Source organism: Callospermophilus lateralis, unplaced genomic scaffold, assembly GCF_048772815.1.
Source record: "Callospermophilus lateralis isolate mCalLat2 unplaced genomic scaffold, mCalLat2.hap1 Scaffold_246, whole genome shotgun sequence".
Classification (NCBI taxonomy): domain Eukaryota; kingdom Metazoa; phylum Chordata; class Mammalia; order Rodentia; family Sciuridae; genus Callospermophilus; species Callospermophilus lateralis.
In genome coordinates this window covers 1,461,895-1,533,983 of record NW_027513304.1, presented here as the reverse complement: position 1 = coordinate 1,533,983, position 72,089 = coordinate 1,461,895, and the positions used below count along the sequence as shown (strand labels likewise).

Below are 72,089 nucleotides of genomic sequence, written 5' to 3'. Positions count from 1 at the left end.
TGGCTGAGATTTGAGATTAAGAAACAACACATTTTAAAGGTTCTAAAAAACATTGATTAGGGCATACCACATTAACAAGCAGATACAAATTAAAAAACAATATGCCCATGGTGATTCATGGTGACTCAGCTAAGGCAATTTGGTACCTTAGACAGGATGTTCTTTGTTGTCCTCCTCAGTCTTTTTTGAAGGGGAAGTGGAGAAGGAGGGAAAGGGGAAATCAATTTAATGTTTTCCATTAAAGTGAATTAAAATTATGCAGAATTACTTTTCTTGGTTTTTGCAGTTTAACAATGAATAAGCACATGTTTATTTGATGGAAACTCTATCACTCCTTCCTGGGAGCACAAACATGTTGGAGCCTTCCTGTTAAGAAGAATATGTTATTTGACTCCAAAAAAAGGGGATACCATTTTTTTTCACTTTTTATTTTGTAATAATTTTAGAACATTGAAGAATTTCAAAAATAATACAAACATTTCATGTATATGCTTTGCCCTGCTTGCCTGTGTCAGTTAGCTTTCTGTTGCTGTGACAAAATACTGGATAAAATCACCGTAAAGAAGAAAAAGTTTATTTTGGCGTACAGCTCCAGAGGTTTCAGTCTCTGGTCAGCTGGCTCCATGGCTGTTAGGCCTATGGTGAGGCAGAAACACCATGGCAGAAGGGCATAGTGGAGGAAAATGTTCATCTCATGGCAGTCAGGAAGCAGAAAGAGCTTGTGGGACAAGATGTGGGCTCCAAGGGCATTCCCAAAGGACCCACTTCCTTCAACTAAGTCCACCTTCTGCAGTTTCTCCCGTTTCCCAACAGTCCATTCATCTATGACTCTATCAAGGGATTAATTCACTAGTGAGGTCAGAGCCCTCATGATCCAATCACCTTCCCCACCTCTAAACACTGCTGCATTGGGGACCTTTATCACATCAGCCTTTGGGGGATATTTTGGATCTAAACCATTACATCCCCCTAATATTAACTATTTAGATAACCATTACACAGTTAGAAAAACTGGGAAATGAACATCGATGCATTACTATTGTCAAAACTATGAAGATTACTGAAATTTCACCAGTTTCTCCCCATGTCAGGTTTTTTTTTTTTTTCAGTTTCAGAATCCAATCAATATCCTACACTGCATTTAGTTGTGGTATATCACTAGTTCCCTCCAACTGAGACTTATCTTTTGCTGGTCTTCATAACCTTGTCACTTCTGAAGAATACTGAATAGTTTGTAGAATGCCTCTTAATTTGAGTTTGCCTAGTGTTTTCTCATGAAGAGGTCATGAATTTTTGACAAGAATATCGTGGAAGTCATGCTGTGTTCTTACTACATCATACCCAAGATACTTAATGTCAATATGTGTTATTCCTTGTGAGGTGAGTTTTTCTTGATTACTTAGAAAGTTGGTTGTGCTGGGGTTTTCATTGTTAAGTTCTATTTTCCCTTTGTAATTGATGACTATCTTGGGATACTTAGAGAATATGTTAATATTCTATTTTTTCTCAAACTTTGCCCACTAATATTTGCAGCCATAGGATCTAGTCTGTAACAACTAACAAATACTGTAGTATTTGCCTAAAACTGACTTTGTTATTCTTATTCTCTCTACATTTTATAAGTTAGAGTTCTTCTATAAGGAAATGCTTCTCTTTCATCCCCATTTATGTATTTATTCAATTATTTGTTTATAATAATATGGACTCATGGATATTTCTTATACTTTATGTATTATAATTCAATATTATCATTATGTAACTTAGTTGCTGAATTTTTCCAAGTCTCTCCATTGTGGAACTCCTTCAGATCAGATCCTCTATCCTTTTTTTTGCTACTGGGAATTGAACCCCCAGGGGTGCTTTACCACTGAGCACATCTCCAGTTCTTTTTGTTTTTTATTTTGAGACAGGGTTACTTAGGGCCTCTCTAAGTTGCTGAGGCTGGCCTCAAACTTGCAATCCTTCTGCCCCAGCCTCTAGAGCCACTGGGATTACTGGTATGCATCACTGTGCATAGTTGCTCCTCTGTTCTTTTAACTTTCTCCCTTGTATTGTTTTTAAATGTTAAAAAGAAATGTATTTAAATTTTATCCACTTTTTTTTCTTGGTCCTCGTTTATTCTGCAGCCTGACTTAGGAGGAATCTAGATGCGCACAAGACTCTATCCACATTTTTATTGGTACATTTTACCCATATTTATTTATAGGTACATTTTATTGGGACATTATTGGTACATATTGATGGAATTTGTTGTTACATACTCATACATGCATACAATACACAATATAACAATATAATTGGGCCAGCATTACTCCTCAGCACTTCCCCACTCTCCTCCATTTTTTGAGAACTTGTTTTTTTAGTGCCACAATTGTATCTAGGCTCATCCTGCTCCAGCCCTGGCAATCACCACTTCTCTAAGGGACCCTGATTCTCTTTATTGTCCTTGCCCTGAGTCCTGCACTTCTCTCTGCTCTGGTGGGCCACCTTTTGGATATGATATCTTCTTTATGCAGTTTATTTCTCTGATTCTGTCCTTGGAAGGACAAACAAACTATCCTGAACAATAGCTAGTGAACCTCTTCTTGTGCCTTCTGTGTGCCTCCAATTCCCTTCAGAACTATCCCCCGCCCCACCCTGGATTTTTGTATCTAGTGACCTTTGCTACTGCCTTATCTGGACTAGGACACTGGCATCCCAATACTAGTGCCTACTTTTTTTTTTTTTTTTTTACTATATTGACTGATGCGAATACCTCTAGGCTCAGTCTCTGTCCAGCCACATTAGTGGCAAAATTTAATCTATGGAGGAAGACAGTTTCTAGTTAACTATGCTGACCTAGACTCAGCAGTAGGGAATGATAAAAGCAGTTCCTTTCTCTGAGCCTTGGGGAGAGTTTGATTTGAACTCTTGTGGGTAGAGGTGTCAAAGCACTCCCAGTGATTGGATGGTCCCAGGAGGTAGAGTCAGGCCAGGAGCCTTCCAAAGAACCCTAAGGGATGGCCTGTTTGTGAACTCTGATAATAGTCACTTCTATTAACAATTGTATTACCTGTTTAATATTTCCTACCTGTTATCTTTTAACCTTAATTTTTCACAAGTTATAGCTTCACATTAGCTATACGTCAAGGATTTTAATGGAGGATCTGTTCCATAGGGATGGAGATGCAAAGGGGAGAACTTTGAGATAGGAGAGAAGTTACAGGGACAGGGATCATAAGTGGGACCGCTGTGCCTGGTGGTGTGGCAGTTTTGTGCAGTAGTAGGAGTGTGGTATTGTGACAAGGAAACATAGCATAAAAATGTAAACAAAATTCAAAAACAATCTGGAGAAATCTCAGGTAGTTTACTTCAGTCAAGGCACAGGTTCATTGTATTTTTCATATGTAGAAGAAGTATGGTCTGAGACCTTATTTTGTGGTTATAGGCTGTGAAAGCCTGGACATTTGAACCAGACCTATTAAAATTTATCTTGTGTGTTTGGGCCAAACATTCTAGAATAATAACATCATGTTGAATTTTATTTCTGTAAACTATCATAGAAGTTATTTTTTTTTAGTTATATTTTTTAACCTTCATACAAATCTAAAATTAAAATGTTGGCTTAGGATGGTGACCTGTGATACTCACTGTGGTCCACCATGCAGATACAGAACTATCTATGGCTTTTTAAAATGTATCCTTATCCCTTTTTTTTCAGCTGAGGTAATCATTCTCCCATCCCAGGACTCTGGCATTTCTTTCATTGCTCATTGAGTATCAAAAATTTCTAGTAGTGACTTAGAGAGACAACCTCAGCCAGTTCCCACTGGATCTTGGAGTGTAACTCATCATTGTTTGAATATTTGGATTTACTTACGAGGGCTAAGTGCTTCTTTCTGATCTCTACCTATTGGACATTCATTTACTGATAATTACTTAAATTGTGAAAAGGTGAAGAAACTTTCAATGTGAGTAGAAACCTGAAAATGCCTGTACATAGTAGGTAAACAATAGATGTTGGATGACTATTTTAGATGGTTGAATGAGTGAATGAATTTCTGACCAGTTTGAATGTCTATAATAGTGTTAATGATACCATTGGGGTATTGATAGTAATTGTTTCTTCACTAGAAGAATGAGACTTATGATTTATATAAACTAAGATTTTATAAGTTTACTACTTAAGATGTTGCAATGCAAATACCAAGCTGATCCTTTTACCTAAATGAAATGATATTTTAGTTAATTACAAATTAGACTCTAAATAGATTGTGTCGAAAGACCTGATTTTCAATCTTAATCTAGAAGAATGATATTGTATGCCAAAATACATTCCACTGTCATGTATATCTAAAAAAGAACAGATGAAAAAAAAAAAGAATGAGATTGCTTTTTCTTCTCCCTTTGGTCTATTAAGCTGCTTACTTTTATTGATTATTAGCATTATCCATCATGGTGAGTTTTAAAATTTCATTTAGATGACAAAATATCTCAAGATATGAGGCCCATGATTGCAAAAAAGAAAAAAAAGCCCTTGGATGAAAAGACTGGAGATGACTGGATCAAATATCTAAAATACTTTTCAATTTAACATTAACCTTATTTTCTCATTTTCAAAATCACCCATCCAAAAATGTAAATTTCAATAAGTTCTGACAAAAGGACATTTTTTCTTCATTGGAAAGAAAAACTGTGAATTAGTAGGTGAAGAATATGAAGAATTCTGAATTCTCTGTTACACTTAATTTTTATGTGAAATAATTTTATTTGAACCCTTTGAATTTAGCTTCAGTGTCAGTGTCAATATCATCTCCAGGGCTATTTGTTACATTTAATACAAACTCTGATAGAATTTACTAGAATAGGTAATAATTCACATGTTAAACTAATTTAAATATTCATTTTCATCTTTAAGTTACTTTTTTGCTTTACAATATATATTTTATTATGATTATTAGCACTTATTAATTGTATAAAATGATTGGTTTCATTGTAACATTTTCATACATGCTTAGGCATTGCATGCTTTGATCATATATACCTTCCCTATTACCCTCTCTTACCCCCGCTCCTGCTGGTCCCCTTTCTCTCTCTTTCTACATTCACATCATCTTCTCCCCACTACATTCCATATATGAGAAATAACATGTGATACGTATCTTTCAGAGTCTGACTTATTTCACTAAACAAAATGATTTCCAGTTCCAACCATTTTCCTGAAAATGACATGATTTCATTTTTCTTTAGAGCCATAGCATTTTTCAAAACAAGAACACATGCCATCACTTATGCATATTTCATTAGAAGGTAAGTTTCTCCTTTCATCTTGGAGGTGAAGAATGATCTTTACCAAAAACTTCACTTTAGTTATTAGTTTATTCATTTAATTTTATTTTCACTTTTGAATAGGTAATGATTCACATGGTTAAACAAATTTAAAATATACAAAGTTATACATTGAAAAGTGTCCCTCTCATCTTGGGCCTCTATTTGTTTAGCTGCTCTACCAAACTTGAAACCACTGTATAGGTTCTTGTGCGTCTTTCCAGAGTTTATTTATTCAGAAATGAGTAAATATAAACATAAGCTTTTATTTCCTCACGTTTTAAAAAAATCTGATTGCTATCTTTCCCTAGCAATCAATGGGCTATTCTTTCTTTTATTTTGGCTTTGGGGAAAAATACTTTATTTTATTATTATTATTTTCTTTGAACTTCAGCTCATTCAAAATAAAATTTCCTAATATAAAATATTATGATTCTGGCTATCCTTTATGCTATGTTCAGTTATTTAATTCATGTATTCAGCAAAGATCTATTGAGTTTTTCACTGTGAGAAAGATCCTGGAGAATCCTCAGTTCTTGGAGGATAAAAATATTATGAATCTTGTTCTTGAAGAACAGATGGTATAGTGGGAAATGTAAGATTTGAAGCTAAATAGCTATGAGAGATACATGAAATGCCTCAGCAGTTCAAACAAGGGAGCCATTAGTTAAATCCTATGGGTCAGGGAAGCTTCTGGGAGGAAACTGGCCTTTGAGCTGACCCAGGAAAGTTAACTCTATGTACCTATGAAGGAAGAGGAAGAATATTTCTGAGGTGACAGAAACTCAAAAGTAGTTTAAACAACAAAAGAAAAAGGAGGAGGATATCATGTTAGCTACTATAAACAAACCAGAGAGACAAGGCCAGAGCTGGCTTCAGCATGGAGCTGGCTTCAGCATCAATAGCACAAATAGGATCCTTCCTGTAAGAGGTGACATGGCTGAGGTATGGTGTTCTTACTGATCTCAATCCAAGAGTACAGAGAGAACTGCTTCTCTGCTTCCAATTCAGAATTTTTTCTGAAAGGGATGGCCCTGCTTGGGGGTTAGAACCCACTTTGGGTTGGGGGAAGGAAAATTCTATGTGACAGAAACATTGAAGTGGGGAGGGCCAGTTCCCTAAGGGTGCTGCTACCAGAAGAAGGTAGAAAGGGATGCAAGGCAGATGCAAAACATGGAGATCTATTTACAACTGCATCATGAACAAAGGCATGAAGACAGCAAATTGCAGGCCTTGCTCTGAATTTAGTGAGATCCATTATGTTCCAGAAGGCTAGGGTGAGGCATCTATGGAACAGAAGTTAAGAAGGTACTCATTCTTGGATACCAACCCTAAACTTGTAGGACATTGAGTAAACACTTCCTTAACTTTTATACCTCAGGCAATTTGCTTACCTTAATCTATTCCTAGTACTGTTAGAAGGAAGGGGGACTCCATAGATGATGATGAACAGGTTGCGTAGTTTGAAGACCAGGTAGAGCGACTTTTGAGGTAAACATTTTGATGGAGTGATGTAAGTAAAAGTCATAGTGTGTGAGTTAAGGAGGAGCATATAGAGAAGAAATGGGGGCAAATAATGTAGGCTACTCATAAATTCTGATGGTAAAGGGAAGAATAGAAAAGGAATTGTGTCTTGAGAGCAAAGCTTGAGAGGCCTGACTAGATGTTCTTATTTATTTATTTTAAATATATTTTTTTAGTTGTCAACGGACCTTTATGTATTTATATGCAGTGCTGAGAATCCATCCAAATGCCTCACACATGTTAGGCAAGCCCTCTACCACTGAACTACCACCCCAGCCCCTTCAATTCATTTCCAATATTGCTGTTATATGACTTAAAAAACAGTCTTCTACTTCATTGGAGTGATTTGAAGGGTTCTTGGCTTCCTTCCAACCCAAAATAATTTTCTACTAGCCTGATGTGATGTCTGAATTGCACCATTAGTGACTTGGGTTATTGAATTAAAGGATTATCTCCTAGCAGTTAGAAAGTACCATCTCAGGTCCCAATCTGTAGGTAATTCATTAAGCTTTTAGCAGCTATTTTTATGTGGATGTGAATTGGTTTATCTGACTTTTTTGGTGACTCCTGAGAATAGATTTTGATAAAGGGAGAGTGAAGAACACTGAAGGGCTTTTGACAGTTTGGGTTGGGACACTTGTAAGGAGGCAAAGTGGAGGGGGACTCCCAAAAGGATAGGTAAGGAGGTTCAAAGGGATAACCCCACCTGGTAGTTCTACCCAGGGCTAGCTCTCCATGAGCAATCCTAAACTGTCCTCCTCCATCCGTGAATCATTTTTAAAAATAGCTTTTTTTGTAGAACCCTGTTGTACTATTCTGGGAAAATACACTGTCTCAGGTGATAAACAAGAATAATGGACTTGGAATCAGAAAATTGTTCTCATCACTCATTGTTTATGCAGAGGCAGAATTAACTTGAAGCAAATGATGCTTTGGCTTTGAGATACCTCACTTGCATGGGCCTCTTCTAATGTCCTAGTGATTTGCTCACATGATCTTGCATTTTTGGAAAATTTTATAAAATAAGATAATTTAATTACAGTAGGCCACTGCCTCTTTCTATTCTTATCTTTCTTCTGTCTAGTTCCTCTCCTGCTGGGTGGCTCTTGAATAACCATAGTCATTTTGGGGATCCAGTAGCTTAAGGAGTTGGAACTTGAGTTGGAGGTGCAATTAATTTGGGTTTGGTGACATATATTTTAATGATTTGTTTTCACTTCTTTATAAAGTTGTCAGCTGCTGAAGTTCAGGAATGTCTTGCAGGAATATTCCTATTGCCCAATGTGCTAACTTTTTCCCTGCATCAATGTGTAAAGTTCTTGACCACAAACTGATTAGTGAGGGTGGCATTGAAAAGATTAGTTAGGAAAGGTCAAAGCATCTTGAAGTGACATGAAATCTTATTGATCACATGTGAAAGAAACTTCATTGAGGCTTTTCCAAATTTTATACCAATCCAAAAGTAATACATGGCATTGCCAATAATGGGCTTTGAATCAATTTATCTAAACTATTAATAATAAAAATATTTAAATTAACCCAGCTAGGGGAAAGATCGAATTATCTTTCTATTTGGGGCTGTTTTATGAAATTGTTGTCATAAAGAATCAATCAAAGAACATATAGAGAAAAAAACATAGGGTAAAAAATTATTCTAGAGGTGTGTAAGACAGTTAATAAAATAATTTTGTTATTTGTCTGGATTTTGTGGTTATATTTGCTAGGTTTTTAAAATTTGTAATTGTGTGGTTTCTTTTCTCATATGCAATTTTGTACAAATAATTTTGTATCTTCATCTTAAAGAGTGTCTTCCCCCCTCCAAGTTGTGAAAACTTAAGGTCCTACAGGATCCAGATTCTTCCCTAGTCCTGTGACTTTGTAATGTGAGCCCCAGTTTCCTTAACTAAAAGGTAGGAGTCACTCTATTTGCTGACTTATCTAACAAAGTTCTTGAGAGTGAGATGGTGCAGGTGAAAGGATTTTATTATTAATTCTACAGCTCCAGGGGCTGGGATTGCGGCTCAGCCGTAGAGCGCTTGCCTAGCATGCGTGGGGGGCCCTGTGTTCGATCCTCAGCACCATATAAAAATAAATGAATGGAATAAAAGTATTGTGTCCAACTACAACTAAAGAAAATCAATCAGTCAATAAGTAAAAAATTCTTCAGATCCATACAAATACATGTAAAGTGAGATCATTGCTTCTTCCTCAAAGAAACAGGCCTTATATTTTCCCCAAGAGGTTATGTTACTTCTCAGTGACCATACTTTATTTTTTTAAATATCTTTATTTTTTATTTATTTATTTTTACATGGTGCTAAGGATCGAACCCAGATACTCATGTGTGCAAGGCAAGCTCTGTACCACTGAGCCACAACCCCAGCCAGTGACCATGGGGTTATCTTGACTTGCAATATAGGCAGGGATCCTCTTGGAGAGCTTCACATCAATGCCAAGCAGCCCTAGGCAAGGTAGAGAGCCTAGGAAAGAATAATGGTGCACTAGCACAAGCCCATCTATTTCCACTGATGGAAAAACGTGGGTCACTCCTGGGGATAGTGAACGGAAGATGCTTTAGATACTGAAGACAGCATTTAGAATTTAAATTCAGCTTGGCTTGGGGGAGGGGTTATAGTGTAGCTCACCGGTAAACCAGGTGCTTTGCATGCATGAGGCCCAGTTAAATTCCCAGCACCATTCACAAAGTCAACAATATTATGAATATGCCAATTACACTTATTACAAGAGAGTAATATAGCATTTCTTTGCCTTAATATTTAACCAGGAGAGTGGGAAAGGGAAGTTCCATTCTCTCAACATCTATTATATGTGAGGGTCTATGAGAGGTGTTTTATATTCATTATTCCAGTAATATTCATAATATCCCTGAATATTATCAATTTCATCCTATGGAGGTAAAAACTAAATCTCAAAGTGTTGAGTGACTTGTCCAAATTCATAGCAATTAGGTACTTCAAACCAGGTTCATTTGATCCACTTGTCAGGTGTCAATCCATCGCTTCAGTATCTTTACAAAATAGACTTATTTTTCCTATTTATTTGTCTATTTTAAGCTGATGAATCCTCTCACACAGTCAAGATTACCTGAAAAAAATTTTGATGTCTAGTATGCATGCATAGGTCTTTGGTTCAAATACATAATTTATCATGAATTTATAAAAAGTCAAGAGTACACCTGATACAATAAAACATGCTTTAAATGGTGCTTAATTTAAATAGGCAGATCATTAAAAAGAATCTAATGTTTGCAATATCAAATTAATGTATGCCACCTGAACTTAGGTGTTTGATTCCATGTTAGAAAATTCAAAATTAATCTCTTCAGAAAAAAATTATACATATATGTATGTGTGTGTGTATATATATATATATATATATATATATATATATATAGGTGTGTGTGTGTGTGTGTGTGTGTGTGTGTGTAAATATATATATAAAATCAGAATACTCAGGTTGCAGATTGACAGTGCCAGGCTAAAATGACTTTCCAGGAGGCAGCCTTATATATATTTTATCGGAATTCAAAATTATACGCAGTTCACTGCTTTGTCCATTAAAATTTAAAATTGGGATGAGTTTGTTATCAAGTAGATTTTCATAGAGTCTTTGCAATTTAAGATTTTAATGAAAACTGTGATTTATCCCGTTCCAGGTTAGCTTAAGCATGAGGGTGGGATTCCAATTCTCTGTCTTAAAAGTGGACCCCTTGTCTGAATTTGAGATTTGTGTGTGTGTGTGTGTGTGTGTGTATGTTTACTTTTTAAAGGCAAAGGTGGAAGAAGGATAAAGGAGAGGGCAGTGGGGAGGCAGAAAGAAAAGGGTATTATTGTCTTAGTTTATTTATCCTGGAAAGAAACAAATACCTTAGACTGAGCAATTCACAAATGAAGAAATTTATAGTTAGGGAGGTGGGAAGTGCAGGATCAAGGGCTCAGCAGATTTGCCCCTGGTAAGTGCTGGAGTTCTCTGCTTGTAAGATGGTCTCTTCATCTGCCTGGGGCTGGGGCTCAGTGGTAGAGCACTCACATAGCATGTATAAGGCACCACATAAAAATGAAATAAAGATATTGTGTCCACCTACAACTAAAAAATAAATATTATTTTAAAAAAGATAGTCTCTTCTTGCTGCATGGTAGAAGGGTAGAAAAGAGACTAGCAGTCAAGCTTTTTGCTTTTTTTTTTAAATAAAGGCAGTACCATTCATGAGGGCAGAGCTTTCATGATTTAATCACTTCCTCTTAATAGGCCCCATCTTTTAATACTGTTGCACTGGGAATTAAGTTTCAACATGAATTTTGGAAGGATACAAACATTCAATACACAGCACTTATCATGAAGGTGGAAACCTTTATTACTCTATAACAAAAATATTAGAAATTCTATTTTATAGTCTTTTGTGAGTGTAATGGCTAGACTTTTTGAAACCTAAGGGAATGACTCTCGCCTTAATGTTTGGGAAATGTGTTGTGTGAGAAGAATATTTTCATGTTATGAACTCAAAACCACTGGATGTTGAAAAACCATAGGCTCAGAGGGATAGAACTCAACAAGCCAGTCAGCGACCTGGGAGGATTTAAATAAACTTTGGGTTCAGCCAGTATGTCATCTTTGCTGTACAAATAAGCTCAGAGCTAGCAGAGGTTCTCCACTAATGTGGAATAGGCCGGTTTCAAGGAAGATCCATGAATTCACTCAGGTTTAAAGTATTCATCGAGCACGTACTACTCAGTCTAGGCGCTGGGTGTACAAACATAAATAAATTCGGTCCTTGCCCTTAAAAAGGAGATTCTATGGAGGAAGGGAGACCAACGGGCAAATAAATACACAAAAAATATGTTACAAGCATTAAAACCACCATTTAGATAAAGTGTAATCTGAGCATTAAGGAGGAAGTGAACAATTTTCTGTGGGTGGCTCACTGGTTCAAGAGAAAGTTGGTGGAGGTAGGGTAAATTTGGTGGCTTGACCGTTTAGTGGCCCAGGTAGATAGAGGGCAGTATGTTGACAGAGCAAAGTACCCCGCAAGCGGAAACAGCGTGAACAGAGGCACAGAGGCGTGAAAATGCCTGGGCTGCCCTGGGATCGCCCTCACCACCCTTTGTCTGCGGACAAGGCGGTGAAAGGGGAAAGGAAACCAGTTTGTTCTCTCTCGGTTGGGTATGTCTAAACATGCTTGGGAATATAAATCCTAGCAGAGACAGGATCAAGGCAAGATCTAGAGAACTGTGAGCCAGGATGCACCCTGAAATGTCTAAGAGTTTAGAAAGGGAAACAGGAGTCGCAAGGTTTCCGAAAGAAGGGGCGTCCCGGTGGCTTGCCAGGCTTAAATATGCGGTTTGTTCCTCCTAGTGCACTGCTCCCGGTCTCCTCCCGGACAGCTGAGCCTCTGCCGGCCGCGCAAAACCCCATGGAGGTCCCAGTGCCTGCATATCCCGCTCCGTGGGTCTGAAACCTCTCAGCTTTTTCACCCTGGCGGGGCATCTAGCTCTGCGCCGCCTACAGCCAGAGGCTATTACTGCGCTGGGGCTAGCGGTCCCGGCAAGACTCGAGCAGGCCTAGTCCCGACGCCCATGCAGACACTTGCGGAGGCCCAGACCCGCACTGCGGCCCTGCGTGGCTTAACTGAGGCTCTAGCAGAGCCCAGACGTCGGCGAGGCCCGAGGCGGAGCGCGCGTCTCCGTAGCTCCTGGAGCGCTCACTTTGGTGTGTATTTTGCTCACCTTGGTTTTTATTTAACCTCGTCCCCAGGTTTTGAGAGGTTTCTCTTCCCGAGCTAGTTGAGTGTGGCTGTCACAACAGGAGTAGCTCGAGGTCTACAGTGTGCGAGCTCCCCGGGTGCTGGACGGAAAAGGTGGGTGTGCGGAGTTGCCTCCCCTCAGAGTCGCGATCCGAGCCCGGAGTAAGGGGCACCTTCCCGGCAACTGTGGGTCCGGGCACCATTTCGCACAGGACCGCCTCCCCGAGGGGACCCACGCGACCACCGCTCCCGCGGCCGCTTTCCATCGGGCCTCCAGGAGGCCTCCTGGCCGCTGCCGCCCCTCCCTCGCGCCGGGCTAAAGGGGCTGCCGTGCAACAGAGGGCCGCACCTGGGCGCCCGGGCCAGTGCGCGGACACGACCCCTTCTCCCCTCTCTGCCTCCTTCTCCTGACACCGCCCCTTCTTTGCCAGCAGGCAAATCTATTAGCCTTTCAGGCCGACAAAACCCCGAGGCCCCATGCATTGTCCCGCCCAGCGCCTGGCTGCTGTCATTAGCCCTGATCACGCTGAGCCGCCTGACAGCCCCGCGGGCAGCCCGGCAGACCCCCCATTCACCGCTGCCCCGCCCCCCCGCCCCGCCTCACAATGGGAGCGGAAATCATCCGGGCTCCTGCGTCCCGGCTGAATAGAGCGAAAAGCTGCTTCTCTCCTCCTCCCGCCCCATTCACATTCTCTTTGGATACAATATTTTTTTCCTTTTTGTTAAAATTAGGGAGAGAGAACGAGGTCAAGGAAGACTTAGCCTGAGCTCTTTGCCTGTCATTTGTTTAATGTAAACAAAGAGCAAGTCCTCCCCCACCCAAGCCTCTCCTCCCCACCCTCTCAGATTTTTATAAACAAACTGGTGAAGGGGAAGAGGGGGTGGGCAGCGGCGGGTGGAAGCCGAGTGGGTCATTAAGTGGAGGCGACAGGAACTGCGGCATTTGGGGAGCAGGGCCATCGGTTTTCTTTCTCTTTCTTTCTTTTCTTTTTTCTTTTTTTGTGGAACTGAAGGATGATTGGAACAGTTACAAGCGGTAAAAGAACCTGAGCGGAGACTCGGGTTAAAATCCTGACATTGGTCAGGTCTCTTGAAATGTAAAAATGCTTCCTTCTACTCTGCCAGCCGGAGTAACTGCTTTTGGGGCAACTGTGATAAAAGAATTTCAGAAGAAAGGAAACTCATCATATGGAGATATCTCTAAATTCAGAACATTAAGCCTTTCTACATTTTATTGATTAAAAGAACCCTGTCTGGAACAAGATGAAACTGATATTGGGAATAGGGGGCTTAAAAAGAAATCTTTTATAATAATGTTCTTGGGAAATTTTGGACCTTTAAATAAAAGAAATCGCAAATAAAAGAAATATCTGTGAACATCTGGACTAATTTCCAGTATGTGGTCGCCAAATAACTGATTATTCACAAAGGCAGTTAGGTGTCACCAGATTTCACATAAACTGTGTGTGTGTGTGTGTGTGTGTGTGTGTGTGTGTGCGCGCGCGCTGGGGATTGAACCTAGGGCCTTGTGCATGTGAGGTGAGTACTCTACCAACTGAGCTATATCCCCAGCCCCAGATAAATACTTTTTAAAGGAATCTTTAAAAATGCATTAACTACTTAAGATTCAAAAGTGAAATTAGAGGAACAAATCTCCAGATTATTGAAACATTATAGCCACATTATAATGTAATCCTTAGGGAGCATGTTAATTTAAGTAAATGATAGATGTAGTTTAAAGGCTTTCCCTAAAGCAGAACATTGAAAACAATAACAAACAAACAAAAAACCAACTTCCACCACTGTTTGGCCTTCTTGCTTTCTCCAAACAAGTAAGTGTCATTTAAAAATTCTTTTCAAGAGAAAGCTTAGTTCCTAGAAGTGTTACTTGTTTCCTTTACAATGCAGAATGGACATTTCTTTCTGCTTCTAGACATCATTTGAACTGATAAGTGGGGGGTTGGAATCTTTAGAATATCATTTTTTTACATTATTCCACTCATTAATTATTTCCTTTTCCTTTTGGACCTGGAATCATCAAGTTAAGAGAAAAAGTTTGCCAAACAAATTCCTCCAAATGCTGTTTCTGGGCATCTCCATAGATAGAATGGGATGGAGCTGAGGCACAGGACTGGAAATCACTGGATTTTTCATAGAAGTGCAATACTACTTGGTAGATTCAGGACTATGGTGAGGCAATACAGGCATTCAGAGTGCAAAATTTACAGAGACCTTCAGATTCCTGGCACTTACATGACCTTGAAAATGAGTGGCTCCTTAAAATTTGCATTCTAGGTGCCTCCCTGGCCTCACTATAGCCCTTTCCTGCTCCTGGGCATTTGAGGAACTAGTGGAACTACTATGTGCTCTAGGAAACAAACTTCAGTCTGGAAAGAGCTCTATCATCTTAGCCTTTCAGGACCTACAGGAAGGCATTTGCTTGCTTTTGGGAAGAACACCAATTTGATCACAAAGTGTTTCTCAATGCTTCAGTCTAGGGCTCTTGTGCAAGAAAGAGTTTTGATTTTTAAAAATTCTCCAAAAAGGGCACTGTGTGCAATGACAGTCATTTATAAAGTTCAGATGAGCCAGATCTGTTTAAGTAATTTAAAAATCAAAAATCAATCCTTCCTGGGCTTTCAAAGTATATCTCGCCATTTGACTGCTTTTTGTTTTCCATTACTTCAGTTATTTTGGTTGGTTTGCAGTTCAACATATCTGCCTAAATCATCCACTAGTTAGCAGGCTTCTGACCCAAAGAACATCTAAGGACAGAGAGGTAAATTTAAAGGACTCTAAGGGGGTGGGGAGAGAAGTCCAGCTCAAGTGATTTAAAGATGAGTGTCAAATTTTATAATATGCAATCTGTTTCATTAGGTAAAAAGCTTAGGAGACTCTTTGGAAAGCATTTCTTTCTTAGTGTCAGAATAGTAGTACATGTGTGTGTGTGTGTGTGTGTGTGTGTGTGTATGCAGAAGGAAAAATTAATGCTAGGCATCATGTACATATTAGTTATATATATTATATATATGTATATATGAATGTATACACATACACACATGTTTATTTATATTATTTTGGTAAGTCATGAATCCTTTCCAAATACTGCAATGTCAAATAGAGACAGTAACTTTTAATAAATACCTTAAATTCTCTGAATTGACCTAGCTGGTTAGCAGAAAATACTTTTAAAAATTGCATTATAAAAAATACATATTCTTACCCTTTAAAGCGGCAATTCTCAGCTGAGGGCAATTTTGCTCCCCTTTCCACTTCTCAGATATTGGACAATATCTGAAGACATTTTTGTTTGTAGCAACTGGCATCTAGTGGGTATGGGCATGTTGTTAAACATATTGCAATCAAACAGAACATCTCCCTATGACAAATATCAATAACATTGCTGTTAAGGAACTTTGCCTCACAGGATCTCAAAATAATTAAGGCATATACAAAACCTGTTAAAATTCTGTTTATTCTGGAGTCAAAGTGTTTTCAAAGGAATCAGTGCATTTTTAATTTCACCTTGGATGTAGGCCATACTAATAAAATCTATTCCTAAGAATATACTATTAATTTTTCTTCTTAGAATTTACCATAAGTGGTATTAGTAACCCATAAATATCTGTGGCCAAAGTGGGGATTTTATTTCTATCATGATGGAATCTATGTGTTTTTTTTCATAATTGGTGAAACAGGCAACAATGGGTTATCAGTCTCTCTCTGTTTTACAAATGAATAAAATAAGAAGATCAAAGAGTTTAAATGATTACCTATATTACACAGCTAATGACAGAGGTAGGTGTAAAATACATTCAAACTTCTGTTAGATACCTTGTTTCCCTCAGTCAGGAAAGGTGGTTTAATTTCAGTTGAGTTGAGGGCAGAAGATATGAATTACACAAATGATTATTGATGCCTGTCATATGTGAGACTCTGCACTATTTCATGCTGCTGTGACCTTCATAATTTGCAGCAGGAATTTCAGAGATATTTAAACTATCCTCAGTCTTATCAGGTGGTGTGATCCTCCTTTCAAAATGTGACTCAGGGACATTCTTTGTTTTCTCTGGGGAGTCTGAGGCTGATGAAGACTCTTCCCTGAGTCAGCACACTGTCCACTAACAGGAAAAATGGAACTGAATGCAGCCTGTGGGGGAGAAGAGATTGGACTTGAGGTGTTTGTTGTAAAGCTGGGTTTAAGTGGAAAAACTCTGAACTCTTTTGTCAGGTCTTTCAAAAGAATAACAGTGATGCTTACAAGCATTTCTATAATTAACAAGCTGTCAACATTTCTATTATGACTACAGAAGTCTATTACAGACCTCAGAATTGTGATAAATGTTTCTTTAGGTCTGAAATGTTAGCCTTCATCTTCTTTTCAGCCTAGGGGCAATTTTTGAAACCAATTTTGTTTCAATTATTTTGGATCAGTTGTGTGGTAATTTTGGAAGTGCAGATGCTCTAGGCCCACCTATTGAAATAAAGATTTTTAAATGGAAACACAGAGAGGAGGCTGCTTAAGCCCCAGTGGGGACCAGCTGCAAAGCTCTGGCAGGGAATTGTATGGGCAGACAGTGGGAATAGATTTAGAAAAACATTAAGGGACAGAGAAATGTGTGCATGTTTCCTTTAACAACATTTTTTTTCCTTCAGGTTCTTTCAAATTATAAAAATTTAAACCTTCCTATTTTTTTTCTGGAATTTTTTTTTTGTTATTACCTTCTCTGTTGTGCTAGGTTTTGGAGTAATTAATGTAAGAAAATTCATCATTTCAGATATTAAAATTTGGGGCTGAACTGATTTTTTTGAATTTTATATTTATTTTTTACCCTTCCTTTAGATAAATTTTCTTCTGTTCCACGCATCTCCTTTTTGCTTGTTCATCTTTTCATCCTTATTTGTACTTTTGGGAGTTTCTGATGGTTATCTTATTTCCTAATGATTATATTTCAATATCCTAATAATTTATATTTATGTTCTTTCTGTTTGTTCTGATTCCACAACTCCTTCCTTGTGCTTTCTAGTCCCCATTGCCCAGTACCTCCTCAGTAGACTTTTATTAGTACATTATAGTTATACAAGTAGTTGGGTTCATTTTGACAAAATCATATATGCATGGGATTTGATTTCTCCATTTCAGTCCCTGGTCCCTTAATCTCTCTTCACTTCTCCCTTCCCCTAGTCTTCTTCCTCTACTGTTTTTTCTCACGCTTTTTTATTTGTTTATTTATTTATTTATGATTGGTTTTTTATAGATATATAAGGTAGGATTTGCTGTGGTATATTTATACATGCACATGGTATGATTTTATCAAATTCACTCCGTATTTTTTTCTATTTTCCATCCTTCCTTTCTTCTTCCCAGCCTCTTTCCACTTCACTGATCTTTCTTATATCTTTTTGACAGCTGACCCCACCACCCCCTTATTTTACTCTAGCTTCCACATATTAGAGAAATCTTTTACCCTGGATTTTATGATCTGGGACTTAAGACTTCTCTTAAAATTGTGAGGTAGACAAAGACAAAAAGCTTATTACTGAAAGAATATGAAGGGGAAGGAGTGCAGTTCTCAGAGAAAGAGGGGTATAGTCACTATAATGATATTTTGGGCACTAATGCTTCTCAAACTAAACTTTATGGAAGTAGATAGATAAACTAGTAGAAACAGCGAGGACTTTAGATATTTTAAAGTTTAAATAATAATTTTGGGTCGCATTTTTCTTATCTGATATACAGTGTTATACTTACGCTATAAGGTAGGTGTGGAGATTAAATGAGATTATGAACAACTATTCTTTGCATGGGACCTAATATAGAGTAAATTCTTGATTATTAGTTCCCCTCTTGTGAGCCATCTTCCATTTAATCTATCAGTTAAGCCTCCTATATTATCCTAGTGATATCTCACTTTCTATCTTGTCCTTGGGATCATCATCCTTTGGTGTTCTGCTTGGGTCTCTTAAAACTTTGCAAGCAATAGGTTCTTTTGAAATAGGACTTCCTATTCCACGGAGCACTGTTGCAATAAGTTAATCTTAAAAAGTCATCGATAGCTTATGTGAAATTCTTCAAATGCCCACTGTGTTTGTTTCCTGTGGCTGTTGTAACAAATTACCACAAACTGGGTGGTGTAAAGCAACAGAAATTTATTTTTGCCTAGTCCTAGAGGCCACAAATCTGGATCAAAGTGTTGGCAGGGTCATGCTTTTTCCAGAGACTCTAGGGAGCAGTGTGTCTTCTCTCTATCAGCTTCTGAACCTTGCCGGCACTTCTTGGTTTGTGACTGCCTCTCTCCAGTCTCTTCCTCCCTCCTCACATCACATCTATGTGTGTATGTGAAATCTTTGTGTTTTATAAGGATCCAGGAGAATGCATGAGGAACCACCTGGGTTATCTAGGATATGCTTCTCTTCTCAAGATCCCTTACTTAATCACATAATTTGCTACATAAAGTTAAAGTCACAGATCCTGGGGATCAAAAGGGAACACACCTTTGGAGACCTTCTTTCCTCCTGCATACCATATCCAGTTGTATGACAAATATAGTAGTCTCAAATGTTTCTTGGAAGGGAATTGAAATAATAGAACATTGTGAGTGGATGATCTAGAACTTGGAAAATAAATCCTTTTGACTTTTTAAAAATAAATTATAGACTTTTCACCTCAATACTATTCAATGTTAAGATTAGTAAAAGTCTTATCAAAGAAGAATTTTCAATAATTTCTTCATTTTATGTAAAATATTGTGTTTTTAGAGCTTTTAAAGCTTCCCTTGGGATAAAAATAGAAGTGAAAACTAAAGAAGTATATTTATGTCACAGAATAATTTAAGTGAAAGATTTCATTTCTTTCTGCATATTTTATTCTAGTATACAGTGAAGAATTGTTATGGTATTATGTTGAAGTACAGTTCACAGATGTATGAAGAAATTTGCAGCTTATTTTCATTTTTCTTATTTCAGGGAGTTGAAATAGAACCCTTTCCTCTTATAAGCACTGCTCTCTTATAGATATTGTCTTGTAAAACAAGAGTTAAACGAGTCTTGTGGCAATAAATCACTAAGTGCAAATCACTTTACACAAGTGATTTAATTCTTCAGTATTATTTACTTAATTTAACATATGTCAGTGAGCTTTTTATTTGGATTTAGTAAAAATCCATATCAAATAATATTCCATTTTATTTTATCTAATCTTCCTTTTCCATTCTTAGCAGTTGGGAAGTAGTTATTATTATAGCAACAATTCTTCTATTTAGATTTTGGCACATAGAAAACAACTATTTGTCAAAAATGCATGTTTTTAAAACAATTTGCTTGACTCAAAATAGTTCCTTCCAGGCATAATTCAGACAGTTAACTCTTTTCAAAACATTATACATATAATGTTTTTTTTTCGTTTTCTTATTTTTACCGGCTCTCTTAATTATTCCATATGACAAGATTATTATTTATATGATTTATAACTCAAACACTTAATATTTCCCACCTCAAAATGTGCTGTTTTTCTTTCCATGACACTCCTGCCTTGCCCATTTTTGTCACCCAAATATAATCAAGACTTTTTAGTTTCTCACTTTCCTCCTCTTTATTCCAATTCTAACATTTTTTCTAAAATAGTGTATTAACTGGGGTTTTCCTTCTAATGTGTCCCTTCTGTTCCGAATACTTTTTTTTAAGGTGATATCATATTGACTGAGATTTTTATTTATTTATTTTGGTGGTGGGTACTAGGGATTGAACTCAGTGGTACTCGATCACTGAGCCACATCCCCAGCCCTATTTTGTATTTTATTTAGAGACAGAGTGATCTCACTAACTTGCTTAGCTCCTTACTTTTTGCTGAGGCCAGCTTTGAACTTGCAATCCTCTTGCCTCAGCTTCCCAGGTCGTGGGATTACAGGCCTGCACCACCACACCTAGCTCCCAAGAATACTTTTTAATAATTATGTCACACATATCTAGACCGTCCACTCTTCATTTTGTTTTGGTTTTGGTGGTGGGAAATGAACCCAGGGCTTTGCACATGCTAAGCAAGTACTCTCACCACTGAGCTACACACCATACTAGACAGTCTATTCTTGTATGGGACAAAAATAGACTGTCTAGTATACACATACACATGTTCCTCTCTTCATTCTTCACTTTGCTTTGCTTTATTTGTTAAAATTTAGGTTTTTTATACATTTTCTTTATCTAGAATATTCATTTTTCCCCTTACTGGAAATATCTTCTTTGTTTTTCTTCTTATAAAATCTCTAATGCTCATTGAAATAAAAATCCAAACACTAAGATTATATGTAGTCAAAAGTGAAAGTTTCTTGTAGTGCTATTATTCCAGAGATAACCAGAATTTATCAGTATGAGGTGCATATCTTTACAGATATATTTCTCTTTGTATAGAGATCTATACTTTTCAGGGGGAGTACTAGGAATTTAACCCAGTGGTGTTTTACCACTAAGTCACATCCCCAGTTCTTTTTATTTTTTAATTTGAGACATGGTTTTACTAACTTGCTTAGGGCCTCACTAAATTGCTGAGGCTGACCTTGAACTCTCAATCCTCCTGCCTCAACCTCCCTAGTCGCTGGGGTTACCGGTATGGGTCACCACACTGGGATTAGATATACACACTTTTTCCCCTTTGACAGAAACAGCCATATTATTTGCACTGTTTTAGAATCCTTTTTCATGATAAAGTTTCTCAAATATTGTTTTCTGATAATAAATACATGTTACCACTTTGAATGGTTATATTCCTTCATAAATGCTGTAATGTAGTTAACTAGTTTCTACTGATGTTTAAATTGTTTCCAGATTTTCACATTATAAACAATAAAGCAATGAACATCTTTATGTATCATTCAGGCTTTTCCTTCAAATTCTTGGAAGTGAAATGGATGGGCCAAAGGGTATACATATTTTTAAAAATTGGTACATATTTCCAAATTACCATTCAAAAATATTTTTATCAGTTTTTATGTCTACCACACTGCATATGAATTTATTTTCCCCATATCCTGACCATTATTCTTCTCAGAAATATTTGCCAACTTAATAGGTGAAAAATGTTTTTTTTTCATTTTTTAAAATAGGTATTTCTCTTATTATTAATTAGGTTATGCATTTTCATCTAAGTACAGGCCATATATTTTCTTTCTTTTCAGAATTTTCCACTTACATTCCTTGATTGGAATTTTTGTTCTTTTAAAATTATTTGTAAGATCTCTTCTGATATTAAGAATACTGTTCCCATCTTTCCATTGCTGTGATAAATTTCTGAGAAAAACAAAATTAAAAGAGGAAAAATTTATTTTGGTTCATAGTTTCAGAGGTTTCAGTCCATGTTCAGCTATCTCCATTGTTTGTGGGCCTGTGGCCAGATGGAACATCATGGCAGAAGGGTATGGTAGAGAAAAACTGCTTACCTCATGGCAGCCAAAGGCCAAGTATAAGTTATAGACCATAAGGGCACTCCCTCATGGACCCATTCTCTAAAACTAGGCCTCACCTCAAACAGTTTCTACCACCTCCTAGTAGTCTATTCAATTATGGTCCATCAATGGATTAATTCCCTGATGAGGTTAGAGCTCTCATGATACAATCACTCCCTGAAAGTCTTACCTGTGAATACTTACTATGGGGATCAAGCATTCAACATATGAGCTGTTGGGGAACATTCCACATTCAAACCACAACAGATACATTTTCTTCCTGTCATATATTGCAAATACTTCTTTCAAGTTTTTCATTTGCCTTTTAGCTTCATGGTGTTGTTTGCCCTATAGGTTTATAGTTTTTACGTAATCAAGTCTGGTTCTGTCTTGTGTATCATATTTAAGTATAGGCCCTCTAGTCAACTATAGAAACAATCTGTATATTCTTACCCTATTCTTCTTAGATTAAAAAAAATTTTAGACTTTTTATTCCATCTGGATTTATTTTGATATCTGATATAAATTTGGAATAAAACAGGGTTTTATTTCCCCTCCAAATATCATTTTCTAATGTTACTGCTATTATTTATTGATTGATCTGTTCTTTCCCCAGGAAAATCGTACCTTTATCACATGATAAATTTCTATGTACACATGGAAATTCTTCAGGACCTCCTATTGTCTTTCATCATTATGTCTACTTATTCTTGTAATTTTAGTATGCTAGTTGAGCTACATTTTAATATCAGGTAGTTCAAAATTTCTAGAATTTTTTTAAAGAAAATTCTTTGTTTTGTGAATATTTTCTTCCATATGAACTTCAAAATCTGTTTGCATTTACGGTGAACTTTTTGCTACTGTGACCAGAGACCTGACAAGAACAATCTTAGAAGAGGAAGTTTATTTGGTGCTCATGGTTTTACAGGTCTCAGTCCAGAAGTGGCCAACTCCATCGCTCTATGCCTGAGGGAAAGCAGAACATCAAGGCAGAAGAGCAAGACACAGGCAGGCAGCCAGCAGAGGATGTGAGGATCTGGAAGCAGAGAGAATTCTCCCTTACCAGGAACAAAGTATATACCTCAAAGACACATCCCAATGACCACATTCTCTATCCACACCCTACCTGCCTGTACTTACCACATAACTCATCCTTATCAGGGGATTGATTCGCTGATTAAGTTAAAACTCTCATAACCTAATTGTTTCATCCCTAAACTTTTTACATTGTCTCACACATGAGCTTTTGAGGAATACCGCATATCTAAACCATAACAATTTGTCAAATTTCTTTTTTACTACCCTGATGAGTCTACTGAGAATTTTCATGGAATTACATTACATAAATGCCACAGTCTGGCTGCAGCAAAATAAACTAGATACAGCAGTCAACCAATAAGAAATAAACTAGATACAGCAGTCAACCAATAAGATACAAACATAAACTAGATACAGCAGTCAACCAATAAGAAATCTCCACACTTAATGGCTCACTGGCGCCACCTCACAAACCACTCCCCATGGCAAAATGCCAGGTGCCATCCTGACTTGTTTACAGACTCTAACACATAAATAGATTGATTTGGGATAAATCTTCACCATTTTGAATGTTCCAATTCAGGTACATGGAATGTTTCTCATTTACTCAAATGTTCTTTTATTCCCTTCAGTTAAATTTTATAGTTTTCTCATGTAGGAAAAACAGACATAAGAATTGAAAAAGTTTCTCAATTTGAGGTTATTAGTGTAAAGGTCTTAAATCCTATAAAACTGCAGAGTTTAATGCCATCATTGTATTACAGCATAGTACAATAACTAACACTTAGTATTGCTTTAAATGAATGAGAAGGTTTTTCCCTTGAGTTCCCTTTAGTTGATAGATACAGATAATTGGAGGGAAGGATGAACAGAAAATGAGGTTAGAGCTTAAAGAGCTGTTTGGAACAAGGGCTTTGATAACTGGCCTTTCCTATCCCTTCTTAATCTGTGAATGCATCCAAGATATTCCTGAGAAATTGTAACTAATGGAATTGAGTGATTAATCTGGGAAGGTATAGGTCTCCCTAAATGGAGTGTTCATACTTATTCTGGGCCTAGAAATAATGTTAGCTCATTTGACAATGAATTGTATGCCAACTCATTCAATAACTAATAAGAAGCCAAAGGTTTTGATGCTACAATGAGTACGTGGGATTCTGTACATAGAAAAAAAAGAAATGCTATCAGAAACTCTAGGGAAAACAAAATTTATATAAGAAGCCATGGATTAATATGAAAAAACCCCTAAAACATGGCAGTATTATAAATAATTGGTGGAGACTAAACGAAGAAAAATGTAATTGATTTTGATGCTTGGAAATCTGATGCAAGTAAATTTTCAAGTGGCATATGCAGTGATACAGATTTTCACTAACTCTATGTTTTTTGCATTCCACAGGACCCTGTAGGTGCAGGTAGTAGAAATCCAAGTTAGACTACCTTGAACAAAAAGGGAATCTACTGTGTTATAGAACTGGATGTAGCTGATTCTTCTATGCCTTACATTTTCTTTCATCTGTGTTGCCTTCATTGTAGAACAGGCTTTTTCCATTTAATGTGATACATAATTATTAGCAGCCACAGGCTTACAAGGTTTTGGAGTTTACTAGTTGAGAGACATCTTTCTTCTATATCATTTAAGAAAATATTGACTCTGGGAATCGAGTGCTATAATGGACCACACCAATTTACATGTCTTTCCAAAAGGGCATACCCCTGTGGGAGCAAGATGTGGTTTGGTTCCTGTGGGGGAAAAAGTAGTTTTGTTGTCTGAGGATAAATTTTGAATGTCATGAGTCTTTATTTCTCTATAACTGATTCAATCTTTTAAATCTTCCACCCTTCTACATTTCAGGAACATAGGGATAGATGGGGAAAAACTATAAATTACTCAATCAGAGATATCTTAGTTACTGCCAGCATGTAAGTTTCTTTTAGGTAATTTATTATTTTTTTAGTTAAATACTAAATCTTTACAATTTCCTCTGCCTCTCTAAAATAGCATCTTTTTTGTGCGGGATATGGGGCAAATGTGACTTCATGATTCGGTAGATAGTTCCTTGGGTATATTTGATGTTTTTTGCTCCTTTCTGGTCTCTGCTGTAGAACAAATGACTTTATGGTGTGTGTTTTGTTGGAGTGTTTTGCAGGCATTCAGTGCTAGCGTCTGGACTTCTAGACATTTACCTTCAGGAGGAAAACACTATTTAATTGTCTTTGCTCATATCTTTATAAGTAGTCTCTTTACTATTATCTTATCATTTTAAATTTTTGGTGTGAATTTTGTTTTCTGTCCTGAGCTACTGGCTGACTTTGAACTAAAGGTGATTGAGATCATTGATTTTTATCTCAATATCATCCCAATTACATGTATATATTTCATAAGGTTTTCATCACCGTTATCATCTGTCTTTGCTGTTAAATGGTGATGTTTTTGAGAGTGAGGACTTTGTTCATCTTTGTAATCCCAGTGTTTAGTATACTACATAATTACATGCAGTTTTCTATAAAGTGCCATAGACTTCAGTTAAGGGATATGTGTATTAGTTTGGGGGGGGGGCAATCCTGAGCTATCTGAATGGCCTCTACTCGGCCTTGGAGCCAAGGAGATTTTGGTCTGGCATTGCAAGTCATTTTGTGGCTTATTATGCAAAGCACATGGTGACCTCAGTCTTCAATGGGCTAGAGAGGCTGCTCTGTAGCTCCAGATTTGGGTGTTACCCATTGGCCTTGGACAGCACCCCCTCCCCACCTAATTTGACAAAAGAACATTCCGTTGAAATCCTATGAAGCCCCCTTATATAAATAAAGAAAACGCAGGCTCCTCTCTCTCTCTCCTTCCAGTGTAGAGGCAGGACCCTTAAGGTCACGGAGCCATCCCACCCTCGTTTTTCAAAATTATTTCTGTGTTGTGTGATTTTTCGCCATATTTCTCAGCCAGTACATTTTACGCAAGAGAAACGCTCATTTCATATCCCATGTGAGACGCAGGAGAGAAAAGTAAGAATCAAGATATTAGTATAGGATTTCTGGGGAGGTTGGGACTTCACCATGAAGAATAAGTAGATCTTAATTGGGTCAAGAAGAAGAAACTTTTCAGTTAAGTGGAACAACCTGAACACAAAGCCACAGAGACTTCAATAAGCACAATATCTTCATTGATTATTGAGGGATCTGTCTTGATTAAAGTAGAAAGATTTTGTTGAGAAATAAAGTTGGGGTCATAATATAGTCTTAAAATACTGAAGAGGCATTCCAATTTGAAACAGAGGAAAATGTTTTGATTTTTTTTTAATCAGGTAAGTAATATGATGGAATAGATATAAGAAAAATCAGTATTATTATTGCATGGAATAGAAAACTGCAGAGTAGATCAAATAGAAGGTATCCCCAGTCTGTTACAGTAATCCATACTTAAACAGTGTATCCATTTTGGGGCACCCACTTCTCATTCATTCATTTATTCATAAATTAATTTATGTTGAGTTTCTACTATGAGTTAGGCCCTGTGTTAGGTGCTGAAGATACGATGGAGTAAAAAACAGGAGTAAAGTTAAAGAATTGTGTAAGATAAAGGATAGGATAAGAGGGAATGAGTTGAATTGGATTTTAGAAGTAAGAAAACATATTTGAGGAGAAATATCCTCAAAAATACAAAGAACAGAATCAAAGGTACATAAACAGTAAAATAGTGGATGGGTTAGATTAACATTTGGTGGTGTCTACAAGATATATTGTAATGAAAAAGTCTTCTTTTCACATTTGTTTCAAAAAGTTTGCATATCCTCTAGCATTAAGATTATTGTCGGAATGGCAGAATTATCAAACAATTACCCATATTTTATCAACATGATAATTTAAGACAGTGATGAAGATGTAAGCCTGATTTAGCCTAGAAAGTCAGCTGCACTGACTCAGACTTAGAAGATCCAATGAGGGGTCAAAGAAAAAGCTTTGGGTATAAATCCAATCATGCTATTTGAAAATCATTGCACATTTTAAACCTGTTTTCTCTATTGATTTGACTGCCATGTCTATAAAAAAATTAATCTTAGCAAATTCACATTTTTCACTTCCTCTTCTGTAACTCTTTTTCCTATAAAGACTATTTGTAAAGTGAAGTGGCATCCATTTTCTTGGAAGTGCTCATGAGTTGAATTGGGATTGTAGCTATTGAAAAACTACTGCTGTAAGCTATTTGTTGTGGCTACCAAGGGGTAGGGGAGGCAAGACGGGGTTGAGTCTTTTCTTATGGCACTACAATAAGTGGATGATGTAGATATTCATACAATAATTATACAAATAGTGGAGAATTACAACTGTCTTAATGGCTATGAAGGATAAGTGCTTAAACATTACAGAGGCTGTGATACTTGAGTTGAGAGTTGAAGAATAAGTAGGAGGGTATTAAACGAAGAAAGATAGAGCAGTCTAGGCTGAGGAACTGGCAAATAATATGTCCCTGTGATGGAAAGGATTATGTTGAGAACTGAAAGGTTTTTAATAAGGCTGGATTTCAGAGAAGAAGATGGAGTTAGTATAATATGAAGGTACAGAGATAGGTAGGGACAGTACTATAAAGGACCCTATTGGTCATGATAACAATTTTGTTCTTTATCCCTAAAGCAGTAGAAATCACTGATGTATTTTAAGGTGTGTGTATATGTATGGGGGGAGATAGAGTATTAAATTTTTATTTAAGAATTGCTCTATTAGGCCAATTGTAGTGGCACATGCCTGTAATCCCAGTGGCTCCGGAGGCAGAAGCCTCAGCAATTTAGTGAGGTGCTAAATAATTCAGTGAGACCCTGTCTCTAAATAAAATACAAAATAGTGCTGGGAATGTGGCTCAGTGGATGAGTATTCCTGAGTTCAATCCCTCCCTCTCCCCCCACCAAAAAAAGAATTGCTCTATCAGGATGATCAGGATGGATAGAGAAAGGACAAGAGGGTCAAAGTAGATATGCAGCAAAATTAGTTTGAAAGCTATTACAAAAATCCAGATACAAGAAAGAATGATGATAACTTAGAAACTAAGATGCTAGCAGTTGAAAATGAGAGCAATGGATGGATTTGAATTATGTTTAAGAGGTGAAATTGGTAAGATTTATGGTTGATTAGGTATGGGGGATGATAGGAGAGGAAGATTATTTCTGGTATGTATAAATGGATACTGATCTCGTACATGAAAAAAGAATTAACATTGAAAGAAGCCTAGCATTATTGGGGGGGGGATAAAATTGAATTTGTGTGTGTATGTCCCTCCAACATTTATGTTGAAATTTAATCCCCAATGCAACAGTATCAAGAGGTAAGGCCTTTAGGAGTTGGCCTAATCACCTCCCAAAGGCCTTATAGGTGGCATTGCCCTTATAGATGGGATTAGTGTCCAGGGAACAAGTTTATCCCCTCCATCCCTTCTGTCCCTTTTACCATGTGAGGACACAACGTTCATCTCCTCTGGAAAACACAGCAACAAAGTGCTGTCTTGGAAGAAGAGACCAAACCCTTACAAGACACCAAATGTGCTAATATCTTGATCTTGGTCTTCATGGCTTCTAGATATATGAAAAATAATCTTTTATTATTTAAAAATTGCCTAGTCTATGGTATTTTGTTATAACAGCAGCAATGAACTAAGACAGCTTCTGATGTTGGTGATTAGATACATGGGTCTGGAACTCAGAGGGTAGATAACATAAGAAGTTGCTGTTCTTTTTGACTATTTGTCTATATGTAACTCTTTTATTTGGAGAATGATATTTGAGTAGTATGGAAGGAAGGAGAGACTGAGCATATAGTCTAGACGTTTTAAAATATATATATATATATATATATATATATATATATATATATATATATACTTAAGGAACTTATGAATAGTATGTGGAAAAGTGTTAGAGTCAAACATTCAACTCAACAAAAATAAGAAACATTTTTGATTCCTCTGTTAGGCATAGACTGCTTCTCCTTTTGCTAATGAATGTTTTGTAGCTGTAATATTACTGAGCTGAACAAATAAATCACCTTGAGTACATAAGGAAAAATAAACACATGCTAAATGGATAAACATTACTACTACATCTTTATTAGACCATCTCTACCTCTAACACTTCAGCAGCTTAGAGATTTAGAGTATTTTTACATTAACTGCAAGAAAAATTAAAGGAGAAATTCCTTTTCTGAGGTCACAACTATAAAGTCATGCGGTTATAAAATTCTGTATTTGTGTGCAAAACATGAGAGTTCCTTAAAGATTCTTCATAATTGTATTGTAGAAGAATTTAGTAAGTCATAAGCACTTAATTTGACATTCAACTGTAGTAGCCATATGTTCTTTGATTTCCTTATGAGCACCATTATGGAAACACTCAAATGAATTTGAGAAAAATTGGAAGAAATTAGATTATTGGGTTCTGTTAAATTGTTAATGTATCTTGCTTAATTTTTTGTTCATTAATTTATATCCATCCAATTATATAAAGCAAATTTGGAGGAAACAGCTGAAGTTGTACAATGTTTTCAGTGATAATTACTTTTTGTTCTTGTGTTTTCTACTTAAAACATGATGTCTATGTTATCCAGTATTATAGTCAGACCTTGTTTTCTAGATTTTCAGAATTGCTAAATGAACTTTAAAAAAAAAACAAATTTCCATGTTGATTTTAGTCTTTCTTTGTTATAAGGCTTCTTTCACAGAAGTTTGGTAATATTGAAGGCACCGGTATTGAACAGAATGATTTTTTGGGCACTTTGTATTCTTTGACTTTGTTCTCCACATATCATGTTAAAATCCATCAATTTTTGCTTTTCCTGAGTTGTTAAATAAAGATATATATATTTTTAGTTGTTGATGAAACTGTATTTAATTTATTTATTTATATGTGGTGCTGAGCATTGAACAACATCATTCTACATGGAGAAAAAATAAAGGCATTCCCTCTAAAAACTGCAACAAGACAGCGATGCCCTCTTTCACCACTTCTATATAACATAGTTCTTGTAACACTGGCCAGAGCAATTAGACGAAAGAAAGCAAAGGGATACACAGGAAAAGAAGAACTCAAATTGGCAATATTTGCTGATGATACGATTCTATACCTGGAAGACCCTAAAAGTTCCACAAGAAAACTTCTAGAACTAGTAAATGAATTCAGCAAAGTAGCAGAGTACAAAATCAACACCCATAAATCAAAGGCATTGATCCTCAGAAAGGGAAATGAGGAAAACTACCTAAAAAAAAAAAAAAAAAAAAACTTGGGAATCAACTTCATGAAAGAGGTGAAAGACCTATATAATGAAAATTACAGAACCCTAAAGAAAGAAATCAAAGAAGACCTTAGAAGATGGAAAGATCTACCTTGCTCTTGAATAGACAGAATTAATATTATCAAAGTGACCATACTTCCAAAAGCACTATACGGATTTAATGCAATTCTGATCAAAATCCTAATGACATTCCTCATAGAAATAGAAAAAGCAATCATGAAATTTATCTGGAAAAATAAGAGACCCAGAATAGCTAAAGCAATCCTTAGTAGGAAGAGTGAAGCAGGTGACATCACTATACCAGAACTTAATCTATACTACAGAGCAATAGTAACAAAAACGTCATGGTATTGGCACCAAAACAGACTAGTAGACCAATGGTACATTATAGAGGACACAGAAACTAACCCACAAAATTACAATTAGTTTTTTTTAAAAGAGAGAGAGAATTATTTTTTAATATATATTTTTTAGTTTTCGGCGGACAAAACATCTTTGTTTGTATGTGGTGCTTAGGATTGAATCCGGGCTGCACGCATGCCAGGCGAGCGCACTACCTCTTGAGTCCATCTGCAGCCCCTACAATTATCTTATATTAGACAAAGGTGCCCCCCGCAAAAAGCATTGGAGAAAAGAAAGCCTCTTCAACAAATGGTGCTGGGAAAACTGGAAATCCATATGCAACAAAATGAAATTAAACCCCTATCTCTCACCATGAACAAAACTCAACTCAAAATGGATCAAAAATTTAGGAATACAACCAGAGACCCTGTGTCTAATAGAAGAAAAAGTAGACTCTAATCTCTATCATGTGGGATTAGGCCCCAACTTCCTTAATAAGAATTAAAATTAAGAATAAATAAATGGGATGGACTCAATCTAAAAAGTTTCTTCTCAGCAAAAGAAACAATCTGTTGGGCTGGGGATGTGCTCAAGCTTGCCTGGCATACGTGCAGCCCGGGTTTGATCCTCAGCACCACATACAAACAAAGATTTTGTGTCCACCAAAAACTAAAATAAATAAATAAATATTAAAATATTCTCTCTCTCTTAAAAAAAAAAAAAAGAAACAACCTGTGAACTGAATAGAGAGCTTACACCTTAGGCGCAAATCTTACCCCTCACACATCAAATAGAGCACTAATCACGAGAGTATATAAAGAACACAGAAAGCTAGATACCAAAACAACAAATAACCCAATCAATAAATGGGCCAAGGGCATGAAGAGACACTTCTCAGAAGATGATGAACAAGCAATCAACAAACACATGAAAAAATGTTCATCATCACTAGCAATTAGAGAAATGCAAATCAAAACCACTCTAAGATTTCATCTCACTCCAGTCAGAATAGCAGCTATTATACATACAAACAAAAATAAGTGTTGGTGAGGATGTGGGGAAAAAGGTACAGTCATACACTGCTGGTGAGACTGACTTCAAATTGGTGCAGCCAATATGGAAAGCAGTATGGAGATTTCTTGGAAAATTGGGAAAGGAACCACCATTTGATCCAGCTATCCTTCTCCTGGTCTATACCCAAAGGACTTAAAAACAGCATACTTCAGGGACACAGACATCAATATTTATAGCAGCACAATTCACAATAGCTAAGTTGTAGAACCAACCTAGATGCCCTTCAATAGATGAATGGATTAAAATGTGGCATATATACACAATGGAATATTACTCAGCAATAAAAGAGAATAAAACCATGGCATTTGCAAGTAAACGGATGGAGTTAGAGGAGATAATGCTAAGTGAAGTTAGCCAATCCCAAAAAAACAAATGCTGAATGTTTTCTTTGATATAAGGAGGCTGATTCAGAGTGGGATAGGGAGAGGGAGCATGAGAGGAATAGGCGAACTCTGGTAGGGCAGAGGGGTTGGAGGGGAAGGGAGGGGGCATTCGATAATTAATGATGGTTGAATGTAATGATCATTATTATTCAAAGTAGATGTATGGGGCTGGGGTTATGGCTCAGTATAAAGCACTCATCTACCATGCATAAGGTACTGGGTTTGATCCTCAACACCACATAGATGTAAAATATTGTGTCCACCTAAAACTAAAAAAAAATAAATATTAAAAAAACAAACAAAAACAAAGTACATGTATGAAGACAAAAATTGATGTGAATATACTATGTAAACAACAAGAGATATGAAAAATTGTGCTCTATAAATGTAATAATAATTGTAATGTATTCCACTGTTATGTATAAATAAAAAGTATATTTAGTTGTTGATGAACTTTTATTTAATTTATTTACTTATATGTGGTGCTGAGCATTGAACCCAGTGCCTCACACATGGCAGGTAAGTGCTTGTTTTTTAAACAAGTGTACCCACTCAAGGTTTTGAATTGGAAATGCATAACACAAAGAAGTGTGCCTTAGGAAGTATCCTCTTTGCCACTGGTAACAGCTGAAGAAAGATAGTTTGTACGGTAATTGTGGTATTTAGTGTTCATGGCAGTGTTGTGAGCTACAGACGTTAGGGGCTGGTTGTGATGAAGGTATCTTGACCACCAAATCTGTGATGCAACTTTAGGTAGTACTCCTTCTTGTATAGCCTCTGAGTTTGGCTCTGTAGCCATTCTAGGCAGTTTCGCAACACACCATATCTTTTAACAAATTCTACCTTTGCTATAGTTGGCCAGAATAAACTAACTTTGAAGTGAAAGTTGTTTGTAGCTGGGCATGGTGGCGCACGCTAGTAATCCCAGCAGCTCAGGAGGCTGAGGCAGGAGGATTGTGAATTCAATGCCAGCCTCAGCAATGGCGAGGCACCAAGAAACTCAGTGAGACCTGTTTCTAAATAAAATACAACAAAGGGATAGGGATGTGGCTTCGTGGTTAAGTGGCCCTGAGTTCAATTCCCAGTACCAAAAAAAAAAAAAAAAAAAGAAAGAAAGAAAAGAAAAAAAGTTGTTTGCAATAACCAACTTGGATTGGTACTAGAGGCCTGAGTTATAGATACACATTTGTGAGTCATCTATGTAATGGTTGTATTGGAAACTTGTACATGAAATACAAAATGAGAAGAGGCCTAGGACTGAACCTGAGAAATTTATAACATTTAATGGCTGAGTAGGAGGAGATGAACCTGAAGGAAGTGATAGAGAAATTTCTGTAGACAGGATAAAAATCAGGTAAACTTGTGTTTTAAGGAATGATACTGTTGAATGCTGTGGAGAGGTAAGGTTAGATAAGGATTAAAACATGTTCATTGGGTTTAATAACATGAGATCATTGTCATCCTTAACAAGAGCAAATATTATTGTGTAATGAGGTTGGAAGGCAGATTGAAGTAAATTGAGAAATGTGGTAGGAGTTTGGGCACCTGTTTAGAAATCAGGTTGGCTAGAAGCAGAGTAAGTCGGTGATGGACTGAGACCTTCCAGGAATCCTCTTCCCACAGAAATATTAATTTGAACACCAACTTATGCTCAGAAATAACCTTCACAAGAGCTAAGGAAACCAGTCCAGATGGTAGCATAATAATGAAAGAATTATCAAAGAAGGACAGAAGCAGAGTTGTTCCTGTTACCTTTCCCCCAACTCCAAGCAGGGCAGCATAGAGAAAGATGCGTTCTTCTTGGGGAGGAACAATCCAGCCTAAGAATTGTAATCCTGGCTTACCACAGTGAAACCCAGTACCAACCAGAGGTCCATACTCTTACACCCAGGCCAGTGCCTATGAATGGAGCCTCTGAACCCACTCTAGACTGACCACCATGGGTCTGCCTCCACCTTTCCTTGCCACAACCTTGGACAGCACAGAGTAGAGAAAGACTTCATCTGCTGGGAAAGAGGAGAGGTAAGTACAGGATTCTGCCTTGGAATTAAGCATCAAGTCAGTACGATCCTACATCTGGTAGATTCCAGTGTCCCCTGTTTCCAGGGAAGTGCCCCTATTTAGAGCCTCTGGACTTGTTCCAGTGCCAGGTGGATACCCATGGCTCCAGTGGAACTAACTTGTATTCTGGTTAGCATTACCAGATCGGAGGGATGAGAGAAATATGTTGACGATTAGAGATTTTTAGTGTCTAGGAAAGATTGATTCCTTCCTCCCTTCCGCCCTCCCTCCCTTCCTCTCCCCTTTTTTCCTCCCTCCCTTTCTTTCTCTCTCTTTCTGCCCTCTTTTCTTTCTAGTGGTAGAGATTTCACCAAGTTAAAAACTTATGGTCAAGAGCTACCTGAATGGAAAAAGATGAATACACCTAAGAGGAAAGGAATACTTGATATTTTAACATTCCTGAGGAGGTGAAAGGAGATGATACTCAGGACGCGGAGGAAATGGCTTTATGGAAGAGACGAGATAGCTTCTGTTATGCTTTAAATGTGAGGTGTCACCCAAAAGCTCATGTGTGACAAAGCAAGAAGATTTAGAAGAGAAATGATTGGGATATGACAGCCTTAACCCAATCAATGAATGGATTCCCCTGATAGAATTAACTGTGGCTGCAGGAGGTGGGTCATTGGGGGCTGCCTTTGGGGTATATATCTGATATCTGGCAAATGGAATCTGTATCTGCTTTCTGATCATCCTGTGAGCTGCCTCCCTCCCCCACATTGTTCCACCATGATGTTCAGCCTCAAATTGAATTTTGAGGAATGGAGCTTGCAGTCTGTGGATTGAGACCTCTGACACTGTGAGCCCCCAAATAAATTATTCCTCCTCTACAATGAAAATGTAAGTGGGATCATATGAAATATGACCACATGGAACTTGAAGAATTTTGTTCTGAATGGCTTTTTAATTTTCTATATACCATGTGTTGGCCATTACAGTTGGGCATTACATTAGGGGCTTTATAGAAATAATTTAATTTTCAAACTATCCTATCGTAACAATTCTCATTTTGCTTTTGAGAAAACTGAAGCTTAGGTTAGAAACTTGCTCACAGTTTTGACCTAACAAATGATAGAACCAATAGTTACAATCATATCTGTTTGACTACAAAGACTATGTATAGAGTGGATTGGATGCATACAAAGAATATATCAAAGGAAAAAAATCAATGTCTTGTGAATAATTATTTATAAGAGATGATGATAATCACATAAGATAACAATTTTCATGTGTTGATTCTTAGGAAGTGTCAGAAAGATGGGAAATATTAGACAGGAAGATATAATTTTGGATTTGGGTCAAGTTCAACCTGAATTCATAAAAGTAGAGTGGAATGATGGTTGCCAGTGGGAGGGGAAGTAGAAAGTGGGAATGGGGAGATTTTAGTCAAAGGGTATGAAGTTTGAGTTAAGCAGATGAAAAGTTATGGTGTAGCATGCTGACTATAGTTAATTACACTGAATTGCATACTTGATATTTGCTGAGAGAGTAGATCTTAAATGTTCACACCACACACACAAATGATAACTATATGAAGTGGTTAATGTGTTATACAAATTAATTTGATTGTGATAATTATTTCATAATTGCTATGGCTTGGATATGGTTTGAGGGTGTTCCCCAAGGCTTCATGGGTTGAAATTTACTCCCCATTGTGAGATACTAACAGGGTGGAACAATTCAAGTACAGAGTCCATAGGTGGGGACTTTGGAAAGTGATTAATTATACCTCAATAATGCTGGAAAAATAAAGGTTTTCTTTCTCACACACAAATAAATATGGTAAATTCTTAAATCATCAGAACCTAACTTAGCTTTGATGGTTCACTATCATTAATACTAGTGATCAATATTACAACACATTATAATAAAATATACATATGGTATGTACTTAAGAAAAGCTTGTTTTCCATTTTAATCTATGAAATGATTTAGTATTGTCGGCTTAAGGCAATTATTGATAATATTTCACATGTTCACCAGGAATAAAAGATTCAAGAGGGATCTAGCGCAGTGGTAGAGAGCGTGCTTAGCATACTTGAGGCCATGGGTTCAGTCCTGAGAACAACAACAACGGATTGAGACAAATTGTTTACATTATTGTTTCTTCACTCTTCACTTCGACATGAAAAAATCTAAAACATAAATTACCTAGTGGTGACAGTTTTAGGCAGAAAATATGCTTTATTTTCAACAACAAATGAGGTAGTCATAAAATGTTTACTAAAACGTGTTTGAATTATGCTTTTCAAAGAAGCAAAATGCTGAATTCAAAACTGAATTCTGATTGACTTGTTTCTTATTGTCATGTTAAAGTTAATTTTATTGCTATTCTGCAATTTTTGTCTAAATCTATTATGTTAGAAGAGGGCTGGATAGTCTTTGAAGTTAACACTAGGTTTCAAGGCAGCGGGAGAGTTCACGACAGACCCCCTGTGTTTTTCTGAGTGCTACCTCACCCTGCACTCACTCCTGTGGTTCTCTTTTACGCTCCCCGGACGGCGCGATCGCCACCCTGTTCTCGCTGGGAGCGGGATCTCGCTCTTCCACGCCATCTGCTTCTTGCTGCGTGCTCCTCGGGGTCTACCCACGCTGACTCCAGGGGGCGAGAGCAGGACGGGGCTCCAGACTTTCAGAGTTAGGTTTGGGGTCACGTTCCTGACGACTCGGGCCCTAAGTGGAGTTTGGGACCCTAAGGAAAGAGGGTTTGGACGTCGGGGTTTGAGGGGCTGTTTAGGTGGGTGGGAAAAGGAACCGTGTGTGGTGGTTTCTGAGGAAAGCGGGCTGAGTGGCTAGCCTGGCCCTCCTCCGGAGAACTACCTGTGACGTGGCGCCTCATCCCGTGGCGGGCGCTTGACGCGCGCTGCGTGGTGGTTGGCTTGTGGTGGGCAGAGACCACCAGCGCTGCCTGAGGGGAGGGCGGGCCAGCAAATTCCCGCCGCAAGTCTGGACTGATAGCCGCGAGCCGCCCCTCGGGTCTACGGGGAGCCAGAGCTGCGAACCCCACCTCTGGCGTGTTCTGTACAGTGAGTTGGCTCTAGTGTGAATTTTTTTTTTTAAATATTGGGAGGCAAATTGGTAAATGTAAACCTGCACCACTTTTCTGGGTTTCACCTTGCTGTTGGTGAAGGACTTTCAGTGCGCGGGTACACACGCCAAGCAGGGACATATTCAGATATTTATTTTACAGGGCACACCCTTTTGAGAAGTCTAGGTGTCTGGATCCCCAGAGATTCAAAGACTTACTGCAGTACCAGGAATAAACAATCACGAAGGCGCCCACCCTTGCCCCTAGTCTCAGGCATGCAACGACGTTCAGCAGCTGCCTAAGTGTCTCTTAGGGCTCTACCAGGAAGGTGGCTGTGGACTGAAAACGTCTCTTACCCTCTGTCTTGCTCCATCCACATTTTTTGTGAGAATGTTATATTTAAAAAGTTGTTACTGAATATACATGTGTATTTTCATTTTATATTCATGTGTATATTCACTTATTTTTTATTTTCTTTACATAGTATCCAAGATGAATGACAGCCTCTTTGTCAGTCTGGACAGACTTTTGTTAGAATTTGGTAGGTATAAAATGAAAATAAATAGGTAACTGTATTATTATTCGACATTTTAACAATGAAGTAAAGTCACAATACAATTGTTTTAGTTTTCCAGTATGAGCAAGATACAAGTACTAAAGAAGAAATGATTCAAAGAATTAATAGTAAGTAGTTTTGCATGTTAAAGATGTTTTTGTCTTAATTTTATGACATATAGCATAATATATAATTGCCCTGTTTAGGGCAACTTGTAGTTGGCATTGTAACTCTTCTGGAAATTATCTACTAATTTATTAGTATAAATTCTCTACTAATTCTGGAAATTCTCTACTAATTCTCTCCAGTAATAATGAGCTTTTTAGCCTAGGCAAAATAGTTGTGATTCACCTACTGTTTTTCAGTAATTTTGTGTATTCTGCATTTAATTATTTTGTGAAGAATTTTGCTTTAAGCAGCAATGACCCCTAAGGTGCAGTTAAAAAATGTTATATTTCTCAAATAACAAGGTTACTTCAAATATTTGAGTGAAATGTTTCTCTTTAAAGGAATCATCAAAAATTAGGAACCAGAATTGATGCCACATTTTCAGGAATAATAATTCTGAAAATAAGTGAATTGGCTAGTAAATATAAGTGAAGTGGCTGTGCAAATTAAATAAATATAATGCTTTAAATATTTTAGTTCTAAAAATATAACTATTAACTTCTTAATTGTCACAGAAAGATTGAATTTGGTTATTTTTTTCTACAATCAAAAAATAAAATATTATGAAATTATTTAATATTTTCAAGAACTAAGTTTATCTTACATCATTGGTAAATAAGTTAGTTGATGGTGTATTTAATAATTAATTGATAGAAATTATGTATTTGTCAATAACAAAATCCTTATGTTAATACAATTAATGAGTAAACATTTGCATGAATTTATAGCATCATAAGATGAATTGACCTTAAGTGTTACCTAATCTAGCCCAGTGTACATTCTTCAATTGCAAATACAAATCCTCCTTAGTTTCTGGGGGGCTGTGGTCTTCTAGTTTTTAGTACAGGAGGCTTCCCTTCTCAAGCCTCACTTCCTCTCCTTTCTGGCTGTCCTCCTTTTAGGTAAGTTGACATAAACTGTTTTTCTTACTGTATTTGTTTATTTTGAATTTATAATTTCTACTTTAAGAAAATAAACATTTCCTCTTTTAGAATGCTTTGAAGACATAAAAGAAAACAAATCAACTATTTGTAAGATACATGAAACTATAAATACAACAGATGAGGAAATTGCTCATTACTGTAAACATAGTAATGAAATGAAAGACAACTGTAGTAAGTGAGTATTTGAAAGAAATGAACCTTCAGTAATTGCCATTTGATTTTTTTATTCAAGATTTCTAGGTTTGTAGTTGAAGACACCATTGCTTGTTTTGTTTTGTTTTGGTATTGGGGGTTGAACTCAGGGTCTTCCTTGTACATGCTAATAAGCATGTTCTCTACCATTGCCCTAAGTGCTGAATTATGAGATTTCACTAACTTAGATATAGTTAGTATAAATAAAGAATTTTAGTGTAGTCTATGTAAGTCTTATTAGTCTGAAATAATTTCCATTTTTTGACTTTTCAAGATCTTAGTGTTTTTGTTTATGTGGTGCTGGGAATCAAATCCAGGGCCTTATGCATGATAAGCAAGTGCTACCTTGATACATGATAGACAAGAACCACTGAACTACACTCTGGCTTAAGATCTTAGTTTGTATAAGGGAATCCAACCTAAAACTTTTCAAGATAAAACACTTCTTTTGAGAAATATCTCTCTAGGTCTTTTGTCCAATTTCTAATCAAGCTATTTCTTTTCTTGCCATTGAATTGTGTGACTTCTACTTCAACCATTTTTATGATAGGAAAATATTGGAAGTAACTCTAAATGTTCAACATTAAGGGACTAGTTAAATGAATTTTGGTATATGCAGATGACTGAACACTAGGCAGCCAATAAAATCATGACATAGGTGTATGTTTGACATGGGAAAATACTAGTATACTGCAAATTGAACAAAGCAGTTTATGCATCATTATTCATAATAAGAACCCAATGCATGATAATATATCTATATCTAAGAAAAACCTCAAAGGATGCACATTGAAAAGCTTATAGTAAATATCTTCTCATTGAGCTTATGTTTCTTATGGAATTTTAAATACTCAGAATATATGCATGTATAATCTTAGACCTTCAAATTTCCTTTTGGGGAATATATTTTAAGTATCAGAAATTAAGGGGTTGGGGATATATCTCAGTTGGTAGAATGCTCACCTGGAATGCACAAGGCCCTGGGTTTAATCCCCAGCACTACAAAAAAGAAAGAAAGAAAGAAAGAAAAGAAATTAAGACAAATATTTAAGTATAATTTCAGTAAGTGATAAAGGAGGATAAATTTTATGTGAATATGATCTCAATAATTTTAAAATATATAATTGTAGCAAAATCTTGAAACAATTTTAAAATCATAGTAGTTATTTAATATTGAGAATATGTAACATAGTTTCTTATGTATACTCTTCTGTGCTTCCAAATGGGCATATGGACTTTTTTTTTCTTTTTCATTTTGCACATGTACTTTTTGAATTTGGAAAAAAAAATGAAAATAGAGGAAATATTCAAACAATACTTAGAATGGAAGCTGCCATGGTATATATAGTAATTTTAGATTTTTTGCATTGGTAATAGTTTTCAAGTTATATAATAAAACAAAAATATATGAGGTGAATATTCATTTTTTTCTATCTGATTTGATAATCTATTTTGGCCTAGTTTCAGCCATGCTATATTTCCTTCTTTCCCTATCATATCTCAAAAACAAATTTTATGTAAAAATTAATGAATATTAATATTTGAGCATATGAGTGTGTGGATATTGATAGTGATGGGGATAGGATATGCAATTTTTTTTCTTTTTTATACTGTTGTATTTATTATTTTAAAAATTGGTTTATATTAATTATACAGAGTAGTAGATTTCATTGTGGCATAGGGAATGTTTTCTTGATGTAAACTTGTTTTCTCTAGGAAGACACATTTATTTCTCTTTAAATGATTTTGTTCATTTTTTATTATCTCTGCCAATTTTTTTATTTGTTTATCGTTCTGAAGTGCTAATTACAACTATAACTTTTTTCTATAGCTGGAAGCCAACATGTGATGTTTTTCATAAACATGAAGATTATATGCAGGACCAATTTACTATTTATCAAGAAACCATTGAAAAAGACAAGTATAGTATATATATTAACTTAAGTGTATCAGTTTTATAAATTAGTATTACTGGAACATGCTTTGTAAGAATTTAGAAAGTGTGTATTGTGAGGGAATTATTTTTAAGTAAATGTGATATCTTGGACTGAATGTTTGAAGGTCTCCATATTTGTTGTAAAAGCTTGAATATGTTGAGATATTGCCTTAGATATAAACCATTTATCTATCAGCAGCATTTATAGCAAAGTTCTTCAATTAATGGTATTTTTGACTGAACAGTGTAAGCAAACATTTAGGAGGATAATTATTTGTAGAATAAACATTTTGAAAAATTTGAGGTATTGGTTTTTTAAAGGCATTTTGTGTCAAATTTCAGTTTTTCAGATTGCTAATTTAGTAAAGTGGTTATATTCTAATGGAGAAATACCAGTAGTTATCTGAATTTATTTTACTTCATGTAAAATCACATCATCTTAGGGATTAAATGTAATTAATGAATATAATAAAACAATGTTAGAGACTTTGAACATGATATATATGGCATTAAAATTTTACCTAATTTTAAAAACTGAAGTGATTTGAGAACACTTATCAGTTTTTACATTTTATTTAAGAAACACATATGTTGAAGGCCTTGTGGTGCATACCTATAATCCTAACAAGTTGCAGGTTGAGATAGGAGGATCTCAAGTTCAAGGGCAGCTGTAGCAACTTAGTGAGACCCTAAGCAACTTAGCAAGATACTGTCTCAAAAATAAGAAATAATAAATAAATAAAATAAATAAATAAATAAATAAATAAATAAATAAATAATGCTGGGGATAAAGCTCAGTGGTAAAGCACCCTTGATTTCAGTCCCCAATATCAAACAAAAAAACCTCCTAAAATAACTACCCATGTAAAATCTATAATCCATTATTTTCAAAAATGAGTCTTAGGTTAGAACTAAAGTTTAAAATTGGGACTTAATGGCATTAGAAATCTTGTATGTAGATGAGGTTTCTCAGGAAAATATATGGAGCAAAGTGGAGAAAGGCAAAAGTATGCTATCATCCAAAGAGTAGACAGAAGGTGGAAAAGATGAAGGAGACTATTAGGTTGTCATTTATAGATCCTGCTTCAATCCCAAAAGAATTTGAGATATTTGTATAAAAATACCACAGTGTTTAAAAAAAATCAAGGCTACATGTGGTCCTGCATATTGTTTGTTAAAAGTACAGAAATTAGGCTTTGAAATTCTTAGTAGTCAAGGCATTGATCAAGAAATATGATCAGAGTGTTCATTTAAAAAATTTAATTAGAGGCTGGGGGTGTGACTCAATGGTTGAACATTTTCCTAGGATGCTCAAGGCCCTGGTTTTAATCCTTAGCAGTTTACTTGCTTAAGATAAGTTATGAAGTTTTTCCCGAGGCTTGAGAGAAATTTCTCTCCTGGGTCTTCAAAAAGGGGAAATTGGGGAGTGTGGTAATATTTTCAGTAAGTTCTTTCAAAAAAGTCCCCGTTTTTAATGTTTTTATTAATGCATTAAGTTATACATAATAGTGGTATTCATTTTGACATATTCATAAATGCATATAATTTCCTTCATTTCAACAATCAGTACTGAGGAAGTAGGGGCACTAGCTACTTATTTCTGATCTCCCATTCTTGTTCTGAGCATTCATGAAGACTAGTATTGCTAGAATAAATTAGATAATAATGAATTTCTGAATCATGACTTAGCTATGCTGTGTTCTGCCAAAGTTTCTATATGGAAGATGTTAGAAGTGAATATGACTATATAGTATGAACAAGATAGAATATGGTATGCTAATCTCATATGAAACAGGTGACCCAGGCCTAATTTTTCAATGGTATTTCTCTTCTCCCTGGACCATTTTCCTAAGTTATTATATAAGTGGGGTCTTCATTAATAAACATACATTTAGAAGAACAGGAACTTATTTGGGGCTCAACTGCTTTATCTTGCTAAAGGGGACAGAGTTAAGCAATATTAAAAAATTAGATCATTCTTAAAATTCAGACTTGTTGACCCAGTACTTATCAATCATTACTTATTAAACCAGAAGTTTTAAGAATACTTGCTCCTATTCTCTGCTAAGGAGAACAATCATTATAGCATCTTTTAAGAAATTTCTTGATCCAAGAAATAAAATCTTGAGGAATATAAGGACTATATATTTTCAAAAAGTTTACTATGAATATTATTTTTGAAACCAGAATTTGGTAAAAAGAGAATTCAGGAATATATTTTCTGTAGGACTGGGGATGTATAGCTCAATGAGTGAGGCTCTCGGTGCAGTCCCTAACACTGAGGCTGAGGGTATATTTTCAGTGAAGAACTGTATTGAGTACTTTCAGTGTTATAGATCAGGATTGGCAAACATTTTTTGTAAAATACCAGATAGTAAGTATTGTAACTCAACTCTACTGTGTGGTACAAGATGGCTTTAGGCCATACATAAATAAATGAGATATGATCCAATAAAACCTTATTGGACAGCGAAATTTGAACTTCATATAATTTTATTATGTCATGGAGTATATTTCGAGTTTTTTTCAATAATTTAAAAACCATTCTTAGTTCACAGACAACAGAGGATGGATTAGATTTGGCACATAGGCAGCCTGGGGATGTAGCTCAGTGGTAGAGCACTTGCTTAACATGCAAGGCTCTAGATTCAATCCTCAGTATATTCTCCCCTACCCCATCACAAAGTTTTGGCACATAGGCAGTAGTAATCAACTCCTTTGGCGTATGGGTCAAATAAAAAAGAAGTCTTAATATTCTTTTGTAAGAATAATGCCTCACTTACAACTTGTGCCTAAATAGATGGTCACCCATTATTAGTTGAATTGATATAGAAGAGTTCCTCCAAACGGCTCAAATTTTTTTTTTTTTTATAAGAATACTTGTGGGGTATACATGAATGATTATGAACCCAGAGTTTTAACACATAGAACGTGACTTCATGTAATAGTTTCAGCTAAAGAAAATTAAAGGAGATTTAAAAGGCATAGTTACAGAGGTCAGAACCCAGGGAGCATAGATATTTAAGAAGGTATAACTGATATTGGCCAAATTATATTATATCCTGTGCATGAATGAATATGTAACAACAAATCCCATCATTATGTACAACTGTAATGCACCAATAAAAAATGTGGGGAAAAAAAGGTGTGACTAAAAGAACCCAGTTCTTCAATGTCAGTTAGGATGAACATAAAAAATAGATCATTTGATTGGACAATTTAGATCATTAATGACCATGGAAAGAATAATGTCATTATACTGGTAGGAGTGGAAGTTAAATTGAAGAAGATTAACCAGGTGAGGAATAAAAAAAGTTTAGCTGAGAAGTGTCTTGGGGTTAAAGAAAGTTGAAGGACAGACAATAATGAGAGTAATACAGACAAATAGATGTTTGAATTGCTTTTTATACTTAATTTAGGAGACTTTAACAGGTGATATTTACTAGGTTTTTAGATCTATTCTACATCATTTATTTTTAACAGAAAAATGTATCATGATTATGTATGTCAGTATAAAGAAGTTTTGAAGCAATACCAACTAAAATATTCAGAAACACCCTTTTCACGTGAATATTATGAGAAGAAAAGAGAACATGAAGAAATTCAAAAGACAGTGTTGGCATGTTCTGAACAACTAAAAATGAGTGAAACTATTCTTATGGAATTTCTAGGTATTAACCTTTCTGTAATATGATGCTTTAATTATTATATCTTTGTACTGAGAAGAATACAATAAATCAGTCTCAACTATGACTTTTTTTCAGTGCCTGCACCCTTTCCATCACTTACCGAGTGGACATTACACATGTATCCACAATAGTATTTCTATTTATAATTTTATTAGATAAGTATTGTTTCTGTATTTTAATTATTATTTTGTTTTCCTGGTGAGAGCTTCATAGATTTGTTTTTGTGTTTAATTCAGGTTTTAAAGGTCACTTTAAGGTCTTTTGGGATTAGTTCTCATGTACATGTGATCAAAAGCAAGTAATTTTAAGGGGAATAAAATTGTATATGTATTTGGCTTTAAAGTGGCATATCAACAATCAAACTAATGAAAATGTCATCTTGCTTTGTCTTTTCAAAGAAGTTCTGATTAAATTGATTAATTATTGTTATGATAGATGGTGGTAAGGAAGTGAGTCAAAAATTATTCACTAATATTTAAAAATTCAGTGGGTACTTACCTTGTGTCAGGCAGTACTGAAGAAATTACAAAGCTCTCTTGCAAGGAGCTCAGAGTTTAATAGAGGAGAAAGACAAATAAAGAATTCTAATACAGTATCACTGTGATAGATGCTTAAGTAATTCTTAATTGGTCTAAGTCTCACCTGTTTGTCAGAGAGATCTTTCCTGATGCTGAACTTGAAACTTCAATCCTCTTTCAACCTCCACAATCCTTTATATGATTTTCCATCAGATTATAACTCCTATGTTTGTACTAAGTCTTCTTTATCCCTGTATTCTACCTTGCTTCTTTTCTGTTTCATCCTAAACCATTCTTTTATCTCTTCTGCTGCTTTTTATCCTTCATGTTTTGGTTTGAGCCTATTATATTTTTATGAACATTTGTTGTTTATCTATGCATTAACTTCTTTTTTTTTAATTAATTTTTATTGTAGGTTGTTCAAAACATTACATAGTTCTTGATATATCATATTTCACACTTTGATTCAAGTGGGTATGCATTAACTTCTTAGTGGGAAAGGGCAGAGGTTAGTTGGTAGATGAAGTACAGAAAGTATAAGGGAGTGGGATATGAGTTGGGATGAGATGTAAAATTGCATGTTAAACAAGAAGAGGTAGATGGAGGTAGGAAGAATTAAAGATTAGGATTTAAATATCTATTTCTAAAAATTTAAACTGATACTTTTGGTAATAACTTAGCTTTATAAATAATATTCACCTGAAATGTTTGTTCTAGCATATAAATCACATATTTTTAAGGCAGGATAGGAAGTTCTGATAAAATTTCTCTAGAGTTCTTGTTCACTGTTACTCTTCTATTCATTTCTAAATTCTAGATAGATAATGGAGGAACTTAGGTAATTGTGTTAATTAATAACCATGTAGGATGTCTATTAATAGCAGATAAATTTTCTACTTGAAATTGAGTCTAAATCCTCCCTAAACAGAATGTCCAGATGAAAGTTCTCAGTTTTACAGGGTGCATTGATGAACCTTATAAGGCAAGAAAAGGGAAATTGGGTGGATTTTTAATGTTGATTTTGGAATAATACATGATGGAAGCATAAAAAGTTAAATTGGGACCTGAATTTATTATATTTTATTAGTCATCCCAATGACACAGTGAACTTAGTTTAAAAAAAACAAATAACACCTTGTGAAAATATTTAACTGAATAAAAACATTCTAACAAATATTTTTGATGGATGTTACTTTTAAGTTAATAGAGATCAATACTAACTTATCTTCATTAGTCTGGAAATATTTATATTAATCTTACCTGTTTCAGAAACAGTGCTTATTGCTTATATATATCACACATATAAATGACATTATATAATATTAACTATTTCTGACATAGTACATTTATTTTAAATGTAAGGTTTACTTGCACAGCATAGTTCCTTAACATAAAAAGAGTTAATCTGAGATGTAAAACACAAGATATCCTCAAACATGCCAACAGTTTTACCAAAAGTTCATCTGAATTGAAGAAAAAGCAGATGAAGCAGAAATGGAAATTAATTCATTAAACAAGGTATATATTTTGTTATTGTTTCTAAAATATGTATTAATGTATAATAGTGTGTTAGTTGACACCTTAGGAGAGCTGTTAAGATAGCCTCAATGTAGACAAAGGCCAATTGATAAGCTTTAGATCACTTTGAAGCCAAAATGTTTTTCAGGTGTGGAATTTATTTAACTCTGAATTTGGGGGAATAGGTTGGCTTTTGGGAGGGCCTGAAGAAGGATCAAGATGTAGGTTAAGAGGAATTTACTTATTGACTTGTGGTGCAGTAAGTTAAACCCAAGGCCTCATGCACACTAGGCTCTGGGTTTGATCCACTGGTACCTAATACCTCTGGCCCTGTAACAGGAATTTAAAAGCATTGAAAAAGTAACAGTGTTTTCAAAAAGGTGAACAGTAAATAGTTTAAATAATTTAATCTTGCAAAATTTACAACTGTAGTTTATAATTTTTAGGAAACCAGTCTAGAAACAGTTAAGCTTTTAAGGTTTTATTGAATATTTTTAGTATCATCCATTGAATTGTGGCTTTGATTCACATACATACAAGAACTCATCAAAATCATTTTATAAATTTTGAGAAAAAATTGAAAATTAAATTTTCTAAATTTTTTAAAAATTAGATTTTATAGTGATCATTCATAGTTACAAGGTACAAAATAATAACAATATCATTTTATTTTTTTTCTAAATATTTATTTGTTAGTTTTAGGTGGACACATATCTTTATTTTATTTTTTTATGTGGTCCTGAGGATCGAACCCAGTGCCTCATGCATGCTATTCGAGCACTCTACCACTGAGCCACAACCCCAGCGCCCCCAGCAATATAATTTTAATAATGAGAGAAAAATGGATGTTATTTCCTTTAAAATATGTGATAACTATGTCCCTATGTAAATATTCAATGTCTATTTTGCTTATGATTATTCTTTTAAAAAATGGAAATTATTGATATTTATGATTGAAAATTTAGTAGTAAGGAAAAGTTAAAGGGGTATGATTTAATATTGATGTAACTCTTAATGACTTTCAATAGAAGATAGTAAATTCTGCCAAAAATACAAATCTTGTGATTCTACAGAAAAAAAATCATATTCATTAATTAAGATAAAATATTCTTCTTTGCAGGTAATTATTTCATTTTCCTTTCCCATTTTTCTTTTTAGCTGATTGCCTAGCATGTGTGGGGCCCTGGGTTCGATCCTCAGCACCACATAAAAAATAAATAAATTTAAAAAACCTATTGTATCCAACTATAACTAAAAAATAAAATATTTTTTAAATATTAATTTAAATGATTTGAACTATTATTATTTAGTATGCTTTAGTGAGGCTGAGGATATTATAATTGTAGAGAGAGAGAGGGTAGCAACAGCACATCTGATGCACAATGTACCTTTTTATCATCTTGTCACCAACTTGTTTAGTTCTTTCTTTATCATGGAGAGTGTAGAGGAGCCTATAATTGTGACTTAATCAATGACGTCATATGTTTCCTTGTTTTTTTGTCCTGTTTTTTTGATAAAATAGACCTTCGTGATGGAAGCATGAAGAAAAAGTCATTAATTTTTCTCTTAAAGAAAAATAGATGTGTTACTCTTGCTGTTTCTGATCTACTTTCTATTTTTTTTCTTTTTGCCTGTGCCCTTTTTTCATTCTAAATTTCCATTCCTCAGTCTTCATTGCCTTTGTGTTAATTTTTCAACACACTCTTCTCGAGTTTATTTCCCTGAACCCACTTCCTTGGATCTGTTATTTGCTTGACCTCCTCCCCAACATGTTGCACTCCCACATATCGTATCTATGGCAGTATGTATTTAGTTTTATGATGAAATTGATTTTAAAAAATAGGCAAACATACAGAATTTTGCTTTGCCAACAATGTTTTAACATAAAATTCTGTATACTGAGAGGAACTTATATAGATATTTAGTCATTTTTTACTCAGTGTATACAGTAGCACCCCCTTAACCATGGTTTTGCTTTCCATGATTTCAATTACCTGTAGTCAACCATGATCCAGAAATATTAGATAGAAAATTCTGGAAATAAACAATTAAATTGCATGCTGTTCTGAATAGTCTAATGAAATTTCATGTCATTGTACTCTATCCTACCTGGGATGTGAATCATCACTTTGTTCAGTATGTCTAAACTGTATACACTACCTGCCTGTTAGTTACTTAGTGGCCATTTCAATTATCCCATCGAATGTTATATTATCATGGCGCTGGTGTTCAAGTAACCCTTATTTTACTTAAAAATGACCCCAAAGTGAAAGATTAGTGATGCTGGCAATTTGGATATGTTGAATAGAAGCTGTAAATGCTTTATTTAAGTGAAAAGGTGAAAGTTCTTAAGATAAGGGGGAAAAAACAGTTATATGCTTAGGATGTCAAGATCTGTGATTAGATTTATCTGTCCATGAAATTGTGAAGAAGAAAAAATAAATTTATGCTAGTTTTGCTATCATACCTCACACTGCAAAAGTTAAGCCACAGCTGAGTGTGGGGGTGCATGCCTTGGGAGACTAAGACAGGAGGATTGCAAGTTGGAGACCAGCCTCAGCAACTTTGGCCCTAAGCAGGTTAGATATAACTTGTCTCAAAATTTAAAAAATAAATATAAAGGACTGGAGATGTAGCTCAGTGATTAAGTACTCCTGTGTTAAATCCACCACAGGAGAAAAATAAGCTACAATGTGTAATAAGTGCTTGCTTAGTTAAGATGGAAAAGGTGTTAAATTTGTCTATGTATGTATAGGAAAAACTATGGTATATGTAAAGTTCGGTACTGGGGAACTTATCATGTGTCCTAAATTGATAAGGTAGAATCAGTGTATTTTGATAGCATTTATTCTACTTCATTGATTTAGGAAGAAGTCAATGAAATTATCTTTCAGTAAAAAACTTAAAATACCCACTTATGTTGTATTATTGTTTTAATGATTTCTGTATTCATGGTAGTTGATTTGTTTCCAAATCAGTCTTTTTAAAGCTTAAAGTACTCTGAAATCTAAAATGTTACTTTTATGATTAGACTTTTGGTTTAAGATGTTTTTGATATGTTTGAAAAGTCGTTAAAAATGACTATGTTTGCCGGATGTATTGATACATGTCTGTAATCCCAGTGTCTTGAGAGGCTGAGGCAGAAGGCTTGCAAGTTTGAAGCCTCAGCAACTTAAGGCCCTAAGCAACTTAATGAGACTGTCTCAAAATATAAAAAAGCCTGGGGATATGGCTCAGTTGCTAAGTGTCCCTTGGTTCAATTCCTAGTACCAAAACAAAAAGAATGATTATGTCTTAAAAATAAAATTGTGACATACTGAGAAGACTACTGGACTTAATCAGGAAAGGTGTTTTAGCTCTGACACTATTACCAAGTAATTTAATACTATTGTACAAAAGTCTGTTAAAAATCTCTGGAACTGCGGCTGGGGATGTGGCTCAAGCAGTAGCGCACTTGCCTAGCATGTGTGCGGCCCGGGTTCTATCCTCAGTACCACATGCAAACAGAAGATGTTGTGTCCACCGAAAAACTAAAAAATAAATATTAAAAAAAATCCTCTCTCTCTCTCTCTCTCTTTAAAAAAAATCTCTGGAACTTAGTTTCATTATTTGCAAAGTGGAGGATTTTAACTACATAGAATCTAAATATCCCTTCTATCTTCAGAATATGTTAATTTTTACTTAGCTCATTTAATGTAATCTATTCTTCTCTTTAGAGTTTTTGAAAAAGATGAGCATATGCTTGTATTGAATAAAATTCCTCAAAGCACTCAATTATTTCTTCCTTATGAACCTCATAAATTAGTAAGACCAAAAAAGATGCATTCTTCAGAACCAAGAGTTACAGGTACAGAATTGTTTATTATTTAATAACTTTATTTGTTTGGGTAAACCCACAGAAGGAGAAATAAAAATAAATTTTAGTTATCATTTGATGTGAGCAAGAACAAACAATACTGGAGACTTACAGACTCAGGAAAGTACTGCTTTGAGTCGGAGAGCAAACAAAAAATGTCTTCTCTACATATTTTTTTCCCTCTGAGAAGGAAACTTTTTACATAAAATGTGTTTTGGTTGGGTTGCTCTGCTGTCAGAGGAATATAAATAATTATATATTTTTATTTGAGGAATTATATTGTCATATGTATGATTTCTATGGGTAGCATACTTGTGTTAATAGTGTTTGAGACTTGGTCATTGAGACATTTGAATTAGATTTCATTCAAGGATCCATAGATTAACTAGTTTAACTATATTATCAGTCTCCCCTCCATCATTACTATTATTACTTTGTCTTTTTTGGTTATGGATTCTAAAGATACAGTTTTGTCAGTTGGTCATTTTATCATTTCATATTTAATTGCTATCATAGTGAATATAGAGTGATAAATTAAGAGATGTGATGTTTAAAAATTGTGTATTTAAATTTAAATTTAATATTCATATAGACTTGATTGTCTAAATGATAAGGTTAGATTAAATGGTGGAGATGAGGGCCAGGGTTGTAGCTAAGTAGTAGAGTGCAAACTTAGTGTGCATAAGGCCCTGGATTTAATCCTCAGTATGAGAAAAAAGTCAGATGTTTGATTCTATCTTCAGAATTGATTTTTAAGTAGTATTACTTATTAATCTAGATAAAAAAGAAGAAAGTTCTGTGCAGCAGTGAAATCTTGCCAATATTGACTTCAGACAAAAGGAAAAAGACCCACACGTAGGTATTTCTTTTTAAATAATATAGATTAAATACTTGCTTTTGTTAAATGAGAGTAATGTACTACACTTGAGACAGAGATGTGTGTGTACAGGTGTGTGTTATAAATATATTAAATCAGCCATTAGCATAACCTTTGGGATCTAAAAAAATTAAAATTTGAATATGACATTCTGAATATAGACTATAATATGCTCCATTGCCTTCAAAATAATGGAAAAAAATATTTTAAAATACCAAGCCCTTTATCTATTAAACCAAAAACTTGAAAAATCTCTGGAAGAAGAAACAAAACTGATTGGATTGAAGAAAGGAATTATAACCTGGGACATGCATAGGATAATTCTGTTAACAAAATAGAGATCCAGGGACAATCAATAGGATAATTTGTTGGGCTCCTTCAGAGGGAGTTAAGTAACTTAACTCATGTTCATCTTTGTTTCTCTACTTTGCCTTTGGTCAGCCTCAGTAATGGGATGACTGACTCCAGGTGGAAGCAGTGAGTCGTGGAGCATGGGTAAGAGAAACTGGCTTGTGTCCTGGGTGGTTCTTGATGCCTGTGAAAAATAAGGACTACACCAATCAAGTAACTGACTGCTGATATTGCATATCTTTATTTTCCCTTGAAAACAGTCCAGAGGGAATTCCTCAATGAAAAAAAAATTTGTCCTTTCACTGATTTGTAATTAATACAGACACTAAAATGAAACTAAGTCTAAATATGTATTATAGAAATCTAAAATTACAGATGATTTTAATATGGGATGAAGGTAGATAAATGAGGAAAACAAATGTTTACCGAAGTTTTTAATTTTTTGGTGGTGGAGGGGTAGTAGATGTAGGGAGAGAATATAAATGCTGATTAAGTATACATTCTGGAAAAATGTAAATTTATGTCTGTATGTCAAATATTTAAGAAAATTATCAGAAGAGAAATGGAAGGTGTAAATTTTTTAAAAGTAGAAGAAAAAAGATAAAAATTAGGTTAACAGAGTGGAAACAACAGTTAGCATTTAGATAGAAAACAAACAAGATGCTGGAAAAAGTTCTGAACAGATAAACAATCATAAAATTCTGACTGGGTTAAACCACTATTAGAAGACAGAGGTACTTGTATGGGATATATTTTAAAAATAGAGTTACATACTATTAAAACAGAATAGCTGAAATAATTTTACAAATAAAGGCTAAAAATAAAAAATGGAAAGTATGTATCAGGTGAATACAAACAAAAAAGCAAATATAACAATATATAGAAATAACAAAAGCATTAGCAAGGATATATATATATTTCTTATTTTTTAAAGAGAACAGTTCATTGAAAAATCATAAAAACCATGTTGCACCAAATTATGCAAAGCAAAAATTGACAGAACATCTATCATAACAAAAACAATGAAATAAACTTACCATTTAAGCCAGATATTTTTAGGAAAAATTAAAGGCTGTAAACGAACATAATAAAGCAGTGGCTTACATGTTAATATAAAACAAATTTTATTTAAAGTTAAAAATGAAGTATTAGCTCTTTCATATGTAAATAAAAAAGAAAGTTCAGGCTTCAATCTTTTAATTTGTTGTTTTACTTTTCTGTATTCTGTTTCAAAGATTTTAGAGGATAGAGGGACACAGAGCAGATCATCAATTGAGAAATGGCAAGATTTTCTTAATTAATTATAATATGAAAGGAATAAATTTTAAAAAGATTTACCTTAACTGTTATAAAAATAGTTATTATATTTATTATAAACATCAAATTCATTGAGGGTTTTGAATTTGTTTTCCAGTATTTGTATGTCTTATATGTAATAGTTTCAATTAATGTATATAAGCATTATATTGCTAATGATGATGATAAGGTTGAAATGCCAATGAAATGAGAGAACCTTGTATAGCTTTAGCAAATGTTTATTGTTTGTTTTGTTTTTTTTTTAGTTTTGTTGATTTTATTTTTTTAAATACACAACAGCGGAATGCATTACAATTCTTATTACACATATAGAGTACAGTTTTTTTCATATCTTTGTATATAGAGTATGTTCAATTCATGCCGTTTTACATGTACTTTTTTTTTTTTGCATTGCAATTCTTATTACACATATATACTGCCAGGTTTCTGTTCTCTCGACTAAAAGGCTCAGGGTTTATTCCAGTTAAACTGGGCTGACTAGGCTGTGCAAAATAACCACACAAGAGACACAAATACCTTTTTCTTTGGGGTTGCTGTGAAGGCTCCTCTGACCTTAATAGTCCGCAGGAAGAGAGAGAGCGAGAGCACACGCTGACCCCTTTTATTGAGGAGAAGCTATTCAAATGAGGCAAGGGGTCAGGTTTTAGGGGGCTGAGTCTATCTGATGTCCACTGTCAGCAGGTTGACTGACACCTGGGCAGGCCACACCCAAGGACAAAGTAAGAGAAGGGGACACACAAGGCACTTCCATGGAAGATTCTATTCTAAACAGGGCAAGGGGTTATATTACAAAGGAGCAGGTGAGCATAGCTTCACCCATGGGGCTGTAGCAAGACACATCCATGCACAAGACACTGTCCCTCGAACCCAAGAAGGGTGGGGAAAGCTCTGCCACATTTCTGTGACTGAGCACCTCAGAATCCAGTCAGGGACTGTTACTCAGTCACATGTAAGGTTGGTCTCCCACAATATACCACAATTTTTCATATCTTTGTTTGTATATAAAGTATGTTGATACCCAATTCGAATCTTCATACATGTACTTCAGATAATGATATCCATCACATTCCATGGTCCTTGCTAATCCCAAGCCTCTCCTTTTCCTTCCCACCCTTCTTCCCTATCTAGAATTCATCCAACCCTCCCATGCTCCCCATCCCTACCCCACTATGAGTCAGCCTCCTTATATCAGAGAAAATATTCAGCATTTGGTTTTTAGGGATTGGCTAACTTCACTTAGCATTATCTTCTCCAATGCCATCCATTTACCTACAAATGCCATGATTTTATTCTCTTTTATTGATGAGTAAAATTCTATTGTGTATATATGCCACATTTTTTTTAATCTATTCATCCACTGAAGGGGCATCTAGGTTGGTTCCAAAGTTTAGGTATTGTGAATTGTGCTGCTATAAACATTGATGTGGCTGTGTCCCTGTAGTATACTGTTTTTAAGTCCTTTAGGTATAGACTGAGGAGAGGGATAGCTGGGTCAAATGGTGGTTCCATTCCCAGATTTCCAAGGAATCTTTATACTGCTTTCCTTATTGGCTGTACCAATTTGTAGTCCCACCAGCAATGTATGAGTGTACCTTTCTCCCCACATCGTATGTAGTCAATTCAATGCTTTCTTTTTTTCTTTCAGGTATTTAATGATTCTGGTGTGAATAACAATTCAAAATGTTCACATGTTACTGCTATTAAATGTTCACAAAATTTTATGCAGTTCAGGTAATTTTTTAAAATAAGAAAATTCTTAAGAGGTGAGAATGTAGTTCAGTGGTAGAGGACTTACATGGCATGCTACTAGGTCCCTGTTTCAATCCCCACCCCTACCTGCCCCCAATAAAAAAACTTTAATTTCTGCAATTTGTGAATATCAATTCAAAATAATATAAAAATTATATGCCTTGCATTTTAGATTGTTAACTCCTCAGAAACGATCAAACAACAATCAGTGGTTTGAAAAAAGACAAACAGGTATTTGCTATTCATATTTTTCCTAATAAATAAGGGTAATAAATTACATCAGTTTTTTATACTAGAATTATTTGCATTGTTTACATCTCTGTATAATTGATCATGCATACCTGGTTTTAAAACATATTCCCTCTAAATATTAAGTAAATGTATTTTATTGAAGAAATTTTGAAATACAAAACAATATAAAAAATACTACCACCCAGAAATAATGGACATGATACATACCAGTGTATATTCTTTTAGTCTTTTTTTCTATGTGTATGTTTGTTTTGTTCTTTTACCCTCCAAATTTTAATTATACTATGTATATAATTTTGCATCCTTTTCCCCTTCATAATAAATTATTGAGGTTATTTCTACATATCATTAATTAGTTTTTATTAGTAATGACTGTATAATGTCCCATTGTGTGGATATGCCATTATTTAGCCATTCTTTCACATTGAATTCTTTTTGATTTCCTGTTTTTTACTATTATAAATAATGTTATTATATTTTTGCATTGATATATTATTATCTTGGACAATTTTCTTTGAATAAAGTCACAGAAAGATCACAGTATATATGATGAATTTATTATTCTCAAATGAACTAGCTATTGAAACTTCATATCTTTGAAAATATAATTTATTTTTCTTTCTCTCCATATACATTTCAATATGCATGTTTGTATAGTTATGTATATACATGTATACATGAATATATAAATATAAACGTGAGTATATATTGTATATTAAGTGCTTACATGCATATGTATTTTGGTAATTTAGTAATTCACAATAATTATTTAATTTATTATGCCATGTGGAAGTCTTTTTCTCTTCTTCTTGGATTATTGACTTTTATTTTGAAGTTTTAAAGATGGCTTTTTCTGATCCCAGGAAAATTCTGTTAATGTATGCATTTTAGAACGATTATATACTTAGAGTCTTTTTCTCTTACTCTTACTAGGAGATCCAACACAATATGTTTATTGTACACAAATGAATAGTCTCCTTGCTTTCTTCTAAGATAAAAACTTATCTTACCTGTACAGGTGATCTGTTCTAGCTATTTATAATTCTCTCTATATACCAAACCAACAGTGTTAAACAAGGACAAATAATTAATCAAACAATGCAGGGAACTGCATATAGCTGGCATAACTCTACCTGTTGTTCATACACAAGAAGTCATATAATTATCTTGAAATAAAAATATTTATTTCAATAATCTTTAGACCCAAAATTTGAAGAAATTAATATGTAATGAAAATAGTAATTTTTATTTAAATTCAGAAGACAAAAACAAGAAAGCTTTCAGAAGATCAGATAGAATAATATTGTCATGACTTCAATATAGAGAAAGATCTCTTAAACAGGAATTAAAAAGCCCAGTCATAAAAGAAAAATTGATGAATTTGGCCACATTAAAATTAAGATTTTTGTTTATCAAAAGATACCCTAAAAGAGTATCAAGTGCATCATCCATCCAGAAGATCTATTTGCAATACAGAAAGCTCTAAAAAGAGTAATTTGAAAGTATATACAGAACTTTTACAAAAGAAGAAAAAGACAACCCAATTAGAAATATATGCAAAATATGACTAAGTATTTTAAAAAGAGAAAGAAATGTTTGTGGCAGATAAACATGAAAAGATACTCAGCAAATCATGGAACTGAAAAAAAACGAAACCCACAGCTTGTTACTGACTTTCAAGATCTTGAAGACCATGTTGGGGTTAAGCGCTTGGACTTTGAATCTGAAGTGCTGAATTCAATTCTCAACTCTAGAACTTACTGTATTTTTTTGAGCAAATCATTTATACTTTCTACGCTTAAAAATATTTTACTGTAAAATTAAAGTGACTGAAATAATATCTGTATTATAGAGTTATTATGAGGAATAAGTTATGCTTATGGAAGTACCTAGAAGAGTGCCTGACAGTATATTGAGTATATATTCATAAAAATTATCCCAAAGTTGATTTTCTATAGTAGTCTCCTCGCAAACCATCTTTTCTTTATAGGTTGCTTCAATAACTACTTCCTACCTTCCCTTCTATGCTAATTTTTACCCCCATGACATTGCTTGTGGTCAATCTTCAGTGTTTAGTTATAGATTTTTAACATTTTGATAATTTTTAAAAATCTCTTTGTAACAGAAATGCAGTTCCTGAAGGTCAAACACAAAAAGAATCCTCTGGATTTTCATTTCTTACAAGTTATACTTCTAGATCACCTAGATTGAATTTATTTGATTCTTCTGTATTTGATTCAGAAATTTCATCAGATCAGGTAAAATGAGAAACTAAAGTTGATTTCTAAAAATTGTGCACTGAAACTTAGGGGTAATTTTATTTCCTTAGTACCAAACTATCCTGGGACAGAGTGCCAGTAAAGGCAATTTTTAAAAAAATTCTGGGTAGCTGTAGTATAGCATGCCCCATATTCACTGTATTTATTTATTTAAATTTCAAGATAGGGATGATTTAAATTTCAGTTAAGGGCAATTTGCAATGAATTTGTCTTTTTAATTAATGTGCCTACTAAACAAACTACATATTCTTTTTTTTTTGAGAGAGAGAGAGAGAGAGAAAGAGAGAGAGAGAGAGAGAGAATTTTTTAATATTTATTTCTTAGTTTTTCGGCAGGCACAACATCTTTGTTTGTATGTGGTGCTGAGGATCGAACCCGGGCCGCACGCATGCCAGGCGAGCGTGCTACCGCTTGAGCCACATCCCCAGCCCCCAAACTACATATTCTGAAAACAAACTTTACATATTATCAGTGAACTTACAATGGCTTCATGTTTTGTCTTTTCAACTATGTGTGTGTACATGGCAACATTATCATTGGTTCATTTTAAAAGACCTAAGGAATTTCCTGCATCAACATTGCTATTGTTCAGTGGAAATGCTTATTTCTGTATTTAGTAATTAAGCCCCCAAATTAAGACATGCTTTATTTGAAAAGCAGAGACAATATAAATTTGTGGTTAAAACTAGACTCTGAAGCCTGATTACTTGAGTGTATACTATATGTAAGATTTTGGGTAACTGTCAGTTTCCTTATCTGTAAAATGAAAATAATTATTACCATAAGGTTTGTAAATATTTAGGTGAGTTTATGCACATAAAACATTTAGAAAAGTTTCAATCACTTAATAATACCATATAAGTATCAATGTAATATAAGTATTATTACTTATTTAAATTAGTCATATTTAGCCATTTTTATATTTATTAGAATTTTTATTACTGTGTTCCTTGCACTATATTAAGCTGTTGAAATTATAAGTTTGTTGATGATATAGTAGTATACATTTCATATTTTGTTTCTTTTAACTTTGGTGTCAATTTTACTTAAATACTTATTTCAAAAACTAGTGGGGCTGAGGATATAGCTCAGTTGGTAGAGTGTAGCCTCACATGTACAAGGTCATGGGTTCAATCCCCAGCACCCCAATAAACAACAACAAAAAATTAGTAATCCCTAAAAAAGTACATTAGAAAAATAGATTAGAGTTGCTAAATTCTCATTTACAGTAATACTATGAATGTTAAAATAAGTGTACATAAATAACCTCATCCGGGGACACGTACATTTTGAAAACAGAAAAGTACTGAAAATTATTGAATATATTACATGATGTACTTGTTTAGAAAGAAAATATTTTAAAGATAATTTCCCTCTCAAAATAATTTATAAACGTAATCCATTATGGATCTAATTAAAGTGCTGGCAAGATGTCTTTAGTTTTTGTTATGTTTTGTTTTTGTGGTGGTAGAGCTGGGGAAGGAGATTGACCAAATAATTACTGTGTGTCCTGGGAGAAATGTATTCAAGAATAAGCAAGAACATTTTCAAAAATAAGATTGGTGATAGATTAAAATAGAACTCTAAGAAAAAGTTTCATCCAAAAGAAGGCAAAAAAGAAGGCATGGAGTGACAAAAAACAAGGGAAAAAACATAAATAGCAATATGTTAGTCTTAATCATGAACTTTAAAATGATTTTTTAAATATGAATGGGTTAAATACTCCATTAAAAGATAGAGACTATAAAAATGCATAAAAAATAAATTGAATGTGGTGGTGCACTCCTGTAATCACAGCTATTTGGGAGGCTGAGGCAAGAAAATGGAAAGTTCAAGGCCAGACTTGGGAATTAAGTGAGATTCTGTTTTAAAAATAAAAAATAAAAAGGGCTGCCAGATGCAGTGGCACACACATGTAAATCCTACTGGCTTGGGAGGCTGAGGCAGGAGAATCTCAAGTTCAAAGCCAGCCTTAGCAACAGTGAAGTGCTAAGCAACTAAGTGAGACACTGTCTCTAAATAAAATATAAAATAGGGTTGGGAATGTGGCTCAGTGGTCAAATGCCCTTGAGTTCAATCCGTGGTACTCCCCTCCCTAAAAAAAAAAAGGTCTTGATGGATATATTGATACCATTTTTGGTAGTCTTGAGATTCAGAGTATTACTGAAGATAGAAATGGTTCAGAATGGTAAAACGTCCACTTTATAAGGAAGATACAACAATCACAAATGTGTAACTGTGCCTAATAACAGCTCCAGTATACATAAAATCAAAGTTGTCAAATACTCAAGCATAGTTGGAAGTTTTTAATACCCTTTTATCAGCAATTGTTAGAATCACACAACACAATCAGATCTTCTGTAATATCTGAATACAGCATCAATCCCCTACACCATTTTTAAACACTGTATCCCACAACTGCCTCATACATGTTCTTTTCAAGTGCTAATAGTACATTCACCAAGATCAACTATATTATGGGCTATAATAAGAGTAAAAGAATTTAAAAGCATTGGAATTAGAGTGTGTTAAATTAGAACTCAGTAACAATAAGATATCTAGAAAAATCCTAAATATGTAGGTCATGAATCATAAGAGAAGTCAGAAAACATTTTGAGCTGAATTATCATGAAAATTCAGTTTATCAAAAATTGTGGGATGCTGCCAAAGCCAGAGCAAAACTATAACTTTAAATAATTTAGTTAGTTAATAACTTAAATAATTACTTTAATAGAAAAGAGGAAAGATTTAAAATTAATGACCTATATTGAGAAACTAGAAAAAGAGCAATAAAGCAAATCCAAAGTAGAATGAAGAAATAAAGAAGACGGCATAACTGAAATAGAACAAATAAATAAATAAGAATAAACAAAACCAAAGATTGTACTTTAAAATAATTGACAGAATTGATACATTCCCATCTAGATTGACAGAGAAGGAAAGATAGTTATTAAACATGAGAGAATATCATTACAAATCCTATATATTATGAAATAGATGGGTGAAGGGAACTTCACTTTTTACACATTAAAACATCCCTATATAAACTTAGAGTAATCAAAATGGTGTGATATAAAGATTGAAAGAATGATATTTGGTATGGGTTAAATAGTCTTGATACAAAAGAATTTAGAATATGATAAAGGTGAGACCACACAGGGATAAATTAGACACTCAACTTACACTGTATACCAGTAAATTTACAGATGAATTAAAATAAATGAAAAAATATTAACCATAATATACTTCAGAGGAAATATAAGTTAACATTTACTAGACCTCAGAAGGATGGATGCCCAAAGCATAAAAGCAGTGGAAAAAGAACCAAAAGAAAAAGCAATTAAGTTAATTTCATTCAGACTTCCAAGTTAAAAAATTGGACAGGCAATATGATAACAGTATAAAAATAATTAACATCTTTATTATATTAAGACTTAAATTACTGGGCTGGAGTTGTAGCTCTGAGGTAGAGCGCTCGCCTAGCACATGTGAGGCCCTGGGTTCGATCTCAATACCACATAAAAACAAGTAAATAAAATAAAGGCATTGTGTCCAATGACACCTAAAAAAAATTAAAAATAAATAAATAAATAATATTAAAAGAATTTTAAAAAATTTAAAAAAGAACTTAAATTACTACCTCAGTATAGAAATGGGCAAAATCCATTTGGTGAGTAGTCCTCTGAAAAAGAAAATTAAATTACATAATTTATGGTAAAAACGTTTTTCTCATTAATTGTTAAAGAAATATGATTCTGTGCTTAAATGTTTTAAGTGTGGTGTTTATAATTAGAAAAATCAAAACAACCTAAATGTTCAAAATAAATGAATAATTGAATAGTACAGTATGTCTATATGGAGGAATATTATACTGCCACAAAGAGGTTTCAGAAGAATAGCAACATGGTCATATGGTAATATTAAGATAAAAAAAGGACAAAAAAACTAAACCATCATGAAAACATTTTTAAAAGCCCATCTTACTGAGAAAATAGACTTTTTTGGCAGCAAAATTTGATCTGAATGGACATGAAGCTGTCAGCATCCTTTTACTTTTATAGTCAGAAAAGCAGTACTGAGACCCTGATTTGTTAAAGGCCTTCAGAATCAAGCAAGTTTTATTAGAATGTAATGTTATAGTAAGATCCTGAAGCAGGAATTATCCTTAGTGCAATGCATATTGGCTATCAATTCTTTATCTATTAGTATAGTAAAATTAGTAGGCCTTATTTTAATAAGTAAATGACAGCTTTTGAAGACAGAACACTCCCCCCACCTCTCTTCAGTTTTGGAGATTGAACCCAGGGCCTAACATATTCTAGGCAAGCACTGTACCACTGAGCTACATCCCCAGCCTAAAAATACAACTTTTTTTTTTTAAAAAGTACACTAATGTGCTGTATAGAATATTGCTATATGCTTACTCTAATGCTGCATATTAGAAGTACCAGGCTTTGGATTCAAATACAAATGCTGTGTATGTTTTTCTACTGGTTTGACAAGTAATATTTTATGGAAATTATTTTCCAGCTTAATGAACATTATTCTGAAGTAAATCTAAATCCTCCCTCATCACAACAAGGAATTGGTAAGTGATTTACTACTTACAAAAACATGCTAACTTTCCCCCTTTGTATTTTAGTTTGTTTCTAATAGATTTTTCTAGGCATTCAGTTAATTCTTTAAAAAATTACTCTTGACTTCTGTACTATTCACTGCTTTTATTTTTAGCAATTTAGCTTGATTTTTTTCACTGCATTGACAACACTTGCTTTCTCCAAGATTACTAATAACTTCTCAATTTTCAAACATTATGAATATTTGGCATTGTTTATCATATTCAGTCCCTTTGCAGCATGATATAGTTGACTGTTCACATCTTCTTTCTGGACTCTTTGCATTTCTTCCTATCTCTCTGTGCTTACTTTTTATTGCATTTTCTTTCTTTTATTCTTTTATCTGTTCAAAATATAAATAAGTGTGTGTATATATTATATTGTTTTATCAATTACTACTTTGGTTTTGATGATAGAACAGTGGACAAACATGCAAAATTCTCATAGGGTTTCTGTCCCACTAGAGTGGGAGAGACTGAAGATAAGACAAGTCAATATAGAATATATCAAGTGGTACATTAAACAACAATTTTTATGGGTTTGAATGGCAACTGATCATATGTTGTGATTTTTAATTCAGTATTTAATTTATTCTATAGCTAACAAGGATGATGCCAAGGTTTGACAATACTGTAAGAATTTATTGAAATGTGAATGGCTTAATAAGAGGAGGAATAAGAAATAACATAGGTACAATATCTTTTGTCTCATTGAGAGGCTCATCAGATACCCAAGTAATAATCTTACTTCTGCCACCTCATCCATGTGAAAGATTTCAGGCATCTGTGGATAAGTTATATTGCATGTAGGTTGCCTTGACACACAAAAGCTGCAGCCTCAGTTTTCAGCAGGCTCTTAAAGAAATCTAGTCATGAGGCCCAAGACCTATACAACTCTTATAATTCAGGTGTAGTTTCACACAGAACTGTAGACAAGTAATGCTGTAGACTCAGCATTCCGTATCTACCTTAATTCTGTATTTTCTAAGGAGACAGTGCTGTGAGAAATCAGACTCCAAGATCATTCTTCCAAGTGGGTCTGAATCAGTCTAGGCTTGAGGTTAACTCTGTACTTACTGGTTGTAATTAATAATATAAATAAAGGTAAAGCAGAATAAGGCGAATAAGAAGAACTTGGATTGAGAAGGCAGTTGCTGTGTTACGAGAGAGTCAGAGAAGGCAATCATTAAGAGGTGACATTTGAGGAAAGACATGAAGGAGGTGCAGTACAAGCTACTGGGAAAAGCTTTTCAAAGTGAAGGATGAAAAGTTGAGATAGGCACATACTCAGTATGTTCAATGAACAGCAGGTAAATTGGTATAACTGGAATGGAATAAGGAAGGAGCAATTATGTAGGAAGATTAAATCAGAGAGGTTGGAGAGGAAGCAAATCATGGGACCTATAGACTGTTCAGATCTTTGGAAAGTAAGATGGGAAACCATTGGAGGGTTTTGAGCAAAGGACTGAAATTATCTAACCGGCTTTTAAAAGATTACTGTCTGCTATATGGGGAACAAATAATGGAAATGAGTGAAAACAGATTAGGAAGCTATTAAAATAATACAAGTAAGAATTGGTGATGGCTAAGATAATGACAGTAGAATTGGTAAGAAGGAATGGCATTTTGGTTGTCAATTTTTCTGAAGATAGATCTGGAAGAATTTGTCTATCACCTTTAAGGATGAGAAGGAAACAAGGATGATGCCAAGATCTTGACAACAATAACTGTAAGAATTAAGTTGTAATGAAAATCTTTTTATATCAAAGATATCTTTTAACATTAAAAACTCACCATATCTGAAATCAAATTTGTTCTTTTAATGTCCCTAATGTTATCTCCATTATTGTGGTGGCCAAAATTCAGTAATAATTTTAACTTCTCCTTGTGACTGTGACTAAATTCAGCTAATCAAGTTTTATCAGTTATTCCTCTGAAGTACTTATTTCCTTTTTCTATATTAATCAAAACTGTTATATTTCAAACTCTAATAACTATTCACAGTGCTACTGCAGTCATATCTTAATTGGTCTTTTCATCTTCTTAGCTTACCCATAAATCTCAGTTTAAATGATCTTCCTCATGCCTAATGTTGATTTTGTAATTGCACTAATCAGATGCCTTTGGTGGCTCTCCATCAACTCAAATTATTTTCCTACTTTTCTAACCTAGCTCCAACATACCTTTCAAGCCCTTTCCCTTGTAAGAATTACTCATGCTTTGGCTAGACTGAAGAACATAGTGTCAGATAAGCTATATTTTCTTATCTGCTTTTTTTCTTCTTGTAATCTCCAACTTCCATCCCTAACCATCTTTCAAGTTCTCTTCCAAAAAAACTTTATTTTCCCCTCAACCTTGCATTCCAGGAAGACCTCTTTTTCACTTTTGTGAATATTATTATTTCTTCTTCTTCTTCTTCTTCTTCTTCTTCTTCTTCTTCTTCTTCTTCTTCTTCTTCTTCTTCTTCTTTTTTTTTTGTAGTGCTGGGGATTGAATCCAAGGCCTGTGCATGTGAGGCAAGCACTCTACCAACTTAGCTATATCCCCAACCCCTTTTTTATACTTTTAAATATTCTACCTCCTATCATTTATTATTTGTATGTGTGTGTGTGTGTGTGTGTATATATATATATATATATATATAATGAGATACTCTCTGGATTTTTGTTTCTTTAAGGGCAAAGACCTGTTATATTCACTTCTGAATTCCTCACAGCACCTAGAATCCTGCCTTGCATAGCAATCTATATTTATTTACAGTGAACATAGTTTTATGAAGCCCACATATAATCTTCTGAAATTAAAAAATAAAATCAAATTTATTTATGCAAAAAGTGATTCAACATTTTAGTTTTTTCTGGATCTATGTCTAAATTTTCTTTTTAAGATTTATGGGTATGTGCTGAAGACAGTAGAATGAGAAAGGGAGAGAAACAAAACACAACTGTCTGGTAATCAGTCCATCCAGTCAGTCAGCCATTTTAATTGCTAGTTGGCTTATTTAGAGTAAAATAACTGAGATATTAAAAAATATAAGAAAACTTCAAAGTGTTACAAAGTAATTTCTTTTGCTTAATGTACTAGTTGATCAGTTCTCTATGGAAAAAATATTAGGTGCCTTAGAAGACTTGTTTTAGGTAAATCTTTCATTTATTGTAGAGTTAATAATAATTGATTTTAAATTTAAGATGTTGACAAATTTAATATTTATAGTTTTACATAATATAATGATGAAAACAGTATTTTTCTTTAGTGGAAATTCGGAGAGTCAAACACCAAATAATTCTATACATAAAGTTGATTTTTGAACAATGCTATGAGTGTATATTGTAGTCGGTCAATAAATAATGGTTGGATAAGTTTGACTTATGCAATGTCTCTCAGATCTAACATTTTTTCTCTCCATTTCCATTGTTATGATGGTATAGGTAAGGTCAATTTTCACCATCTCTTTGCTGGACAATAGAGTTTTTTCCTTTTGGTTTTCTCCACTTCTAGACACTTCTGTTCCAGCCTTTCTACACATCTCTCCTGAAGAATCCTTATAAAACAATTTATTTAATATCATATTATATTTGATAATGCTTAATGTTTTCCTGTTTTCTACTAAATAAAGTCCTGATTCTCTAGTGAGACATTCAACTGTCTTTCCAAGCTCATCTTCATTAATTCCTGCTTAATATATCATTATTATTTCTCAATATCTTGCCAAGTTGAGCTGATTTCTGTTACTCTAGTAATTCCTATGCCTATTTCTGGGCCTCTGTGCTAGTCTCTTCATTTGAAGTGTTTTACTACACCTTCTACCACATATAGTAGTTCTTTATTTACTTGAGTTCATATTACTTACAAGTTGGGTTTATGTTTGAGTCTGTTTATCCTTCCATAGTGTCAAGAATAATGCCTCCCATGTGAGAAGAATACATTTAAATATCTGTTAAACAGGTAAATAATTCAGTGGTACTGTATTTATTGTATACATTGTATTGTAATCCTCTAGGTTATATGCATTCTATATAACATGGATAGCATGATCTTGTAATATTTGTCTTCCTCAGGAAATTTATTTGGGAAACCAGAAGGAGAAGACACCTTTACATTTTCTTTTTCATAAGACACTTCAGCTCATACATTTGGTACTGGAAAAGATGATTTTAGTTTTCCCTTTTCTTTTGAACAGGATCAAACAATACCTTCTTCTTCATTAAAAGGTTTTTCATCTTCTTCACAAAATACGGCACAATTTACTTTTTTTGAACTAGTTATTAATTTTTGAATGATTTTAATATTTTATAATCATCTAGGGCATAAATTTACATTACTACCAAAAACTGAAGATACTCCTTTTTTGGTGATGAGATGAAATGGTTTACCATAGTGAAATTATTTGATTATATTAATTTAAATATTTAATATTTTTTATTTATAACATTAGCTAGTCATTTATTTTGGTTTTGATTTTGCAAGGCATACCCAGGCAGAACTTTTGTTAATCTGTAAAATTTGATACTTCTTCCATTACTTTTTATTATAAATATAAATCTGTTTATTCCTGGAGTCCAAATTTCATTGTTAATGGTATTTTAGTTGTTTTCATAAGAAGAAGAATTCCTGAGGTCATCAGAAGACTTTTTAGTGGCAACTGTTTAAAATTAGTGCTCGGGTATACTATAGCAACTAAACATTTTTTTTTTACAATTACTGGGTTTCACTTATGCATCAGTATTCCAGAATTTGAATAATATTCTAATAATCATTTGAGAGGATTTATTATTGACAGTGAATTAAATCTCTGTTGTTTTCTCTTAAATACAACAAATAGTAAATTTCTAATTTTATCAGTTATGTTTTCTATCTTTAATGGAAGAAAATTATATGAGAAAGACTATTTTCTGAAAATTGAGTTGTTGTTATCAATGGTGTTCCTGCTTTTTGTTTAAACCTTTTTTGAAGAACATATAAAACTTTATTCCCTGTCTTCAACAGAAAACAATTTCATACTTATATTTTGTATTTTCAATTAATTATATATAACTTAAATCAAGATGTTTAAAATTTTCTGAAATCATGTAAATATTGTACAGTATTTTGTGCTTTTTAAATTGGTTGTAATGTCAAGTAATAAAGAGTATAAAACCATATTTGATGTGTAACTGCTGTCACATTTTTAAACCTTACTTCTTCTGATTCCCCTTCTTTCCCACATCTGGTCAAACTGATAAGAAAATCTAGGGGCTCTCTCCTTTGGTGTCAGTAACAAGTGTACAAGAACTCTCACCCCACCTTCACTCCTAACCACCTTAAAAACCCATGAGCAGTCTCTTTTCTTAGGCCAATTTCAGATCAATATGGAGGCCTGCCCTCCCCTCCCCATAAAATCTTGTTATATGAGTAGAAAATCTTTTCATATCCTATTTGAATGGGGATGTGTGGCATCATCAGTCTCAATATGCAAACCACATTTTGGGTGAGAGTCTATACTGTTTCATCAGATATCCAAAACATCACAATTGTGTTAAATTAAACCTTCCCAAAGACTTGTAAAAAAGGCTAATCTAACTAATGATAATATTTTTAAAACTTTAGACTTTGTTAAGGAAAAAAAACCCACAAATCTTCAACTGATTGGAATATTAAAATTCGAGTTAAAAAGCTGAAATTTGGGGCTGGGGCTATAGCTCAGTGGCAGAGTAGTTATCTAACCTGAAAGGCACTCGGTTTGATCCTTAGCAACACATAAAAATAAGCAAACAAAGGCGTTCTGTCCATATACAATTATAATTTTTTTTTAAGCTGAAGTTTTTCTTTTCATATTAGGTATTTGTTTTATAACCCCATGATTTAATTAATTGGTGGTTTTGATATAATAAAGAAATTGACAATATATGAGAAAGGAGAAAAAAAGTTGAAATTGGTTTATTTGTTGTTTATTAAGAAATTCAAAACTGGTTTTAGCCTTGAGTGACTCAGTGAGTCAATGGTTTATTTTTACTTCAGAGTAATATCTAGCACAGTAGTGTAGTTAAATAATGCATCAATAATTGGCAGAAAATAAATATTTTTGGTTTTTGTTCTGCAGTACTAGGCCCTGCACATGCTAGGCAAGTTTTCTACCTCTGAGCTACAAACCAGCCTCTAAAATCAGTACTTTAAAATATCTATAGTGCATATGGCAACTTGGGAGAATATAAAATGTCTGGAAAACATAGTCCTACATTCAGGTAACAACTTGTTGAAATTGTTGTTTTTTAATACTTTTTAGATATAAGTGGACACAATATTTTTATTTCATTTTTTATGTTGTGCTGAGGATCAAACCTAGTTCCTCACACATGCTAGGTGAGTGTTCTGAGCCACAACCCAAGCACTAGGTGGCAGTGTTATGGAATTTTTATCCTCCAGTTTGTGTTTAATATGACAGAAAAAAAAGTGTCACTGACACTTTGTAATGAAATGCTTATTCTTTTCCTCTCTTTGTCTTTTATAGAAACAGATACTTACTTGATTGTCTTTGAGTCGGGATTCCCTCTTGTGGACTTTACAAGATGATATGTCCTCTTGTCACTCATGTAACTCTCATACTTTCTCCTTGGTCAGGGGTTTCTGATGTATCCATAGCTATCATGTCCACATAATTTTGGAGTGTATAGCCCATTTGTGTCTCTGTGTCCTCTTCTGACAAAAGCGAGCAGTGTGAAATATGGTGTGAAGATTATCTGGTGAGTAATTGGATGCCCTGGAGCTGAAAGAAATCTCTTGGAACACCCTTCACTTAAGTCTATCATTTTTTTTTCTTTGACTATTGAAAATACTGCTATGTGATAATGGACATGCAGTCATTTATTTGACTTCCTCATTCTAACTTCTTGAAATTCTACCCAGAATTAATGTAATCATGTTATGTGTTAAGCTCTGTTTTAAATAGTTCAAGGAGTCTACATGATTTTCCCAAATGAGTTTTCTAAATTTACATTTTTACCAACAGTGTACAAGGATTTCTTTTTTTCTATATCCATAATTTCTTGACTCATTTTTATTATTAAATTATTGACAAAACTGTTCTCCTTTTTAGTGTAGGCACTGGGGATTGAACTCAGATGCACTAAACCACTGAGCCACATTCCCAGCCCTAATTTGTATTTTAATTAGAGACAGGGTCTCACTGAGTTGCTTAGTGCCTCACTTTTCTTGAGGCTGGCTTTGAATTGCGGGTCCTCCTGCCTCAACTTCCCAAACTGTTTGGATTACAGGCATGTGCAACCATGCCTGGTGGCAAAAGCTACTCTAATAGTGGTGTTCAGTATACAAGTGTCCACTGTTTGGCTAGTGCATAAAATTCATGTTAGAAGATTGTAGAGTCCAATCTGTCAAGTGGCCACAGAGAGAGTGTGTAGAAAATCTTTTCTGGGAATTAACAGATATCTGTGCTTTCTAACCTCTTCTCTGAACTACTGGTTGGGATTTTAGCAGACCATAGACATGCTTACAAACCAATAGAAGACCTCGGGTTTTGATCTAGTAGATATTTGCATATGATCAGTAAGCTTTACTCCCAGAACTTTGAGGGCTTGAAATGTCTTTCTATTTGTGGTCCCCCTGTCTAAGCCTTATACTTTTTTTTTCAGAGTGTTTGGTTATATATGAGGAAAATAGTTTTTTGTCCATTGAGTGGAACATGTTAAAAGATTAGATGGTCAGTGAAGAAAACGTTTTTCTCCTGGGAAAAATTGGCAGTCATAGAATTTTTAGAAAGGCAAGCTGGAGATTGGAGTTCTTTGTGTGTTGAACACACACAAATGCATAAACCAAATCTTTTGTGATTAACTTCTCTCTCCTGATCTCAGGGTTTAAGCACATGGATGCCCTTGCATGGACATAGATAACTATCACTTTTTCTGGGTTCTTAGCACTTATTAATGTCAAGATCCTTCTTCAGCACAAGCAAAATTAAGCTGTAAGCACAAAAACTATTTAGAGGTATTGTGTTATATATATGGTCCCAATCTTTCTCTTTTCAGGGTGATACTGGCTGTTGGTAATTCTGTTCCAATTACATAGTACAATGCCTAAGGCTGAACTGAGGCCCAAGTTTACCCTAGCTTTTTAAAATCATCAAGTGGCAGGTATTTTCCCAGCTATTCAATTTATATAAATCTTTCAACTCATTTTTTTACTTTGCCTAAGAGGAACTTGAAACAATATTTGCATTCAATGTATCCATGGATGGCGAGAGAGTCAGTAACTCCTATTCTTTTATATTCCCAAGATTGCCCTCACTTAAAATATGCCTTTTATTATTGGGCTGCAATTTGAACCCAGTGCCTTGCATATTGTATACAAAAACTATACCAGTAAATTCTGCCCTGTAGTTGATTTTCCTTTAGGTTTGGCCATGTCATCCTTTCACATGTGGTGAGTTTCTTAAGGTGTTTAGATTTATGTTGGCCTTTCAATTTTTATTAAATAAACATTGAGTTTTACAGACATATACATTCATTTATGGATATTGTTTTGTATTATGATTCTTTGGTTTTTATTATTGAAAAATAAGTTCTTTTAATTCAGAATTTGAGTGCTAATTTTATGTATAACATTTAACATTCCAGATAAATTTTAGAATTTTGCTCTGGTCACTTCTTCCATAAAAGTAAAATATGTTAACATTTTAATGAGGTGATGTTTGAGATTTAGGGGGAATTTTACATCTTGGTAATGATGAGTTTTATCATGTACACAATAGTGAGTATAATCAAGTCTTTTATATGTATATATTTATTTTCTCAAACTCTACATATTTTTAAATATGTATGCAAGCAAAATATTACATATATGTTACATCTACATAAAACTATTTGATGATTTACATATTTGTCAAACTGGATATATTATGATAAAATGGGTTCTGGAAATCATTTTCCTCACTTTATTCTTATATCTTTCTCAATGTACATTGCCTTTTCTTCATGTTTTGGGTTTTATCTGTTTGGACCAATACTGTCATATCTTTATATGTTATCATGGTTCAGATGTGCAGTAATTTTTATAAGCATATGCTTCTGTTGGGGAATAAACATGTATTTTCAATAGCCAGGTTCTTTGAAAAAATAACAATTTTTACTTCCTCTTTAGTTAATGAAAATTTGTTTCATGTGTTTACTGATACTATTTAATTTTGTCTCACAGTTATTATTTTATTTGTTATTTCCTAATTTCTAATGCTATTGAGATATCTTATGATTATTTAACACTTATGTTTCCTTTTGAAAGATGTATATTGAAATATGTTTCTTTTCTTTTTTGGTTCTGGGAATTGAATCCTGAGGCACTTAACCACTGAAAAATATCCTAGATCTCTTTAAATATTTTCATTTTACTCACAATCTCACTTAATTGCTTAGGTCCTCACTAAATTTCTGAGACTGTATTTGAACTCACAATTCTTCTTCCTGAGTATCCCAAGCTGCTAATATTATAGGAATATTCTACTATGTATATATAGCTTTTATGTTCTCTTCCTTGGGGTCTCAGTTTTTGACATTCTTTAAATTATTATTTACTTTTTTTGTTATCCAGTTTTAAAATCAGGAATGCGTAACTACTGTGTAACATCCCCTCCTCTTTTTATTTTATTTATTTTTAAATTTTAAGGCAATGTCTCTAATTTGCTTATGGCCTGAATGAATTGCTAAGGCTACCTTTAAACTTGGGATTCTCTTGCCCTAGCTTCCTTTTCTATTTTTCACATGTGAGGCATACATTTTGTCATATGTGAGGCAATTAGTTTTTCCAAATTTGTTACTTCAGTTGGTACCGTTTAATGGTATCATAACTATAAATTACATTTTAATATTTCCCTGTTTTGTTATGGAAACATTATATAACTTGAAAACAAACAACCATATTCATGTATTTATTATTGTTATTATTATGATTATTATTATTTTATTTTGGATGATTAAAGAAAGGTTTGCCATACTACTCAGGTACAATTGCGTCCTTTCTAAAGTTTATTTTAAGAATCTCACTATAATGCTTAAGCATTTAAAAAATA

At 34.4% G+C, this 72,089-nt stretch overlaps 1 pseudogene; it reads left to right on the top strand.

Annotated features, from left to right (window-relative positions):
• The first annotated feature begins 37,713 nt into the window (after nt 1–37,713).
• LOC143388456 (protein SIX6OS1-like) lies at nt 37,714–66,314 on the top strand (annotated as a pseudogene).
• Nucleotides 66,315–72,089: the final 5,775 nt, after the last annotated feature.